At 40.9% G+C, this 60948-nt stretch overlaps 2 protein-coding genes across 7 annotated transcripts; one reads left to right on the top strand and one right to left on the bottom strand.

Annotated features, from left to right (window-relative positions):
- Positions 1–3811: 3811 nt before the first annotated feature.
- On the bottom strand, positions 3812–39121 carry HACL1 (2-hydroxyacyl-CoA lyase 1). The gene is made up of 17 exons (XM_008170443.3): positions 38982–39121; positions 35545–35649; positions 28600–28640; positions 25839–25919; positions 21772–21844; positions 21228–21305; positions 20200–20294; positions 18319–18431; positions 14384–14519; positions 11989–12094; positions 10915–10998; positions 10088–10189; positions 8872–9026; positions 6929–7087; positions 5764–5871; positions 5224–5410; positions 3812–4623 (listed from the first exon to the last, which is right to left on the bottom strand). Exons 1-17 carry the CDS (start codon positions 39054–39056, stop codon positions 4591–4593), a joined length of 1731 nt encoding a protein of 576 aa, XP_008168665.2. The 5' UTR covers positions 39057–39121; the 3' UTR covers positions 3812–4590.
- On the top strand, positions 39032–54128 carry BTD (biotinidase). Of its 6 annotated transcripts, none has more exons than XM_065587049.1 (4): positions 39032–39142; positions 48597–48832; positions 49910–50059; positions 52512–54128. In XM_065587049.1, exons 2-4 carry the CDS (start codon positions 48614–48616, stop codon positions 53694–53696), a joined length of 1554 nt encoding a protein of 517 aa, XP_065443121.1. In that variant the 5' UTR covers positions 39032–39142; positions 48597–48613; the 3' UTR covers positions 53697–54128. The 6 variants fall into 6 exon arrangements, with proteins under 6 accessions (XP_065443121.1, XP_008168650.2, XP_023962891.2 ...); XM_008170428.4 differs by lacking the exon at positions 39032–39142 and adding an exon at positions 39392–39747; XM_024107123.3 differs by lacking the exon at positions 39032–39142 and adding an exon at positions 39466–39747 and having other exon boundaries at positions 48663–48832.
- Positions 54129–60948: the final 6820 nt, after the last annotated feature.

Here is a 60948-nt window from a genome sequence, read left to right on the forward strand (position 1 = left end):
AGCCAAGATGGTCAGGGACACACAACTCCTTGCTCTCAGTGTCCCTAAACCTCTGACTGTCAGAAGCTGAGACTGGCTGACATGAGATGGATCATTTGATAATTGCCCTGGTTCTGTTCATTCCCTCTGAACCATCTAGCACTGGCACTGTCTGCAGACAGGACACTGGGCTAGATTGACTATTGGTCTGACCCAGTATGGCCGCTCTTATGTTCTAACTTTATTTTTCATGGTATACAGAACTTTGGCTGGCCCCAGCCCTCACCCGCACCCTGGGCCACCTGTTGGCCCCATCCTCAACTGGGGCCCTTGGTTGCCCCCACACTAACCCTAGCTTGGGGGGGCCCATCCCTAAAACTTGCATGCAGTCCTCATGCCAGCACATCCCTAACCCCAGCCGGCTCCAAATGTCATCCTAGCCTGGGGCCTCCAGCCATAACACTAAACCTAGTCTAGGGCTCCATGTCAGCCCTGGGCCCCCAGCTGGCCCCATCCCCAACATATGGTCTCAGAAGGCCCCAAACCTAACCCAGGGACCCCACTCTGACCCTTGCCCCCAGCCAGCCCCAAACCTAATCCTACCTTTGGGCCCCCTGGCGACTGCTAATTTACCCTAATTGTGAATTTGAATATAAAAAGTCAATGTAAGTCCATAAGATGTTCACAATAACCTAGAACAGCCAAGGCATGCATTAAGATCACGCTGGTAAACAAGAGAAATGTGCAACCAGAAATTAGTGAACCAAAATTGGTGTGCTGGAAACTAGCCCTAACTGGTGGACAAAATACTGAGGGAATGGGCTATTCCACACATCACTTCCTTTTGGGGACCCCTAAAGACTTTGGGAAAAACACTGGCTACTGGAGTGAGCTCCACCATCATGGCCGCTATCCAAACCACCTCCTGGGACCCCAGGCCTTAACCATCCTGATCCTGACAGATGTCCTGAACAGGCTGGGCCAGGGAGGGACCCAGATGGTATCGCCATCTCCACCGGCTCTGGCTGAATCCCAAACACAATCTGGGATGTGAGGTTTTGTCTCTCTCCCTGCTGTGACTAGGAAGAGACAACCAAAAGCAAGGTCCTAAACAGCCTGGTGCTGGTACAAGTTTGCCAGGTCTCAAAGTGGCTGATAAGATTGTATGCTATGCCTCCGTTTCTCCAGCAGTGAGGTAGCAAGTGAGAGTCATCACCAGAGACAGAAGCTGCATTTTCTATCTTTGCCGTTCTTTTCTCTCCCCGTTTGTGTGGGTTTATTTTATTCTGCCTTCTAGGAAACTGGATTGGACTTTAACAACAATTCCTGTTCATCTCAACTAACTTCTCTTTTCCGCTAAAGGACAGTTATTAACATCTCTAATACCGTCTAAGACTGTCAAACAATGGGATTTTTCCTTCTAAAAACTCTCTCCAGCTATAAGGGAACAAGCGGTGCTGTTAAAATGAAAACCTTATTCAGGACTTTATATTTCAAAAGCTTCAACTGGTTTTCCGTCTTTCCTGTATCTTTAATAAAAGGTTACAAGGATTTTTAATGGTGTGTTTGCCATGGTACTAAGCAGGCTGAGGTCTTTAGGACAAACCCCAAACCTTGTTTAATGTTGAACAGCAACTGGGTTTCATTAACACTTTTGACCCATTTATTCCATCTAAATTAATACAACCCAACCCAAACCCCAACCCTTGTTTGGGGACCCCAGTTGGCCCTAACCCTCATCCTAGCCAAGAGATCCTGCCCAGCTCCATCCCTCACCTGGGTGCCCTAGCCATCCCCAACCCTCATCTTAACCAGGTCCCCATTCCAGCCTCTACCCTCATCTTAACCCAGGTACCCCAGGTATCCCTAACCCTATCTCAGGGCCCCCTGCCAATCTCAATTCTATCAATAACCCCAGACCCTCAGTCATTCCCACCCCTAACCCTACTCCAGGCCCTCTGAGAGCCCCAATCCTACACTTATACTGGGCCCCTGGCCATTCCCAACCTTTACCCTAAGATAGCCCCAACACTTACCCTTGCCGAGGGGCCCCTGCTGGCCCCTACCTAGAGGAAGGCCCTAGGAGACCCCCAAATCTACCCTAGCTCAGCCAGCTCCAAACCTAGTCCTAAGTCTCTTGCTGGCCCTGGCCCTAACCCTGGGTCCCCTCTTGTTCTGACCCCAAATCTAACCTGGGGTCCACTGCTGGCCCCAAACCTAGTCTGGGGCTGATGGTAATGTGGGAATTTAAAAAAAAAAAGATTTTTATGAACTATATGTGTGTGTCTGTATCTGTGCACTATTTATCCATATCCAATATGGCATGAAAAGTTTATTTCCTCCCTGATAGAAGGAAGGGGTCTGTGTTATGAATGTTCCCTGGATTAGAACCAGACAGCTTATCAAGAATCTTCTGGAATCTAAACACATGTATGGAAAACTCTGCAGTGATAATGGAAGAACCAAGGACCGGGCTATTAATGCTCCTCCTATACTGTGCAAGGAAGGAAAGTGAAAAGACCACAGCTGGAAACAAAGGAAGTTCAGGTGTGAACAGACTACTCTTAAAGTTCTGCTGTGAAAAGAGCAAGGACATATAAGGACAGAGATATTAGTTGGATCTCAGCAGAGCATGACATCTTGTGCCATGGCTCTCACCAATACAAACTCTGTCTGAAGCGGACCTTTGCCAGACTAACCTAGGGACTACTGCTACTTTGTTTTGACAAGGCTGTCCTGCATCCATCCCAAATACTTTCTGGATTACTCCCCGAGAAGGAAAAGTCTCAGCAAAAGTCTGAACTAAGCGTATGTCTACACTTAAAATGCTACAGCAGCACCGCTGCATTTGTGCCACTTTAGCGCTTCAGTGTAGACACTCACTACCGTGGCAGGAGGGGTTCTCCCATTGCTGTAGTTAATCCACCTCACTGAGCGGCGGTAACTGGGTCGACGGAAGAATTCCAGCGCTGTCAACGCTGGAGGGTTAGGTCAGCACAGCTAAGTTACATCTCTCAGGATGTGGATTTTTCATCCCAAGAGATAAAGCTATGCTGATGTAAGTTTTCAGCATAGACCAGCCCTGAGTTGGACTCACAGTAGGAGCTCATGATGAGAAACAGGGGTTTTGGAGACCAAAGGCCCAGTCCAGCAGTTGTTGAGGCCATGTAGCCCGTCTTTGTGGAGAAGTGCGGGCCCTTGGGGTCAGACACTGGTAAGGGGTTACTCCCAGGAGACCGTTTAAAGGCCGGGGCATAGCACAGACCTCTGTGGAGCCATGACAGCTCAGAGAGCTGGTTCAGCCTGTTGATCCTCGCCCCAGCCCTAGCCCAGGTCCCCCTTAGATGGCTCCTACCCTAACCCTGCCTTGATTTCAGGACCCACTCAGCCAGCCCCTACCCTGACATTAGTTTTGGGCACTCTCAGCTGGCCACAAACAAAACCCCAACCCTAATCAGGGGACAACCCTCAGCCAGCTGGTGCTGGCCCGATCTCTAGCCCAGAGGCCCCCCTCAGCTGGGCCCAACCCTAACGCCAGCCATAGCCTGTGCATCCCCTCAGCCAGCTGGCACTGGCCCAGTTTTAACCTAGGTGACCCCCACAGCCAACCCCAAGTGCAGGGGGTCCCTTCAACTGGCCCCAACTTTAACGCTTTGCAATCTCTTGATCCTGGAATGTTTATTTCTGAATTCTTATGCACTACTGATTTTAGCATGATAGGTGTGTGTGGGAACAGGTGGACAAGGCAGTAATTTAAGATTTTTTTTTTCTGCAAGTAAAGCGGGTTCCAGTTAGCAGGCTGCAGAAATTAATCCAACAAACAAATTCAGTATTGCAGTGAAATCTGGCATTTTTTTTAATACACTTTAGAAGTTTCTAAAGTGATTCCGGGATACAAAACTGTCAATCCACAGTCTGCATCTCTGTACAGAAAAATACAGTGCAAGAAATTTAGTCCTTTTCTGACAAGACTCCCATTGAAATTAGTAGATAATTTGCTGGAGTAGAGGCTGAGCACCAACCCTGAAAGGTGCTGAGGACTGTCAACCCCAATGGACTGTGGGAATAGGAAGTGAAGATATTCAGCACCTCTCGCGGAGGATCCAACCCTAAGAGATTCAAATTTGGGGTCCATAAAACAAGCTCTCTAGTAAGCAGCATGTTGGTCAAGAGGGAAAAAACAACCCCCAAACAAAGGACAGACTATGATTGAGATTTTTTTCCATTTGTAAACAACATCAAATCCCTTTCCCCTTCCAGCCCCCCCAGGACTAAGGATTTAATTGACAAGTCTGATTGGTTACATTTATAGTAAAAAGAAAAAAATGATTTTATCATTCAAGTGTTTCTATATGATCTGGTTCATAGCCATAAAAGAACGATTTCCTTTGAGTGGACACTCTGAGGTACATTTAGGTGTCTCTTGTGTTGATTACTGCTATTACAATAGTATATGAGTGATTTTTAAAAAAAAAGTGAAACAAAACTAGGATTTTACAATCTTATGTAAATAATGATAAAATATAGTTTTAGCAGTTTCACTCCTGGAAAATGATTTGGTTTGGCTGAAGCAGATGTATTGGGTAGGATCATCACACTCTGCATCTTTTGTTACATATTAGAACGAGTCAGCCAGTGAAAATCCTGGAAGCAAAAAAACAAAAATGAAACAGACAAGTAGAAGGTGGAGTAGAATACAAACACGTATTTACTAACATATATTCCTGCCCTTGTGGAATTGTGTAAGACTGCTTATGAACATAAAATTTTATTCTCAATTTCTTTGTTAGGAGCTTAGAGCAGTGGTTCCCAAACTTGTTCCGCCGCTTGTGCGGGGAAAGCCCCGGGCGGGCCGGGCCGGTTTGTTTACCTGCCACGTCCGCAGGTTCGGCCGATCGCGGCTCCCAGTGGCCGCGGTTCGCTGCTCCAGGCCAATGGGAGCTGCTGGAAGCGGCGCAGGCCGAGGGACATACTGGCCGCTGCTTCCAGCGGCTCCCATTGATTTTTAATACTGTGACAACACTCCTAACAATATTGTCAATAAATAAGGCCCATTAGGAAAATGTAAGGAAGGAAGACGGTGAAGTCGAAGGCCCTGATACTACAAAGAGCTGAGCATGGGTGGATCCCTGTATCTCCATAGAGCCTCGCTGCTGACCAGCACCCTCCCCCCCATGTCCCAACAGAGCTTCAGGAGGATACAGAGGATCTGTCTATCAGCCTGAGAAAAATGAAAACACGTACCTGCTGCTTTCTGTCAGATTGTGGGTTGATCATTACATTGATAAGAGAAGGCACTTGCTTCTCTGCCAGGCTTGCTTTCAGGGCATTTTGCAGTTCCTCTGGTGTTTTCACAAAGTATCCTTTACCCCCAAATGCAGACATAATCTGCTCATAGTGAGAATTTGGCAGGAGACAAACAGGGGGTGCACTGAAAGAAGCAATGAGGTTTATGGTTCATAGCAGAGTTAAAATTGCAAGAATGACCAACTAGGATTATGCCAAATTTAGTACTTTTAAATGACTAGATGGTCATTATGCTGGCCCGCTAAGTTTCTCCTATGCTGGTGGGACATGTAATTCAGTTCCTATGAACTTAGCTGTGTGTAACTGGGCATGGTGATTGTGTAAAGGCAGATTTGTTGCCATTTAGTTACTGATCTGAGACCACAAAGTTTTTCCTCTTCAGCTTTTAGTCTAGAACAGAAAATACTAGCCATGAATAAAAAGACCCTCTTGGTCGCTTCTCAGTTAATTAAAAGCACATAGGTTAGAGGTACTTACCACGCAGTTGGTTCTCCAGACTTTAACATCTCCTTCCAGGAATCTGAATCCAAACCACTGTATATCCCATTGTTGTTTACTATGATAATTACAACTGGCAAGTTATACCTGCAAATAAATAAATAAATAAAAGAATGATCGTAGGAGAAATTCTAAAGAATGGCATCTTTCTGTGACGCGCTAAAGGGACACTCTACCAAAAAGAATCACTTCTGTATGAAAGTTCTTATATCTACTATTGTTACAAGTGTCACAGATCCACAGGGTCTGGTCTACGCTCTGGCCTCTAACCAGTCTCCTGGGAGTGACCCCTTTAGTGTGCTGAACCCAAGGATCTACAGTTTCACAGGGCCATGACTCACGAACTGGCCCATCGGGCTCCAACAAACCCTCTCTCTCTCTCCATGGCTCTCTGGGTGAGTCCAAATGAACCACACTTCTGTGAGAGACTTAGTCGCCTCACTCCCATTCGGGGTGCAATGCTTTTCATTAAGTATCTGCAGCCTACACCAGGCAGCCTTTGGATAACAAGTGGATCTTTATTAGTTACCTGGAATCTAGAATCTGTAAATCTCTGGGCTAGCATGACAATGGTAGCTTAGTACAGAGTTCATATTGGTGGAAGCCATGGCTTTGCCATGCCCTTCTTCTCTCAGCCCCATCTTTGCTCATCCCACTGTCTGTCTACCTCCTCTGCCTTTGCTTTCCTGCTAGGGCTTTTGCCCTGTTTCACTGCAGAGGTGGGGGTGCTGGGAAACAACTTGCTCTAAAGAGTTAATATTCAGTCATTGAGGCTTCCATTCAAATGTGTTGATCCCAGCCCAGACAATCCTAGTGGCTATATTCTCAAATACCTAGGCTGATCTCCTATGTCACAGGGAGAAAATAAGTTCTTCCCCTTCCCTCCACAAGAGGAAGCAATGCCAAAGGGATAGACACAGAGTCAGACAGATTGTTTATAAAAATGTCACCAAAAATTCCCCCATTTGTCCCAACAAGTAGCACCTAATATTAGTAGGACAAAATTATTTTTCTGTATTTTTTCAGTTTCTTTTCTTTGTGCATTTAATTGCACTTTGTGTATAGTCAGTTTCCCCGATCTGGATAGTCTGTCAGCTAGATGGGGATAATAAATTAAGATGGTTTACTTGATCAAAAACTTTACCTGCAAATAGTTTCCACTTCCATGCCAGAAAATCCAAAAGCACTGTCTCCTTCTACACAGATTACTCGCTGCTCGGGTGTCTGATCTTTAGCCACCATTGCAGCTGCTATAGCAAAACCTAGCCCAACTCCCATTGTTCCAAATGTACCAGCATCGAGTCTACAGATAAGAAAGTAGAATTATTGCCTATTTCTTCACTGCATTATTTTTCCTGTACATCCAGGCAAACAGTTCTCAAATTGTCCATGACAGTTTGTTCTTGGCTTGTAGTAATTTTGATAGAACCCTACTTATAAAACAATATCTGGATAGTAAAAAGGCATTTGACACATGTATTGCTATATTACATACCACGTGTCTAAATAGGCTTGGTTTTCATATAGGACTCTGATGAATGTTTCATAATACTCTAATGAACACACATATAATAGTACTTTTAAAAAAGGAGTTGACTGGAATAAGAGATGCTTACATACTACCAATTACAATGTACTGTATTCCTGATTGCTTTCAGTCTACATTGTACTGGTATTTCAAGACATCTAATTAATATGTAATCAGATGTTTCAAGTGGTAGTAAAATAGTTGTTCTATTGAGTCTTGCATCCCAAAGGTCAAATTAATAGGCTACATGAAATCTTTTCTACATTTAATTCCCTGAAAATCCAACTACAAGCCCAAAAACTTTCAGGCAAATAATGCTATTCAAATTCTAGTTTTCAGGTTCAACTTTTGAAATCAAATTGCAAGCTGTAATTAAATAAGAGCATTTCAACCAGGCAAACGCAAATGCAAAATACATGCACTATTATAGGCCTAACTTTTCAAATTTGCCCTCTTATGTGCACAACGCTAGGTTCAAGGAAAAAAGCGTTATAGTCACTGTGCCAGCCTTTTAAAAATATATATATTCCGAGAGTTAATTTTAAATTAACTTTATTTAACCTCAAATATGTTGTTAGGTTCATTTGTGACATATTGTGCTGTTTTCAGAAGGAGGTTCTAGACTCCACAATCAGATCTGAAGGGTCACCTCAGCAAAGATTGTCCAGTTCTCTCTCATACAATCAAATAAATACAGACTAGCTCTAATTTACAGTCATTCTGTAATAGCTGGCTTTAATAAATAAAGTCACAAATCAGAACTTCAGAATTTGTATGAATTTTAGGCACCTGAATTCCTATGTAGAGGCCCAATATATGGCCTGCTTTCCAAAGATGCTGAACATGTGTAGCTCCCATTGATTTTAAGGGGATTCTGCATTTCAGCAACTTTGTGCGTGTGAATCTGCTTGCAGGATAGGACCCTGGCCTATTTATTTTAAAAATTTTAAATAAATCCTAACATTTTTAGGCACAGATTCACACACCAAGTATGGGACTCAATAATATACTCCCATCCCCAAAAGAACTGAGATCTCTGCTAAATAACTTTCACCTGCTTGAAATATGGCCATTTATTACCATTGTACTATGTCCTGAAGTCCCACACAAATCAATGTGTATTCGATATAAAAATCAATTACAGGGTATGACCAAAAGGAATAAAGATAAGTTGCCTTAACAAGAAGAAACCCACCCCAAAGACACATTATACATTTATCAGGGGGTAGCCGTGTTAGTCTGTATCTACAAAAACAACAAGGAGTCTGGTGGCACCTTAAAGACTAACAGATTTATTTGGGCATAAGCTTTCGTGAGTAAAAACCTCACTTCTTCGGATGCATCCGAAGAAGTGAGGTTTTTACTCACGAAAGCTTATGCCCAAATAAATCTGTTAGTCTTTAAGGTGCCACCAGACTCCTTGTTGTTATTATACATTTACTTTACTTAAATAACTTTTTTATTTAAAAGACACAGCATCAGTAACCTATAACCCAACTGTGTGGAAACAAACATATGCACAGAATTGTTGCATCATGGCAACAAAGAAAATGCTTTACCTGTGGCGAGGAAGATAGTTTGGAAGCATAGTGCGTCCAATGTCCATAGTATTAGCTCCCTCGCTAACCAGAATGCAGTCCCTGGGTAACAGTTCTCTGACATGATGGAATACTGTATAATAATTCATAGGCAGGGACTTTTGTAATGCCAATGCCTTTAAAAAAATAAGAGACTATAAATCATTTCTATACGTACTGCTTAGCATAAGGGCAATGTGCATTGCCACGTGTGAATATTACCACTGAAGTCAGGGACCATTCTCCAGAGTAAGGGTTGCAAAACTAGACTCCCTCCCAATGGCTGAGATCATCAGAATCACTTTCACTGACAGTGCCTTTGTAATTCTGAAGACAAGCCATTTTCAGCAGAGGTTCCCTCAGGTGTGCAACCTGCTCCCTCTGGTGGTGTGCCATCGTCAACAGTTTATTGACGTTCAGAGCAACGAGCAAGGCACATCAGTTTGTTCAACCATGATTATTACTATTTATTATCTGTATTGCCATGCACCTACTCATGGGCCAGAACCACATCGTGCTAGGTGCTGTTCAAACACAGAGTAAAAACGTTGGACTATTTCTAATCACAGGTGAGCTGTGTCATTTGTGTGCTGGGTGGTTCAGGAACAGCTCCAGTTTGTGCTGTCTACTGAGAGGAGTCTAATTTAGGCTCCAATCCCGAAGACACATATGGGCTTAACCTTCCAGGCATGAACAGTCCAATTCATATGCAGAAATTTAAGCACATCCATAAGTATTTGTAAGATCGGGGGCTTAATGTGTCACTTGCTTTTAATGTACATCATTGTCACAATAACCGGCACATCCATAAAATAAAATAAAAATAAAGGATCTACCTTAGCAAAACTGAACTGTCATATGCTAAGAGTAACACCACATCACTTACAAATCAATTCTGTTACCATATCATCTTCTACACAAGGGCTTCCTTCCGGCACTATGGTCCTGATCCAAAGCCCAATGACTTATATAGGGTTTGGATGACAATTAGCTCTTAAGCCCAGTCTGTCCATATAGTGGATAAATCTGAACACAGTAAGTCTACAGGAGTCTTCTGAAACATTTTGATACCATTCAGAATTTAGCAATCTGAAAGTTCTGATTAGTAGGGAGACTTAACTACAATAATGACAGGGATATGATTGATACTGTGTCCAGAAAAGGATCAAAAGCCACTTTTACTGAGCCATAGTATTACCTTGGATGTTTCTTCATTGCTCTTCATTTTCTCTCTTAATCCCTTCCACCACTCCGAATAAGAAGGATATTTCCATTCCATTAGAACAAGTTGTTCTAAAAGCTAAAACAAAACACACGCAAAATTTATCCTCTTTCAAAACAACAAACCTCAGAATAATTTCTTCAAGAAAATCTAAATCAGGGGTCTCAAACCCATGGCCCGCAGAGTTATTTGCTGCGGCCCGCCAAGCTCCCTGTGCCCTCTCCGGAGTTATTTCCTGCAGCCGCCAAGCTCCCCTCCCCAGCTGCCCCCCCATTCCCCCAGCACGCCGCATCCCCGCTCCTCTGCCTACCTCCAGGTGCTTCCCGCCACCAAACAGCTGTTTGGCAGCACTTAGCGCTTTCCAGGAGGGAGCGGGGAGGAGCAGGGAGCCCCGTGCTTAGGGGAGGAGGCAGAAAAGAGGCGGGGCTGGGATTTGGGGAAGAGGTTGGAATAGGGGCAGGGAGGGGGCGGAGTTGGGGTGGGGAATTTGGGGAAGGGGTTGGAATGGGGGTGGGGCCTCATGAAAGAGGTGGAGTGGTGCGGGGCTTTTGTATCTTTATATGAAAAGGTGTCAGTGATGTGGCCCTCGTGGTGCTTTGAGTTTGAGATCCCTGATCTAAATCATAGCCAAGATCCCAGCACAATACTACATCTACTTTTAAAATTTTAATTTTGGATTAGATACTGGATGCAAGCATAAATATACTGCATAAAAAAATGCTTCTCCTAGGGACTTTTTTTGTTTAGAATTTACTCTCTTTCTACAAGTCAGAGGAAGTTATAGACACCTTGCAGTACATTACCTGCTCAGTCACGGCATTTATGTCACCTAATAAATTTGCTGCAGGTCTCACGTTATTCCCCAGCTCTTCTGCACAAATATCAACCTATTTTTTAAAAAATAGTTTTTAGACAAAAGAACACTGAACCAATTAGGAATATTTTTAAGTCAATAAGACTTACACTGTAAAATAGAAGAGTATTTTCTAACAACCTCATTAGTCCTCACTTTGGCTTTAAGAGTAATTTCCTCTAATCTTTACTGGAACTGCTATTCAAGAGATGATTTACTCCAAGTAAAAACCTACTGCACATTCCCATTTTCAGACGTTCATCTGTACCCTTAGCACCGACTTACTGCTTCTGCTTCTCCGACACACAGTACTTTGTTATTACCAGTGTGAAGAGCACAAGCTGGACACCTTTGGAGGAGACCAGATAAGACTAATTATGTTTCAGACTACTGAAAGCCAGCTAATCAGAGAGCAGAATGGACTCTTGCCCTTGGACACATGGTTTACAATATTTTGAAATGGGGGAGGGGTAAAATTGTGTTTATATCCTACCCTTCCTAACACAGACAGCTTGCTAGAAGTATTCATTTGTTAAGTAGCCTTTCCTCCTCTACTCTCATTGTTTCCAAGTGGTCAGGCTCTGATAGTGAGCTGCAAGATCTTGTTTGCTTTGACTGTAAATACAAGATAATGTTTTTAAAGGATCCTATTGAGAGAGAGATCCATTATTATGAACAATGCCACAATTTCAAAACTCTTTGGTTCTGATCAAGGAAACTTAGTCCTATACATGGTTCATGCATTATGGGCCTAATCCCTGTGCTACTGCACTGAATAGGAGCTTTGCCATTAATTCAATGGGAGCAGCATCAAGTCCTATATGCTTGGAATAACATTATATTGATTTTGAAAATATCAAGGGAATTAAAAACAAATAAAAGGAATTATTTTGGAGAACTACAGTGATCACATGCATTGTACGGCACTGTCAATATGACAAAGATCATCACATGAAACAGTAGGCTATTACAGAGAGAGAGCTACCCTACAGAGGGTGCTGTTCAAATTATTCTCCTCGATTACTTGGATAATCTTTACATCAGGTCGAAATCTTGGTGGAAGTCCAAAGTGCAAAATCCAGTTCAACCTTGCACCAAACAGTATTATTACATCAGCATGTTGCAATGCCCTGATAATGGAAAACAAGAGAAAAACATGAAATGTAAATATTTTTTATACATTAACTCCTTGCTTAACATTGTAGTTATGTTCCTGAAAAATGTGACTTTAAGCAAAAAAATTCTCCATAAGAATTAATGTAAATAGGGGGGTTAGGTTCCAGGGAAATTTTTTTTCACCAGACAAAAGTCTATATAGATAGATATAGATATAGATATATAGTGTGTGTGTGTGTGTGTATACACAGTATAAGTTTTAAACGAACAATTTAATACTGTACACAGCAATGATGATCGTGAAGCTTGGTTGAGGTGGGGAAGTCAGACGGTGTGATATTTCCCAGGGAATGCCTTCCTGCTAAATGATGAACTAGTACTTGGCTAAGCCCTCAAGGGTTAACACATTGTTGTTAATGTATCCTCACAATCTACAAGGCAGCACAAATGGAGGGAGGGGAGACAGCATGGCAGACAGACACACACACCCTGTGTGTGAGAGAAAGATGCGCATTGCCCCTTTAAGTACACTGACCCCACTCTAAGTACATTGTCTTTTTAAGTAGATCAGCAAGTTGAGCCAGCAGGTGCTGCTAGCAAGCTCCTGCCATCCTGAGCCCTGTTGTGTCCTCCCCTGCTCTATGGAGATGGGGTAAGCGGGGGGCAAAAGCAGGGGGGAGGGGGAACACTGACATTAGCCCCCCTCTTTCTTCCCTCCCCCCCGGCACAGCAAGCAGGAGGCTCCCGGGATCAGCTCCAAGGCAGAGGGCGAGCAGCACATGGTAGTGCGGGGAGGGACAGCTGAACTGCCGGCAATTGATAGCCTGCTGGGTGGCTGCTGCACAGGGAACTTAGGGGAACGAGGAGCTGATGGGGGGCTGCTGGTCCACGCAGGTTCCAAGCCCCCACCAGTTAGCTGCAACGGGCCGCTCTTTCTGCAAACAGTGGGCAAAGCAGGCGGCTGCCAAACAACGTTATAAGGGAGCATTGCGCAACTTTAAACGAGCATGTTCTCTAATTGATGAGCAACGTAACAACGAAACAATGTTAACTGGGACGATTTTAAGTGAGGAGTTACTGTATTTAATTGCTTTTCAAAAATGGCAATAGTTCCAGATAGCACAGCACCCCTATCATTTAGGAGAATACAATAACACATCTTGCTTCCCTCAAGTCTATTTGTTTAGCTCAGAAAGCTAAAAATCTTTTCTACAGACAACTGCCCCTTAGTTTATATAAGCAGAAGATTTTTCTGAATTTGCAAATAAAGCACTAAGTTCTCTTTCTAAAACAGTGTTCATTTTGTGAAAGTAATTATTAATAGAGCAAAAAACAAACAAAACAAATGAACAAAAACCCTACTTTAAAAGAATGTTGAGGATGCAAAATCAAGCACTCAAAAGTTAGAAAATACCAGAATGAAGGTTGACCATGCAACCTTAAATTCAGCCCTCTGGTGTGTATGCCCAAGGTGGCCCAACTGCCGAGCAAAATACCTCAGGTGTAGTTTTTTAATTCTCAGATTTATTAATAACATACTCCATAATGACGAAGATATTTGCTCAACACACAACTTCGTTTAAGTTTAAGTACATAGGCGTTTCAGCTGCAAAGTAAGCCCACCGTACACACATACCTACAAGTGCTCTATAAGCAAGTTCACATTAATTTGTCGGTGACTACAATTATTTTTTTAACACACAATCTTCAATATAGGTCTCTTCGATCCAATTAAAGGATTTACAGAGACGATAGTTCAATTAAACTGGAATGTACTGCAAATGCTATAAAAGCAAGGCTGCATAAAGCAAAATTTGAGTTGTGATACTCCATTTTATGTACCACTTTATAGCCTTAAAGGTCAGCACACTGACTATGCCAGTAGTTTTCTGCTACATGTAATTTAACTTGTTTACATACTTCATTTTGTGCTATAAACTACATGTTAAAAATAATATGTTGTCTGATATAGGCTTAATATTTACACAACAAAACGTAACTCAAAAGAATTCAGCCTAGCTCTTGCCAAAAATTTCTAGTGACTCCCATGCTGTCACCCTGGACTCAGTTTCTCCCTGGATCAGCTGATGTCAAGCAACATTTGACATCAGCAGTGTAAAGCTACTGGCTTTATCCACTGTCATAAAACAGCACGAAATGTGAAAACTTAAACTTTTTTTGCTTTTTGCACTAGGCCTTCCACAGTATTTGTAACATGTTGCAATTTGCTGTATCTTTAATGGTATGTTCCTATTAGTTTCCCAGAAGACGGGATTGGAAGCAAAGCCTTGGTTTATACCGACCTGGATCTGGCTGCAGCTACACAGTTTGGATGGTTGTCAGGAACAACTCCTTTTCCCATTGGGGTAGGCAAAAATGGTAGCCCGCACTGGTCCACCAACTTTCTGATGCTGTTTTCAGCACGTGAATAAGCAGCCCCTACAGGAAACAAAGTACAAAGAAGGGTTTAATGTGATCTCTAATTATGCCTTTTCATAGCCCCATTTAAACAAGGTGCTTAAGTAAGGGCTTAACTTCAAGCACGTGAATGAATAGTCCCACTGACTTAGAAATACTCATGTGCTTAAAGTTACATATATGCTTAAATGTTTCTCTAAAACAGGAGAACAACGTGATCTCTGAAACATACAGGATACATATACTCTTCAATTAACCTAAATAATCATATTATAGATGGGGCTGGTAGCATCGCCTATTATTAAGGCTGCCTGACACTTCCCATTATAAAACCCTGCTTTCAGTTGCTTGTAACTTCCCAAACTTTTAACTGTTTGGCTGAGACTTTACATGGCAGGTGTCTGCCACAGGCAGAATGTGTTCAGAAAAATGTCCACCAAAATGGTTTAGCTGTTTCTGAGAAAGAGGTTGGGGAAAAATACATTGTTTTGCCTATGGTATAAAATTCTGGCAATCTTTTCTCTGAGAAGTTCTAGCACTCTCGTGCTTTGGAGCAGGGACTGGGAATTTGGCATGGGGAAGAGACAGGACTGGGACCCACGAAAGCTTATGCCCAAATAAATCTGTTAGTCTTTAAGGTGCCACCAGACTCCTTGTTGTTTTTGTAGGTACAGACTAACACGGCTACCCCCTGATAATTGCAGGGAATGGGGCAGAAGGGGTCAAAAACTTGGGGTGTATAAGCAGAAGAGTCTGTGCCCACTAGAGAACACTTCTTTCCAGAGCCTAGAATGGAACCTAAGATTCATGAGTCTCATCATTTCTCTGCTGCCAACAAGCATCTGTGAAATCCACTGCAAATTGTGTCTCTCATGTGGTCCACAGAGAGGATGATAATCTACTACTGCTATAGTTATTCCATTAGCTCAAGTGGCAGAGGTCTGTGCGGTAGATCTAAAGGTTCTAACCCTGCTTATGAACCACGTGCATGTCAACAGGATATCACATGATGGAATTTCTGTTTTTCAATTTGTTTTTTTTTAAATACTTAGGAAATTACGTACACAAAAACTATGTTAAAAGAACATTACGGTTGCAAGGTCAAGCACTGGAAAGTTAGGAAATACCAGAATTAATGTTGCTTGTACAGCCTTAATTCAGCACCCCCATGCGTATGCATTACAATGAAGTAGTTAACTACACGATCACACACTATTTTTTCCACCACACCGATCTCAATCAGTGCACAAAATTGATGGTGCTCACTTAATGAGCACTATTTTATTTTTCTCCTCACTGTTCAATGTTTGGCCCTAGTCCTTATTTACTGTACACTATTCAAGCCAGACTCTGAAAACAGATTACTTTCTCAATTGGTTTTTCTATGGCGCTTGTTACTATAGTGTCTGAGTGTTTCACAAACACTTTATTTTCACAGTGAGATGAAAGGGTTTTATTCTCATTTCAAAGACTGGTATCTGAGATCACAGACATTTAAGGTCAATAGTATCCACTAATTTTGGGTGTCCACTTTGAAGCACCCGGGACTTGATTTTTTTCAGAGTATATAGCACTTCAGACATTCAAAGCACAGCTCCCATTGACTTCAGCTGCAGCTGTAATTGCTCAGCACTTATCAAATCAGATTTCTGAATCTCAAGTCAGGCACCCAGAAAATGAGGGACACATAATTATTGACCATCTGTGAAAAGATTTCTTTAAGTGACTTGAGTAGGATTACGTAGGAACTCTGTGGAAGAGGCAGAGATAGACTCCAGTTCCCCAGGGTAGCATTCAACTGCCTTAATTATGAGACCCTCCATTCTCTTCCTGCAATCCCCTGCCTCATTCCCACACACCTTCCAACTTTTGCAACAAAAGAGTCAGGGGTCCTACAGATAACAGCCTTCTTCACTACACCACCCTGATTCATTCCCAGGTCCGTTCTGTGCACTGAATGAGTGTAAAACAAAAAAATTAAAAAAATAGTATGTGATCATGTAATTAACAACTGTAATGCATGCACACAAGGGGCCTGAATTAAGGATGCACAGGCAGTCTTAATTCTGGCATTTCTTTCAAGTACTTGATTTTGCAACCTTAATACTGGCCTTTTAATATGATGTTTTTGTGAGTAACATAGTAATTTGTGTGTCATGATTTACACTGAAGCAGCTAAAGACCCCTTTACCTAACAGGAATTATGAGGGCTCCCAATGACCGAAGCTTGGAAATAAGGGTGCTAGATATTTAGCATACACAGTAGAAAGCACTGCAATTAAGATATTTTGATAAGTGACTTTAGGGTCTCTCTTTGGTTTTAGTCACTGACCATCTCCTAAGCACTTGAATGGACATGCAAACAAAAGCTCTCTGATTATTTAGTCGTCTGCAAGATCTTGATTACTAGAAAACAAGTCCAATTTTAGAGGACTGGAGTACTCTGGTGATTGGTAGAAAGAACATAAAAATTGTTCTAGTGGATCAGATTCGTGGTCCAGCTAGTCGAATACCGTGTTTCTGACAAAGGCGATCATCAGATGCTTCAGAGGAAGGTGCAAGAAATCCCATAATAAGCAGATGTGGGATAATTTGACCCCAAAGAAGGTCATTGGCTTAAAACCCGAAGAATGAGGTTTTAGATCTTTAGCAAATTTTTTGTTAGCATTAAACTACAATAACTCTGGATATGCGTGTTATCCATACAAATGTTCAATTTCAATTTGAATTTTGCTGTATTTTTGGCTTCAGCAACATCCTGATGAGTTCTGCAGTCTAATTACACATTATGTGGAAAAAAGTATTTCCTTACATCAGTTTCAAATGTCCCACTATTCCATTTCATTGAATGTCCCTTTGGTCTTGTGTTACAGAACAAGGAGAAGAGATGCTCCTAATTTACCTTCTCTATACAATTCATTATTTTATATACTATTATCATGTCTCCATTCTATGAGTAAACAATCCAATTTTTTTCAATTTCTCTTTATGTGAGAATATAGAACCTCTCTCTCTGATATCAGAGCCTTTCATCTCTCATTCACCTGTTCATATTCAGCCAGCTCTCTAGTAACTGGCTAGCAATTCAGTGGCCTTTATTAAATAAATTGGTGGTTTCAATTCAGTTCCTGCTGGACATGTGTCTTCCTCACAAAAAGCATCAGAACTGCTGCCCCCCTTAGAAGAGAGGCAAAATGACTGAATGGGCCTGGAGTCTGAACTACCCTCTGATCCATAGAGGGACCACCTCTAGATCAGAAATGAAGTGCACTGGCAGAGTGTAGTGGAAAGTCTGTAATATAGCAATGGCAGCAGCAGCTGTTGTATGGTTACAGAGGGGGCTTTATGATTTAGGTCTGGTAGTCTGGCACATTCAGTGAGTACAAATCAAATAATAAAGATCACTTTGGTTTGGTGTTATGATTCTCACAGTAGAATGCAAGAGTATTAGACAGGTATATGTCAGAAAAGACACTTTTACATTTTGACAAACAGGGTTTGTTTAAGTTTTGGTTGGAACAGGCTTTACACTTAGGATAATATTTACCCATTTGTTCTCCATATATATTCAGTGTATTGTATTGACTTGACTTACTCTAGATGAAAAAATAAAGGGAAAATCTAGAGCAAGCCATTATATGTTCAAGATGGAGGAAAAAATTTATTCCAGTAGTAAAACAGATTTTAGTTCCAAGTTTAAAGATGCTATTTTATAAACAGTGAAAGGAAAAAAGATGTTTTAAATTTATGAAGAAAATTACTTTGGTCACTATTCTTTCCAACACATGGAAAAGTTCAAAGCTACATCAAATCATGTTACCTTTGCCAATGATTAGGAGAGGCTGTCTGGAATTTGCAAGGATAGATGCTGCTTCAGATACAGCAGAGTGTTCAGCTGTGCAGACAGGGGGTGGCAAACAGCACTTAACATATCTGGAAGACAGATAGGCTAGCATCTTCAAAGGAAATGCAATGCAAAGCAAGCAATTCTCAAAGGTAAAATCAGTCACTCACTGTAAAACAACAGAGTTTGTATTTCACAATTTAACAGTCCCTGGTATTGGTCAGAACAGCAAATTAATTTTAAAAACAAAATTTAAATTGCTCATCATATTCAAACCAAATTTTTCTGAGAATAAGCCACTCCACAGAACAAGCAAAATATTTAGCATGCTGCAAAAATAAAACCCCTAATTTTATATGTGCGTTACACTGGGAACTAATAACCTCTGCATATTTCTATTAACACATACATAGTAATTTTAAATCAAATTATTTGTCTTGGCAAAGCCTTGCATTCTAAAGCTTTCCTTTCCTTGCCCACATATGTGGGCAACTACCTCTCTGCATAAACCCTTTCTTCTCATTATAGCAATAAAACGGCTGCAAAGGCTACCCACTCTAGTTTCCTCCCTACTGCTTTTCATAAAAGTAAAAAAAAAGAGATGATATTTTCTTGAGAAACCTGCCAAAGGTTCAAGATTTCTGCAATTGTCCTGGCGAAGGCAGGGAAAGAGGAGGAATGCAACGGAAACCTCCTCTACCACCTTTTTAATTGCAGGTTCTGCCACGTCCCCATATAAGCCTGCAAAACCTAGCACTTGATATCACAGGAGTGCCTCAATTAACACAATACCTGCCATTCGAATGCCACCCCATTAAGTCAATGGGACTTCAACATGTACTTAAGTGCTTTCCTGAATAGGAATGGGGCTAAGTACATGCTTAAGTGCTTTCCTCCTCCCTAATGTAAACAGTCCCTGTATTCTCAGTCTCTCATCATATATATATATATACACATACATACATACATACACACACACCGTATATACTCGTTCATAAGCTGAATATTTTTGGTAAAAAAAAATGCATCAAAGAGCGGGGGTTGGCTTATCAATGGGTCTACACCAAAATTTGATGATTTTAAACTCTATGGAATCATTGAATTGAATATCTAATACATTGTCGTTTTGTTTACCTGGAGGGTCTGCAGACATGGAGCCCCTCAGCTCCCCGTGACCGCGGTTCGCTGTTCGCCACTTCCCGCAGCTCCCATTGGCTGGGAACAGGGAACGAAGAACCGCGGCCACGGGGAGCTGAGCGGCTCCATGCCTGCAGATGCTCCAAGTAAACAAGATGTCCCGACCTGCCAGCCTGCTTACCCTGATAAGTCGGGAGCCAAAGTTTTCCAACCTCTGAAATATAGGGTTGGCTTATGAAAGGGTCATACAGTTTTTGCTATTTTTACCTATCCGTTTTGGGGGGTCGGCTTATAAACAAATGGGCTAATGAACGAGTATATACGGTATATTTTTCAATGTCTCCTAATAATTCATTGCCTATCATTGAACTCATCTCTTTCTCCTATATATCCCTAGTATTCTAGGTGAGAATGTACCACTGCTTTACATAATGGCATAATAATACTGTTGTAATATTTCACTTCTTATAAATTCACCCCTGCATGACATAATAGAAAATGTTTTCACCCCTATTACATGCACATGCTGGACTGCAAGTAATATAATTTCAATGTGTTCAAGCCCCTATGGTAGGTTGTGCAACCTTTCCTTAGAAAGAAAAAAAGAAATATTACTTCAAACAGATATTTTTGCTAAACGTAATGACCAATGGATTAAAAGATCATGTAGGAAAAACTCCATATCTAACAACATCACCCATGCAAGTAACTTGTACTCACTTGACAGAGCTCTTGTTCACCTGTAGAGTTACAAAGTCTCCTGGCATGTCAACATAACAGGCACCTGGGCGACCATAGATACTGCACCTCACTGCCTAGATTTATTGCAAGAAAAGAACCATTTTAATCCCTGTTTAAGAGAATTTTTAATAATCTTGATACTTAAAAAAGAAGAGTGCAATGAAGCAAGTGAGCTGTCTTATTCGCTATGCACCTGCAGGTAAAACCTCCTGGACACAATTTATAATGGGCTATTTTAACCTAACATTTTATGTTTTGTTAACTTTTTAAATTCCCTCCCACCCCATTTAAGCCGGATAAAGTGAGCCAGTGGACAGAAGGTACTGGGTTGTAAATACTTTGCCTCATTTACACTGAGACAGCAACACTATCAGTTGTTAAATCAGCAGTTATGAAGTCAAAATTTCCTGCTGAATTTCTGTTTAAAGTAGCATGATCCTTGAAGCCTCCATCTTTTATTACTTAGGACACGAGTGCTCCTGTTCCATAGATGCTACTGTGCTGAACTGGCACTTCTGGAAAATTGCTTGTGATGGGATTTAAGTTGACACGGCTAATGTGGTGCTGTAGCAGTGGCATGAGACTTTTCAAACCCAATCCTGGAGAGCTAAGATAAGGATGTGTCTGTGGAAAACCTAAATCTCACAATATGAACATCTAGCAATACTCCTTCACAGCCAAAACTGAAGAGATGAACCTGCACATATGGCATTCTTAACTCCTGCTCCTCGGTGACATAGAATGTCTTTTTTAAGACTTTATCCAACTCCCACTGAAATCAACCAAAAGATTGTTGTGGACTTCAGTGAGAGTCAGATTGAGCCCATACACTGTTTGTAACCTTATTCCATGAACTATCATATGGGAAAGATCTCCCAAGTGTTTATAGTGACTTAACTAATCAACAAGCCCATAGTAAATTTGCAGGAGTAGGTAATTAAATGATAACAACTATTTCCAAAACTTGCCTAAATGCTAACCATCAGTTGCTATGTACTGTTTTGTACCTTTTCAATAACAGCAGGAATAGCTTCTAGGCTGCTGGGTCTGACAGAAAATTTGCTGTACAGCCTACAAGCTTCAACCTGCCAAAAAAAAAAATGGAAACATTACAAGAATTCTTTAGAAAAGAGTCGTGGTGATTAATTCACATTTACTGTTTACAAAAGAAATAAATTCCACAGAATATCAATGCTTACAACAGCTTGTAATGAAACACGCTACAAAGAGGCACTTGACATGACAAACTCTACCTTTCTTATCATAGAGAAAGAATCTTTATCATGAAAAGAAATTATTTTAGTCACCAAAACTGATCCAATGAAGTGTTTTGCCGATTTCCATCTTACTTCGGTATGAATGGGTGTTCTGCATGCTGTGATAAAAAACAAACGGTCTTCCAGAAAGCAAAAAGTTTCAAATTCCCACATAACCTCAGAAAGGCAGATCCCCCGCTGATTTCAGTGGAGCAATGACAATTTACACTAGCTGAGGATCTGCCTCCATTTATTTACCTGAAGCCTTTATGCAGAAAGTTATATATCTGTGTACCTGTGGGAATTCTTGGAAAGCTCCCATGATTTCCTGATTCCGGTCAGAGGAACCTCCAATAACAATCAAAGGCCTGAAACAAGCATAAAAGAATATTTTATTTTTAAAAGCAAACAAACAAAAAAAACCCCACAAACAACAAAAAACACATCAAAAATCTGATTCTTAAGATATATATTTTAGGATCCAATAGGTGTAGAGGGTGATCAGCACTTTATATCAGACTCTAAACAGCATTCATTTGCCAAAGAGTAAACTTTTTAGTATCCTTTAGGATATTAAAATTACATTTCTTCCACAAAAAGAACAGGAGTACTTGTGGCACCTTAGAGACTAACAAATTTATTAGAGCATAAGCTTTCGTGGACTACAGCCCACTTCTTCGGATGCATATAGAGTGGAATATATATTGAGGAGATATATATACACACATACAGAGAGCATGAACAGGTGGGAGTGCATAGTCATTAGAATAAGGAATCTAGCTAAGTCTCTTTTTCAAAGAGAGGTTAGAGATCTGCAGTCACTGAGTGTAGAGCCCTCTCCTGCACTGCAGATAAGTCATGCAGCAACACTTGGCCATACATTTTTCAGTGATGGCTATGCTTCTATCACATCAGATTTTTACAATGCACCTAAAGAACAGAGAGATGAGCAACATTTTAACATGGCCATAGATGCCCATGTTATTAGTTTAGTTCTATATATAGTGAATGAGAGAGACAGAGTGTATACAAGAGAACGTTAATATGGGACATGGAATATATCTTCATGTGGGGCAGATTCTTATAACCAGTGCTGTAAGTTACAAATGCCTTCCTCCCATGATGAACGAAAACAAGTTCATTCAGTTTCTAGGTCAGTACGATACTTTATAAGCTGTGAAATGATGAGTTAATATGAGGAGACCACTTGATTGAGCTGCTTGTTTCAGTATGAACTCCAGCATAGCACTCCATTAGCTTTTCAGGATTTTTCTCCAAAAACATTTTCCTCTGTAAATCCTATTAGCATGCATAATAGGAGTACTTTAAAAGGCAAAACTAGAGAGCCCCCAGTGCATAACTCCAATCCTGAACACCACTGAAATCTGGGGATATATGGATCTAAATCTTAATTTCACAAGCAGGCCACTTCTCTACACTGAGCCAAATTAAAACTTCTGATCCAAATGTTTTGGAAAGCTGAGATTGGAACCCTGTAGCTTGGTCTCATCTCTAATAAAAATCCCTATGGAAAACAGATCTGAAGAATACAAAACAGCCACTTTTACTTTTCCGGATGTTCTATTTTGTTGGGTGGTGGTACTTTCCTTTCCTCTGAGGCATAAGATATAGGCTGGCATCAGAAAAAGGATAACTGTCTAGTTACATCATTGGTCCACTTCAGGATGAGAATTCCTATGCCACTTCCATTTAGCTTGTCCAAAGTTCATCGATGAAGAGGGCTTTTAAAAAATGTTAACAAAAGCCTCTCAATATTGCAATCTAAACGATTAAAAATACTCTACACTTAAAAAAAAAAAACAAAACCAGACACCCCTATACTTCATTTTGTGTTTTAAGGCCATGAAGAAATTTGCTACTGCTTTGGGATCTTGCAAAACCAGACAGTCCTGAGAAACATTTTTTCCCCCCATAAATTCATTGTACATTACTATGGGCATAATCCCATAAATGTTACCAAGAGTAGTACTTACTATTGTGAGTAGCCTAGCCGCAGTAAGAGCAGGTTAGGTAGGGAGAATATCGAAGTTCATGGAACTATTCACATTACCGAGTATTATGCTCAGCAGTAAGTGTCTGTAGGATGAGACCTTTAGCTAAGCTGAAGAAACACTGATGCAACCACAGGTTACCACAGCATTATGAAGTGCTGATCTTATCTGTAGTTTAATCTTCTAATTGTCATGAGCAATAATACAATCTTTCATGGCAGCTACACCATGATAAAACTACATGCATTCAAAATTGTGCTGACAGAAAAGCAGGGAATACTGTAAATAATTTTTAATAATGGATTCTGTTTTTTCTGAATGGAAGAATTAAAGGTTTTCCCTCTTATAAGCATAATTCACAAGAGCTTCTTAAGCATCTACTTTAATAGAGCTCACATAACAATCAGTAACAGGGCAGCAGACTCTCAGAAGGTTCGTCTATCTGCAAAGAAACAACAACCACCACCCCACAGCAGCGAGTCTCAGAGCCTAGATCAACTGATTTGGGCTTGCACTACAGGGCTAAAGACAGCACTGTAGACGTTCCTGCTTTGGCTGGAGCCCAGGCTCTGAAACTCAGCAAGGGGGGTGGTTCTCCAAGCCTGGTCTCCAGCCTGAGCAAGAACATCTACACTGCTATTTTTAGCCCCTTCGTGCAAACCCAAATCAGTTGACCCATGTCCGAGACTTGCTGCTGTGTTTTTGGGGTTTTTTTTTTTTTTGGCAGAGTAGAAATCCTGGCCCACTGAAGTCAATGAGATTTCAGTGGAGCCAGGATTTCACTCTCAGACTCTATGCCCAGATGTTACAACCTTGCAAGGTAAATACTGGCAAGTTGTGCTGGCAGATGGGTCCAGTTAATTCCAACTAGAGCATTAAAGGTGTAGAACAGTCACTTCTTGTTGGAGGAAATTAGGACAGAGGAGACCCTGGAGAGAAACCATAGGAACAGCCAAGCTCAGTGAGAAAAGCTTAGGCTGAGGTTTAAGGTATGTTATTATTTCTGAGTTACTACACTAAATAAATAAATACAATAAATAAATGGGGGGGGGCAGTTTGGGCAATAATTCAGGGTCTGTATCTCTGCTGAAAAAGGGGATAGAGATTCAGGCCATGTCTACACAATGAGCAATATAGTGCCATCGCTATGCTGCTGTAATCCCATAGTGTAAACACAGACTACAGTGAAGGGTTTTTTCTCCCATCTCTTTAAAAACTCCACCTCTCCAGGCGACGGTAGCATTCTTTCATTGGCCTAGCTATGTCTACATCAGGGGTTATGTCGGCATAGCTATGGCACTCAGGGGTGTGGATTTTTCACCACTGAATGAATGCACCTATTTCCATGACACCTACTGTACGTAGGGGACAGTAAACAATGAGCGTGTAGATTGATCTGATTCTCACTAGACTATCAAATCTTCTGTCAAGCTAGAGGATAATTCACTTCCTCATCTTTTGCCAAGACTTTAGATTTGTGCAAGATTAAATCAGGCATGCACAGCCAGTTTCAGCCAAATTGGATTTTCTGGGGGAAAAGTGCAAACATCAGCTAAACATGTCTTATAAATTAACCAAAGTGCTATGAAAGCTTCTTCCTAGTGACCAAACTCATCATTTATTTAAAAGCAAAGTCACACCAGGATTTCTTTTGGTCAGGTAGTTTCATATATAACCAAGTATTTGCAGCCAATTCTTATGTAGTTTGGACCCTATCCGATAAACTACAAAGTTTTCTTTCCATCAAGTGATTCTACCAAAAATGTTTCACATAACCATTCAGCAACTTTATTTTTATTCACAGGCCAATTAAAGTTGCCATGTTGAAGTGAAGACTTGTGGAAGTAAACACTATTGCTATTGCACTTTCATCTTCATTTAATTCAACATTTAAACTGCTCAACAACACGCACCAAAAACCAAACATTTGGTTATTACATAGGCCAATTTGTTCAAGTGTGAAGGGAGGAAGTCATTAACCCAAAGGCATTTGTAAGCTTCTTTTCTGATTCAGAGCTGCTTCTACCCACTGCACCCATAACAGAATACCAGAAGATTGGTTACCATCTTGATTTTTACATGTATCCGGGTACATTACACAGGTAATAACTGGATTTTACAGAACATATAGTGTAGCAAGGCAGGATGATTTTTATCTCTGAAAATGAGAAAAATTAAACTAGATCACCTGTACTGAAGAAAAATGAATTCACTTCTCATTTCTTATGACAGAAACTTTTTATTTAGTATCGAAAAAGCTAGAAATATCTGCAATGAAGAGCAATAAACCAGTTTGCACAACGATTGTGCTAATACTTAGAATTTTTAAGAAGAAATGTAGGTACATTACCAGCAATTCATGTTCGCATTTGCCATTCCACCCAGAGCATGTATGAGACCTGGACCAGAAACCACAAGACATATTCCTGGTCTAGAGGCAAAATAGATCAGAAGGAAAGTGAAAAATACAGAACATCATGTACAGTACAAACAAGAATTAGAAAAACGCTCAGCTTCAAGAATATTAAATGTTTAGAGAGCGACAGTCAAATTGCATCATACGGATGGATGTGCTTGGAGGCAGAGATGCAGATTAGGAATCTAAGTAGTTTACTTCAGCTTTGCAACTTGTGCAGGCTGTACTTGTAGTTAGCTCAGGACCGCATAAGCTATGCCCTGGTGGTCAAAAAGGTCCATTACTGTAACTGCCTTTAACCACATCTGCTCCATCACTGGCAGCCTATTATTTGGAAGACAGTGGGAGGTTTACTCCCTGGCTTGAGCTACCATGATCATACTGTGCTCACCCAGGGTTTCCTGCATTGGCTGCCTCTAAAGGATTGATTTGACACTGCTGATATTTAAAAGTTTTAATGATGTAGATCCAGGGAATATTCAAGACATCCCCTTGAATCTCAGCCTGATGAGTTTGTGTGTTCAAGCTACCCTCTTTTTAAGAGTCTCCATCACAGAACATGGAAATGTAAATGGCGGATCTTAAGGTGAGGAATTTGCACTCCCTGAAATCGGTCTCATTTCTTTTCACTTTTATAATCCTAAACATTTTGTATTCTAGAAGATGTTTTGTTTAACTTCACCACTGCTAGCCCTATGTTTATGACTTTTCCCTCTCCATTTTGCCTTCTCTCCCCATCTCTTTGTCAGATGTCCATGATTAAATTATATTTATTTTTTTAAGATTTTAGGAGTTTTAAATGTATTTAAATTGTTTATTAAAATATACAGCACCCAGAGGACTTCAATAGAGAGTGAGGAGGGTAGGATGTGTACAGCGTATTGGGCCCTTTACAAAGTAATTCCATGCATAAAGCTACATGAAAACAATATTAATACTGAACAGTTAAAGGGACAGTGTCAACCTAAAAACATCATTTTGTCAGATTTTTTTTTAAGCCTACAGTTGTTAAAAGTAACACTATAACTAAACTATAACTAAAAGGACACTATAACTGGAAAAAGGAGTGTGTTTATTTTCTGTGTTTTACAGCACTATGTCTGGTTGGTTTCACTCTTTCCCTTTTATAATCACTCCTCTAACTTTATACATGTGTGTGTGTGGGGGGGGGAAGGGGATTGACACAACAGGGGACAGAAAAATATTTTTTTTAAAATAAGGAAACTATTATAAAAAAAATTACAGAGGGATTCAGGAGCATCAACAGCACATGAAAACTACCGTACTTTTAATTCATATTTGATATTGATTAGATTTCAAGTTGACTGTGTCCCCTTAAACTCTTTGGCCACATTTTCCATCCGGATCCTGCTCAACGAGGAGGGGCGGATCAAGGGAAAGTGGCATAAAGACATCTTTGTGCTTCCCCTATTCTCAGCCCATCCTCAACATTAGTAAGAGCAGCCTCTAACTGTGCTTGGCTTAAGGGCCCATTCTTGTAGCACATAATAGAGTATGGTAGCAATCTGGCCCTGCCCCCTACAACAGTGGCTATGGGGTTGTGGTGGGGAGAGTCATCACAGAGCGATTATGCTATGTTGGAACACTTTTTATGGCAATGGTAGAGTGGCCAGTTCCACTAGCTTTACAGACCCTTCACATGGCAAAACAGAAAACTGGGCTCTTTATTAAACATTTATTCAGAGAAGAAAAATCAAACTATCAATATTTCATGTCATATTCTAACTCTGAAATGGACAAAAGTGTGGCAGATCTCCCATACTAAGGGAAAAACATAGCACATCTCCCATATTGCAACAAACGGTGGTAGCTTTAGTTTTGACTATTTTTATATGAGTGTTTTGGGATTACGGTGTTGCACTAGTATTTGGAGGTTAAAAAAAAGAGTAAAACTGAAGAAAAAGTAACAAGACTGGCAATACTGTCTCTCTCCTAGTGAGACTTCACCACTTAATTTGTGCATGTCACTGTTCCTGCGTTGTGAGTCACATCGACACCAAAGCTGATACAGCAGTGAACCGCTAACCGTAACTCTAGATTTATGTTCCAACTATCACAACAGCATCTCCATGCAATAACACGCAGCTTGCTAAGTGCTAACCTTACACAGTTTTGAGTATAGAGCTTAATCATTGACTTAATTTTTATTAATACAGCAGGGTCAAGTACCATGCATGATCTAAATACTAGTTATATTATTGTGCCCCTCTCCCAAACTGAAAAGAAATTCATTTGGCCATTTTTAACTTAGATGCAAGTTTAAAGAAACAAAATGTTGGTGGGTTTCTGTACATGAAAATAGTCTTATTTGAGGTAATTAAATCAGCTAACAGAGATGGTGCATTTTTGAGCATATAGTTCATTTGTCTGAAACAAACTAATCTCACTTCCATTCCTCAATGGATAATTCACTAGTGGCTAAATCTCAACTCTTAGGTTAAGGAAGTTAATAGATGCAAAGTTAAATCAAAATGATATACAGAAGGTAAATGCACTCAATCTGTGTAAATATAGATATAGCTATGCACTTCTCGTGCCATTTCAAAGAGGCACCCTTTATCTTTACGGGCTTACTCCATTTGCTTTAACTTGTACATCATTTCCAAAAATAGAACAGAAAATGCTCTAGCTCCAACAATTCCTGTGGTTTATATAAAATAAATACTAAGCTTACTTTCCTGTCAGGTACCCAACAGCAGAGGCAGCATAGCAAGCCTATTGAAGAGAACACAAGGTTATTTACACATATCCACATTTCAACTTCTCCACATATCAAAACTTTTAATCATAAAATTTAAATTAAATAGCAGCTTAAACATATGAAATGTTCTGATTAATGGATCTTACACTAAGGAGGTAACATCCCATAGCCATCCCTTCCAAAGGGACATGAGTAAGGGTGCATTGTATACACTATTAAACATGACATTCCCAAGGGTCTGCAAATACCCTTTAGGTAGGGGTCTGTAGCCACAGGCTGAGTGACCACACACATGACCTTTTGCAGAAACACAAAAACAAGCATCCTCCTTTTCCCTCCAGGCTCTTCTTCCTCATGTTCATTCACGTCATGGAGGTTAATGACATTTACTTTTTTCATCTCCTCTTTTCGTGTTCTTGCCTGCTTTTGCACCAGGATATTGCATCAATATAATCTGTAAGATGGGTTTTAAAATAGGAGACTAAATGTGCTTCGGTTATTAAAATGATCACTTTTGCCTAAAGACTTAATCAGCTGAAAATGTTGGAAAACAGGTCTTCCCAACTGAACTTCTACTGTCTTAGAGGCTAAGTGGTTGGCAGTGGGACATGAAAGGCAACTAACAGGAGGGTATAAGTCACACCAACTAGATATCCTTAGACTCAGTGAGCCAAATTCAGAAATTATGTGTAAGGAGATTTAAATTACACGTTGGTAAGCAGATACAAATCCAAGGGAGTGTAAATTACCCAGAGAGGGCCAGAGAAGGTGTAGGTTTCACAACTTAGACTCTGATGAATTTGGCCCAGTCTTGTGTGTGCAGCAGTGCTCTCTGGGACAATGAGCCCAGAAAATTGTCAAAATGCCCCTCCTTTACCCTCAGACTCTTTTTTGATGCCATAATAACTCTGCGCTCCTTTTGTATTTTTTTAAGTTGCTTTTTTGGCCACAGATTAACTGGTCATACAGTAAACATCTGGGATTTACTATAACAGCAATAAGCATTTACATCTTGTGGCACCTTTAAGACTAACAGAAGTATTGGGAGCATAAGCTTTCGTGGGTAAGAACCTCACTTACCACAGGACCCTCTGTCGGGACCCTCTGTCGCTTTTTACAGATTCAGACTAACACGGCTACCTCTCTGATACCACTTACATCTTGTGTTCCTCAATGGGGATTGGGGAACTTGACAGAAAATAATTGCAGAATATGTTCTACTGTTTGTACATTTCATAAATCTTTTACAAGGAGATGAGAAAAACGTAACTGAACTGTCTTCAATTTCTTGAGTATTAATGTGATGAATTTTTTCCCCTCCTGCTGAAAACATGTCAATGTACAAATGTTTACAGAAGACATTTGGCGTGGGTGTTCCATTAACAAGGGTCTTTGTACCTCAGAAGCCAGGTGTTATTTTCTAAATGAGTGGCAAAATAAAACAGCACATAAAATACTACTTCAGATATAATAATTACCTTTAAAATCTTCACAGTTTTGCTTTTTCAAATGAATAACGTTGCCAGTGCTACATGTATTAAGTACAGGGTAATACTGTGAACATCATTGTGATGGCAATTCTAAAGATTTTATGATGAACGCTGTACACAACTTAGTATAGGCCAAGGCACTTTCTCTTTCACAACAACAACAAAAAAACAGTGACTGCACTCATGTTATATATGAACTTAAATATTAGAGCTGAACAAAATTTTTGCAACAAATAGTACATTTGCAGAAAAATACATTTTTGGGGCAACAAAACTATTCACAATTTGGGCCAAATTCAGCAAATGGTTTCAGCTGGAAAAAAAAAATGGATTTTTTTTTAAATGGTTTTTTCGACCATGCTGAAACAAAATATTTTGACTTTTCATTTCGAAACTTAGCTATTTTTTAAAAGTGAAAAATGCCCCAAAATGATGGAGAGGCAGCGGGGCTAAATTTGAGTGAAATTGTGACCCCATGTGGCAGGTTGCAACACCCGGAGCAGGGAGCCACTGATGCAGGTGAATGTGGGGTAGGGTCGCTTTCCAACACCCCCTTTCCCATTACCGGGGCTGCCCTTCTGCACTAGGCTGAGAGAAGTTATTCCTGGGGGAATTCTGTGTCACCGTGTGTGCGCAGAATTCATGACCCCCACAGATTTCTTTGCTTCCCCGCAGAAAAATGACTTCTGCCAGGGAAGCAAAGGGAAGCTGCCAAAGCGATCACACGCCCCTTCCTGGCAGCGTAGGCAGGTAGGTTTGGGTGCCCAGAGCAGCCAGTGGAGATATAAATCACTGGGGGGGAAGGGGAATGGGGGGAAGGGAGCTGGGCGGTTGTGTGTGTGTGTGTGTGTGTGTGTATATGTGTGTGAGAGAGAGAGACAGACAGACACTCTGTCCCTCTCGCTGGCTATTGCAGCATGCTCGGTGTGGAGGGGCAGAGCTTTGGGGCATTTCTGAGGAGGTAGGCGTGGGACAGGCTCTGTCCCCTCAGGCAGAGCAGAATGCAGCAGCCTGCCTGCTTAGTGAATTGTTCCCATTGTCTTTGTGAATTCTCCCAGGAGTATAAAACAGGTGTAAAAATTTTAAGGCTCCTTTACATTGCCAGAGTGCTGTAAAGGACAATATGGTTATGCTTATGTTGCTTTAGTGATTATAACTGGTCTAACTTTTTGGACTGAAAAAATTTCCTATCAAAATGTGTTCCATGAACTGTTTGCTAATTCTTTTCTGGAGATGGTCAGTAGCCAATATAAATTGTGAGTTTGATTCCCCGGTCCTCACTTGCTCTTCAGTTGCCTATGATGTAACACTGAGCATATGGCTGCATATATTTGTTGACTAATAACTAGAAATAAAGGGTAAAACCTATCTACATTACTATTAGGCATGGGGATTTGGGGATTTCCTCCAATGCTCCCCACTTTCATTCTCCATCCATTGTATTGTAGTTTAAATAAATTAACAAAATAATTGAAACCAGAGTGATTATATTGCATTATTTTGATAAATAAAATATGCAGAATTTTAAAATACTGTGAGCAGAATTTTTAATTTTTTGGTGCAGAATCCCCCAGGAGTAGAGAAGTGTCTGTTAGCCTAGGGCTCAGTGATGGGTTAATCCAGTCCTAATGATTGCTCTCTATAAATAGATCAAGGGGTAAACACAAGGCACAAGAACAAATGGGTATAAACTGACCATAAATAAATTCAGACTTGAAATTAGAAAAAGGTTTCTAACCATCACAGAAGTGAGGTTTTGGAACAGCCTCACAATTGGAGTTGCTGGGGCAAACAACTTAATTAATTTTAAGAGAAAATTGGACAATTAATTCCAATTAATAGTCTGGATTAATAGAGAATCCTTGAAATGAATAAAACATAAAAAGCCTCTGAGAAGAAAAGAATCAAAGAAATTTCTTATACACTGATGTCATCTACAGAAACAGCAGAGAAACAGAGAACAGCGCCCATATGACAAGGGTCTGACAGAAATAAGAGGGTCAGCCCTCTTCAATAATCACTGAAAACCAGATATAAAACTGATGTCAGAGTTTTCTGAACCCACCAAGGAAGGTGTTGAACCCATAAAGAGCTACCAAACACTTGGACCAGGCACATGACCAGCTCTCCCCATCCCAAGGGTAACTAGGATTGAGCAGAAGTTGGGAGATTTCATTTCAGAGACTCTTTATGTTCTTTAGTATGTAAGTAACTGAAAGATATCTTGTTGAATCTGTACTCTTTCTAATGAGACTTCAAGGAACCATATCTTGTATTTCAACTAAGTGGCACAATATGCTTGTTATTCCTTTGTATATCAAAGTAAATTGGCCTCAGCGCATCTCAAACAATAACTTTAGTCCATTACTTTTGATGTATTCAACTAGTCCCTTTCAAATTAAATACCAGAAATAGCGGGGAGTACATTCATTGGAGTGCCTTAAATCAAGGTGCATCCTCATTCCCTGGAGAATCACTAAAACTGCAATAAATTTTAGAGAGATACTAGAGGACTGATAAGTGATGATTATAAGTAAATGTAATAAGAAATCTTGGTGATTTATTGTCTTCTGTGATATAGCTGCTGGGCCCCAACGCTGGTCTATGTTAATCACTTGCAAGACTGCATGTGTATTTTGTGTTCAGTAAATTACCGGAACATTTGGTATATCTAAATTTGATCTAAAAAACTACTGATTATATATCCATGTGGTTTTTGATGAATTAACACACTTATTGATTGGCTAAGAATAACTAAGTTTCCTGTTTTGAGAAATACTGTCCAAGTTTCAAGATGACCTGAGAAGAACCCAGTGTTAAAATTAGTAAGTTATCACTCTCTAAGCTTAATAAAAAGCAATTATCCTAATTAAATACCATTCACATGTTGGCTTTAATATTTATTTAATTGGCAAATCTAATTTTTTTTTAAAGATTTTATCTTTAAAACCTAACTGGCACCTGGGTAAAATCATTAAACTGACTCCCATTCACGCTTATGCTATACAGTTGCAAAAAGCAAACAGAAATGCTCCTCAAATAGGAATGTTTTGATGTGCTCCATTCATGTGGCTAGTGCAGGAGGTCACTGGGACAGAACAAATATGCTACCAATAGAAAGAGAAATGTGACCCACCACTCAGTCATTTTTCTTAATCACATTGAAAACAAGGCCTAACTTAACACAGGATCAGATGTTCATCTATCGGCACCTCTACCAGAAAGGTATAGCAAGACCTCAGAGAAAAGGAAATTTGAAACCATGGACATAACACTTTGCAAACATTTGAAGGAATTAGGAATTAATGATAACCGGGTGGGGATAACAAAGAACAATGAATGAAATTAAGAAAAGGAACATTTAGGCTAAACATAAGGATAAACTGACAGTGAAATATGTAAGACTGCAGAAAGGTCTCCCAAAGGAAGTGGCTGAAATCATCACCTGGTATGTTTAAAACTACAGTGCACAGAACACTAGAAAACGTATTAGAGAGAACAATTCATGGATGCCCGTGACTGGTTGTGACGTTCCCCTCTGATGTTATCTGGACTGGTGATCTGCTAGGTCACTCCAATCCTTGACTCTGGGAGCCAGTCTTACCCTGCTCTGCTGTGAGAACCCCCACTCCTGGGCTGTTCACGCACAGCCTCTGGCATGTAAATTGCTCCTTGGATTGTGCAACCGAATGACACTAGCCAGTATCTCCGGTCCCAGACACAACCCTAGGAACCTCCGTCTTGCAGTGTCCAGTTATGCCCGCTGGATGCTGCAAGCTTATATGAGTTCATCAATTTAACAAAGAAATTGGTATGTACCAGGCTTGTTATCCCAAGGGAAATCTCTGACACACTGCAGACCAAACGCACTGCTTCAGGTAGAATAAACAAACAGATTTATTAACTACAAAGATAGATTTTAAGTGATAGGCAGAAAGTCAGAGTGGTTACCAAAAGAAAAGAAAATATAAGCACGCAGTCTAAACTCTCAACCCTATTACTGGGCAACATCTAGATTAAGCATTTTTTCCTCACCCCACTGGATACTGCAGTCCTTAATATACAGGTTTGTTCCTTAAACATGGGCCAATCTCCTCTGTTGGAGTCTTGTCTTCTTCTCAGCATCTTAGTTGCTTGCAGGGAAGGTGGGGGGCAGGAGAAGGGCCCAGTATGTGTCAACTCTGTCTTCTTTTATACCCCCAGTCCATGTGCTTGGGGAGCACAGGTCCAGGCATGTCTGAGGGACATTGCTGAGTCTCCCCAAGCAAGGTTGAGCAATTCCCCTGGTGTGGCCTCATGCAGGTGAAATCATTGAGTTGTAACTCCCTTGCTGGACAATGGCTGTTGATGGATTGTTTGACACCCCGCCCGGGTGTTGGTTACTTTCCTTGCTGTTGCCTCTGAGGAGCTAATATCTGGCTGATTCCCCAACTTACAGCATGTTTTAGTGACCACCATACAACACAATTCTCATAACTTCATATGAATTAATGATACACATATATGGATAGAGAAATGACTTTCAGCAGATCATAACCTTTCCCCTGATACATATATATATATATTTTAAATGGAGATATACCTATCTCATAGAATTGGAAGGGACCCCAAAAGGTCATCAAGTCCAGGCCCCTGCCTTCACTAGCAGGACCAAGTACTGATTTTTGCCCCAGATTCCTAAGTGGCCCCCTCAAGGATTGAACTCACAATCCTGGGTTTAGCAGGCCAATGCTCAAACCACTGAGCTATCCCTCCCCCCATATAAAGCATGCCTTGTAAGGTAAGATCACGACTATATGAAAATGAGGATTATGGGGGTTACAGTATGCTCCCCCAAGGTATAGAATGTCACACCGGTCCTTGACTTTTATTAAAAATACCCATGACAAAATGGGGAGCCTGGGCATCTGCCGCTGGGCTGGGAGCTCCAGGGTCCCCCTCTGCTGGTAGCTCTGAGTTCTGGGGGTCCCCCCTTGCCGCCCGTGGCAGCAGGGGTTCCCCACAGCTCCCTGCCTCAGCAGGCGGCAAGGGACCCTACAGCTCCCAGACAGCGCTGGTTGAAGTCACAGAGGTCTTTGGAAGTCACGGATTCCTTGGCTTCCGTGACTAAATCACAGCCTTACTTATGACCCCTACCTTAGCACTGATTAAAACTGCTGCAGGACTTGGGAACTCCAACAAGTACAGAGCCTCAGGTTCCAGTCCTGCAGAACTCCTGAGTTCCAAAAGCATGAAGCTAAGCTTCTGTGCTACTGCATTCCTGTTGAGTTTGGGTACTATTGCTAGCTCTTGATTACCAAAACCATGGATTTTATGGGTGTTTCAGGTGCCCATGAAAGGCATTTGTAAAACAGAGATTCAACTGTAAAACATATAGCTAATATGAAAATAAAAGGAAGGATGACTAGTCCACAAGATATTTACTTACAGCTTGTTCATTTCTCATTCCTATATATTTTATTCCAATTGCTTGGGCTGCGATTGCAATTTCAGTCACTGGAATACCAACAATACCAAACATATATTCAATGTTCTGAAACGAGAATTAAAAAAATCTGAATTATTTCCAAAATTGATGCACAATGGTCAGATCTCTAAAGTTGCTTCTGTGTAGTGTGCCTATCTTAAATCCTAATAAAGTGCACAATCACATAAAAGCAAAGTAGAGGTTGAAGTGCAATAATACCACATCAAGATCTCAAGAAAAAGATAGGCATCACTTATGCATATTGCTTGTTCCCAGGAAGCATGTAATTACAATAGATCCTTTACACTTTGGTCTCAAAAAACAAGGTTTCTATTATAAATATTTTCCTTTTAAACAATTAACTTTTTTCCCCACCAAACTATAGTTTAATTGGCATTTTTACAGTGATTCAGATATAAGATTACTAGCATGTTCTTAACAAATACAGAGGTCAATTGTGAATAAAAGTATAACAATAAAACGTATGGGGGAAAATCATCACCCCAGGCAAACAGTAATATACAATCCAACACTTGTCTATCCATATAGTCTAGGGTGGGAGAATAGTTTCAAGAGATTCCAGGTCTTGTACCAAATTGGTTATTTGTTTCCTTGGTAATAGACAAGAAAGTTCTTCTATCCTGGTTGTTATGCTTGTTTGGTCTAAAATTTAAAATCACTTTGTAGTCAGGCACAGATTTCCCTACTATAGAACTGAAGCCAAATGTTGTGTGTTCTGGTTGGTTGACAAAATCTCTCCCCTCCCCTTAGTGGGAAAATACATTTAGTAGGCCCTTAACAAAAAGGCAACAAAGATTCATTTACCTAGGGGCCCAGGCCAAGTGCTTGTGTCACAGTCAAACTACAGCAAGCAAAGGATTCATAACAAAATCAACATTAAAAATTGTAAGTGAACTGAGAAGGGAGGAGGCTGGGGGTGCTGGACTGATAAAGACTGAACAGATGGGGTGTGGGTAGCGGGGCTGAACTGATGGAATGAGGCACTGATGGGGGATGAGGGCAGCTGAAATGATGGAGGGACAAAGGCTGGGTGGGGGTAAAATTAATTGCTGGACAGGGGATGGGTAGATGTGTAGTTGAGAGCTCCTTCAGGACGGGCCAAAATTACCTTACTCAATGAATCTGGGCGAGTCCATAACACTACTTGTTCAAAAAACAAAAAGACCAACACCCCCTCCCCTCATCCCCCACAGCCTTTTTTTTTTTTTAAATAACCTCATGATTTTTTCATCTCTTCAGAGGGTTTGACTAACGATTTTTGATCTCTTGCTGCTGGCAATACTGACATCTCTCTGCTCCATCTTATTTGGGCTTCCCACTTGACAGTATGTTAGGGAAGTATGATGGCTTTGCTGCAGTTAGCAGGATATTTTACCTGGGATAAACTGATAACCAATGAACTAGAGCAGTGGTTCTTAATCTTGACTGCAGCCTTTGATTCTCAAAATATGTTCTCGCACCCCTTACCAAAAATTGTTGAAGTAGGTCAGTTCTTTAAACCTAGATATATTTTTTGTTTGTATATTGCAGTAATCGTTAAAAAAATGTATAATGTTAATAAATACATAGGTTTGATGAAATAAAGTAGTTGTACTTATGTGCCTGTGCTTAATTTGTGTTTTTGATGATTTACCTTCTAAAAAAATGTGGCACCCCAGGTTAAGAATCACTGAACTAGGCATATGCTCTATCCTGTAACCATTTATTTAATAACTAACTTAATAAGAGTGCCATCGTACAAATGTCACTAAAGGTTTTTAGACAAACTGTCCCAAGTTTGAGCGGTTTCAAATCAGAAGAGGCCATGCAAGTTTGAAAACTACACCTCTACCCCGATATAACGCGACCCGATATAACACGAATTCGGATGTAACGCGGTAAAGCAGTGCTCCGGGGGTGGGGTGGGGCTGTGCACTCTGGCGGATCAAAGCAAGTTCGATATAACGCGGTTTCACCTATAACGTGGTAAGATTTTTTGGCTCATGAGGACAGCTTTATATTGGGGTAGAGGTGTATTATAAAATAATAGTAAGTATGATGATGAGGTAGGAGTTTAAACCAAGACCTGGTCTACACTACAGGGTTATGCGGACGTAAGCTGCCTTACGTCAACCTAGCTGAGGAAGCATCTTCATTTAAATGTGGCTCCTGCCGACGTACATGCCTCGCTAGCATGACTTAATAACACCACCTCCTCCAGCAGCATAGAGTCATGGCCGATGTAATTAGGTCAATGCAGAGTTAGTGTGGATCCTGTGTTGCTTATGTCAATTGTTACTGGCTTTTGGGAGCCATCCCACAATGCCCCACACTGAGAATACAATTGATACAAGTGTTCCTAGTGAGAACATGCGCCAATGACACAAGGAGCCAAGTGTGCACAGCGATGGCTGTATGCTGATGTAAATTAGGTCAACATCATTTTGTACTGTAGATGTGGCCCAAGAGGCAGAGAGTGGGCAGGCTGATAATTCAGGAAAGCTGTACAACTGGCAGTAAAGGTCTCTCTGCATGAGAGGAAAAGAGCATTTCCAAGTTACATTAGCCTCTGGACAATGACACAATCAGCTCAGATTATTTTAAACTGTGTATATACACAGACATTAAGAGAGGTTTTCAATCTAAAATAGATTACAGGAAAGGAGCATGCCCCTAGTTTGCTGGTTATGAGTTTATCCCTGGGTAAAGTATCGGGCTAATGGCAGCAAAGGCATGACACTTCCCTATTGTATTGTGATCTGGGAAGCCCTAATGAGACTGAGCAGAGGGATGCCAGTATTGCCAGCTGCAAGAGATCTAAGCTGATCAAAGCCACACAAAGCATGCCTACCTGAACAACTCGGTCAAGGCACTGGACTGTTGCAGCCCCAAGGCTAGTTGCTCAATCATCGTGGTGCCTCCCTTACTGTGATTTTACCAGTGGTAAAATTATTTTCCTCCCACCCTTTGCCTGCTCCTCTCTCTGGACTGTCTGACTGCACTGCCCATGCACACGGTGCCTCGTGGTAATGCCAACAACACTAACTCCTTGGCTACCTTCCACTGCGGGCCCCTGGATGTCAAGGCGAGGGTCTCAGCATGTAACTGGCTCCCAGGAGCTGGACAAAGCTTGGCCACTGTTCAAGCTCTAAGAACACAGGGGTCTTCCCAAGCACCTGCCACTTTCTGCTGCCTGGGAAGAGGTGATGGCACCACAACACCTCCCTCCCATAGGGCCACCCGCTTGGGAGGGGACAGCTGGGGGCTGGGTTCGAACCCACATCACAAAGGTGCCAAAACGGAGCGCTAACTACTAGACCCCGCGACATGACCCGTCCGACTCCCCGTAGAGGACTCATAGTCGGTTACTGTCAAGGGTCAGACTTGAGCACTCTTACTTGTGTCTTTAGGGCCTCGGCGATTAGCTGAGCCCCGCTGACATATTCTTCCTCCGCAGCGCCGTGGGGAGCCATTGCCGTTATCCCGCTCGCTCAGAAGCAGTCGGCATTTACCACCAGCCAGCGAGCGCCCAGCAGCGCAAGGCCACCCCGGGGCAAAGGTGCTGTAACTTCCAACCAATCAGCAAAGTCTTTCGCTCTGATTGACACTTACTGCACCCGCCCAGTGTGACGGTAAAAGGAACCTGTGGGCGGGGCCCATTGGTTGTCCGGGCAGGATACGCTCCGTGCCGTGCACGAGGCGGAGGCTTGAAGCAAAGGCTGTTGATTGGATCGCTGCTGTATCGGAGCTAGCCAATCAGAGGCAGGGAAATTCTTGCGGCTAGCTGTGAGCGAGTCCTTCCCCTCCCGTTGTTGCTGCACGCGGAGCGGCGGGCGAGGGCGAGTAAAGGACTAAAGGTCATAGGCGCGTGCGCGAGACCGTGGGCAGCTCGAGCTCTGCGGAAACCTACCAATGAGAGGAGCCGCGTGCAGCGCAACAGCCGACGCCGTGAGGGGAGCAGGGGCGGGCTCGAGCTGAGGGGCTGCTCCGGAGGCGGAGGAGGGACTGGCTGGCGTGAGTGCCGGGGACACACCAGTCCTGAGCGCCCAGCTCCACGCTGCGGGGGCCAGGCCGACCCGCACTAACTCCCTGGTCGCAGCCGTGAGCAGGAGCCGATCTGCCGTTGCCCTGGGGCTGAGGGGCCGCGCTGAGAAACAGCCTGAGGTGACCAATCCGTGCCAGAGGAGCTCCACGGAGGGAATGCCCATGCGGCTGGCTCCAGGGATCTAATATTGCCCTGTGGACCTCTGCGGAAGGTCTCCGAGCCCTACACTGCTCGCGTTAGGCTCATGGGGCTCTGGCTGCAAGGCCACGGCAGCTGCCCCCGGCTCTGGGACTCAGTGCGGTGGGTTTTTTATTGCCCAGTGGATGTACCCTTAGTGAGCAAGAGTGGCTTGGCCAATGGCCAGCCCCATAGTCTATGTCTGCACTGCAGACGGAGCCTGGTCTTTGACTCAGATTTGAGCCCAAGCCTCTTTTTTGTCCACATACAAATCAATCTGGTTTGGGTTAGGAAGCACTCAGAACCCGAGTCCCAGCACCCTGCTAGAGGGGAGGGTCAGAGGCCGAGTCCCACTCTGACTCAGGGCCAAGGCCTGTCATTTTCAATGTGGATACAGCTACAGCTGCAGGCCCGACTCAGGTCAGGCTAGTGCAGTATGGATGTGTTAGAATGACTGAGACCCCTAGGTCCAGCAATTGTAAACCCAGCTTTACAATGCAGCGTGGATGCTTAAGTCTGGGCCTGGGAACAAGCCTGAGTCCCAAAGACCCAGGCTTAGTGTGAACTGTAGCCATAGCTACCCTTAGTGCTGGGATTCTCAAAGTTCATTGCACCGTGACCCCCTTCTGACAACAAAAATTGCTATGCAACCCCAGGAGGGGTGAGCGAAGCCTGAGCCCCATTTCTCAGGCTGGGGGGCCAGAGCCCAAGCCCCACCGCCCAGTGGTGGAGTCCAAAACTGAAGCCACGCAGGGCTGAAGCCCTCAGGCTTCGGCTGCAGGTGGTGGAGCTCAGGCTTTGGCCTCAGCAAGTTTAAGTCAGCCCTGATGACCCCACTAAAACGGGGTTGCGACCCACTTTGGGGTCCTGACCCACAGTTTAAGAACCACTGCCTTAGTGGTTCTAGGAGCACATAAACCAGCCCATTCTTGTATCTCCACTCACAGCTCCTTTTTCACTGTAAAGTACTGTGGGATGCTCTTAACATTATAAAATGAAAACATTGCCAGCATTTACTAGTTATTTTCTATACCTAATAAAAAGAGTTGGTATTCGATAAGGTAGCTTAGGAAATACTGACTTTCATAGTCCCTCACGTGTCACAACTAGACTAGACAAAACAACACACTGGTAGCTGTAGAATAGGGAACAGTTTTATATTGACCCATGGATGAAGTAGATCGGAGTTCTCAACCCCCCGATATAAAAACTCCACGGCCCAGCTGTGCCACAACAACTGTTTTTTTGCATATAAAAGCCAGAGCTGGTGTTAGGGGGTAGCAAGCAGGGCAATTGCCTGGGGCTCCATGCTTTGGCTTCAGCCCCGGGTGGCGGGGTTCAGAGCCCTGGGCTTCAGCCCCGTGCGGTGGGGCTTTGGTTTTCTGCCCTGGGCCCCAGCGAGTCTAACGCTGGCCCTGCTTGGAGGACCCCCCAGAAACCTGTTCACGGCCACTCAGTGAGCCCTGGACCCCTGATTGAGAACCACTGGAGTAGATGACAGGTCTCTGTCATCTCGAGTCTTTCTGTTTCATGCCTTTCTATTTCAGATACAGAGATTTGTTTTGTTTTTAAACTAACTATATTGGAAAGCAAGCAAGTTGCTTTTGTAGGATACTAACAAATTGGACTAGACTAGCATTGTCATGTTTATCTGGCTGTTTCCCCATAGCTGTAAACTGCTTGTGTGAACACTTGCACTTCTACAAATAAGTATTTGGAAAGCGATTTATTGTGGTTGGCAGAGATATCTTGAAGAATAGTCAATTCATAAATTAAGGCCAAATAAACTAGAAGCAAAGGTTATAATGGAAAATGCATGGAGAGCAGCATTTCTTCTCAGAGACTGAGATATGTGGAATGCAGTAGAACCCCAATTTTATGAACTAATAGGGAGAAATGGTTTGTATAATTAGTTATTTGTAATATTGGTGTTTGTATAAAAAAATTGAGGTTCTGTATACATCTACATGCAATAAGTTGCGATTTCCTCATAAACAGGGGGAGGCTTTTAATAAAGAACATCCTGTACAGAACTTCAATATATGATACTTTAAGTTATTGTGGGCTCTGTTTGACGGAGGAGTGAACAGGAGGGTTACAAAGGAACAAGGTGCTTTGAAGCCACATTTCTTGCATTCAGATTGTTTTGTTTACAGACTTGTTCAGAAAGGTGGACCTACTTTTGATGTAGCCAGCTAGAATGACTAGGCATTATGTCAGAGGCATTATGTTCACCATACAAAAAAGATAATATACATTAATATGTAGAATAATTCAGTACCATGAGCCAAATTATCTGCATCATATAATTTTGCATCACTTGTTTTTAACCTCACTTTTCATTTTTAGATTTTTTGGGGTGAGGTAGGGTGTGAAATCTAATAATTAGCCCAATAGTTAATATATTGTCTTTATTAGTTACCTTTGTAACACTAAATCATCACCGTTTTGGTGATACAACATTTTAAAACTAAATCTAGAAAAAAGTCAAGTGATGTGGTCGCAGTTCTTTACAATCTGTTGGAAATGTGTTTCAAAAAGTGCTAGTAACTCAGACATCAAAAATCTCATTTTATTTGTGTTTTGATGAAAGTTTTCAAACTTGGAACTGGGTCTACTTCTAAAGTTGTTCAGAAACTTCTTTCTTGCCATCAGCCTGTAGGCACCTTTCTTGACCAGTGTAGTATGACTGGAGGACTCTAAAAAAACTAATGGGAAAAAGCTAATACAATTTTAGGTCTACAGCACAACCAGGAAAAGGTTTCACTTACTTATCTGTATCAACCTGTAAACCGAAACACAGCTGCCTCTTTTCCTTTTGCCAAGGATAATACTGCATATGATGGTTGAGTATAAACAGCAGTGGTAACCTATGAAACATTCACATTTGCCTACTAACTTCTGGGCTTATATCCACTGTAGGCTGCAACTTCTAGAAAGCAGTAATTACAATCAGGCTGGTTTGATTGGCAGCAGTACATATTCTCTCTCTGTGTGTGCGCGTGTGCATTTAGGGGAGTGGGAAAAGGACGTAGAAAGCAGTACAAGTAATACCACTTTTTTTTGTGCAGTTCAATAATTTTATAAAACAGTAAAGTTATGCATATTTTGGGATTCTGATGACATCATAAGCCACCATGATATAGTTATATTTTCTGCATTTTTCTTCTCATTCATGGATGTATGTATGTGGCGAATGGTACTGGGGTTCAGAGATTCCTGACCCTTCTGATTATAGTGAGATAAACTGTTTGACTTGTAGTGAGCAATCTTGTGTATCTTCTAACTTATGATTCATAACAAAAGATTTCATTATTATGACAGCAACCAAAGTTAATGTGCATTTCACCACTTTAAATATAGTATGTCTTGCTACATAGTGGTTCTTAAGAAGGAGGTTTGCATGTAATGGAGACTTGTGTGACCATGAGCAAGTCTCTGCCTCAATTTCCTTCATGGCTAATATAAGGATACTACCAATTCATAGGGTTGTGAGACTATATTAATGTTTATAAACTCTGACTTTGATTGAAGGCAATACAGAAATGCAAAATATTAAGCAGAAGTAGTGGGAATATAGTTGAAGTGTACATTTACTGCTACAGACTAGGGACCGAATGGCTAGGTAGCAGTTCTGCAGAAAAGGACCTAGGGGTCACAGTGGACGAGAAGCTGGATATGAGTCAACAGTGTACTCTTGTTGCCAAGAAGGCTAATGGCATTTTGGGCTGTATAAGTAGGGGCATTGCCAGCAGATCAAGGGACGTGATCGTTCCCCTTTATGCGACATTGGTGAGGCCTCATCTGGAGTACTGTGTCCAGTTTTGGGCCCCACATTACAAGAAGGATGTGGAAATATTGGAAAGAGTCCAGCGGAGGGCAACAAAAATGATTAGGGGTCTGGAGCACATGATTTATGAGGAGAGGCTGAAGGAACTGGGATTGTTTAGTCTCCAGAAGAGAAGAATGAGGGGGGATTTGTTTGCTTTCAACTACCTGAGGGGGGGTTCCAAAGGGGATGGAGCTCGGCTGTTCTCAGTGGTGGCAGATAACAGAACAAGGAGCAATGGTCTCAAGTTGTAGTGGGGGAGGTCTAGGTTGGATATTAGGAAACACTATTTCACTAGGAGGGTAGTGAAGCATTGGAATGCTTTACCTAGGGAGGTGGTGGAATCTCCTTCCTTGGAGGTTTTTAAGGCCCGGCTTGACAAAGCCCTGGCTGGGATGATTTAGTTGGGAATTGGTCCTGCTTTGAGCAGGGGGTTGGACTAGATGACCTCCTGAGGTCCCTTCCAACCCTGATATTCTATGATTCTATGATTTGTAATATTTTCCAATTAAACAGTTTATATTCTGAAAAATGAATCTAAAAATTTGCAATTTAGGATTTCATATTTACTGTCAGTGCCTGGCATGTCAAATTTGCTCAGTTTGCAAGTCAAAAAGTGATTTTTCTAAAATATGCAGCAAATTCATTCTGGCCTCTGAAAATCCAAGCTCAGCTCTTTTCATCACCAGTAATAAAAAATTTTAATTAGACTTTGGTGGACAATTTTGTTGATGAACTACTAACGCTACAATATATCTCCTTAAGTAGCAGTTTTGGCTCTGAAGGCATGTCGAGTAGAAAAGTTGGTTCTGTTAGGAAAGAAGTATGACTCAGATGTATTGAATAAAATAGTGCCATTTTGCAGTTACTTCACTGTAAAAGGCAAAGGGTGTAAGTTTTCCCTCCTCCTTTATATCTTCTGGTAGCCATTTACACCTTTGCAAAGTGAACGTTAAATGCTACCACTGCTGTAATAGATAGGGGAGTTCTGATCTGGCAGCATTTTGCATCCACTCTGTAAAGATTCTGATTGCTGCAGAAGGCAGCAGAGAATTACATCCATTATTGGCTTTATGACTTATTGTCTATGCTAATTTTTCATAATTTTAAAGTTAAGGCAAACAAATCTGCTATTTATTGAGTATTTCTCTCTCTATACATAGATTTCGATTTTCTGTATTATCTCTTTCAAAGTGAATACAAATTTGATCACAATGTGCAAAAATTTGTAGCCAGTTTAATTACTGTGCATTTCTTTTCAAAAATGATTTTATAAAAGTGAATCTCTGCAAAACATCTACTAGGAATAAGGTCAAAGCTTTGCTATGTTTTTATTGTGCTTTATGTAATTTAGGGAAAAGTAACTGTATCCTTTTAAATAGTTATCAGTGGGAATATTGACAACCTTAAACCTAGCAGTTAATAGAGAAAGAAGAACTACATTTTTAGCTTTTAACAACATGTAATGATATAAAAATGTGGCTCAAATTAAATTGAAGGTTTCTATGAACTTTACATGTTACCAAAGTGATGCTGCAGGATTAGAAAGACACTGTAGGTGTGCTCTTAGTTATGCTGATCAGAAGACTTGTGAAAGCTTTTTAACTTGGCAAACATGTAATTTATAGTAGTAACACTCCAGGTTTAACTCCAATATATCACTTACCAAATTCCTGTAAAATGGATTTCCATTTTTAATCCATAGAAATCAATCCAGCTGCCATGTAGACAAAAAGCAAGGACAGCACAGTGCTAAGTGGGTGCTTTTCATTCTGGAATTTAAGAAATTTGATATTTTAAATTAATCAATTTGAACACACTGATTCTGGTAAGATATTGCATGTAATGTAACATTTTCAAATTAAAATGTTGTTTGAAATTACTGTAGTATCTCTTGTAGCATATTAATTATTCTTACAATGATCTCTCTTACCTTATAGATTGTCAGTACTTGTAAACCAAATTTGCCTCATTTGTGTCCTCCTGAATACTAGACATTAACTTGTAGCTAGTTTGCAGCAACAATTTATTCAACTCAATTACAAAACACTTCCCACTCTGAGTTTGTACACAGAGAAACAAATACATTTGACCTGCGTTCATGCAGAAATGGAGCTCTGTTTAATAGGATAAAGTGTATTCTAAACAAAATGAAAACGTTGCTGAAGAAAAGCGATTTAATGTAATTTCACAAAAGGACCTTCATGAAGTCTTGCGTCTCTTAAAACAAATGTTCAACATACATGAATGTACAGGGATTAAATCTTTCTGTAATAATATGCACTTCTGTAGTGCTTTCCACACAAGCATCTCTAGGTGCTTCACAAACGTTAATAGAGATGGAACAAATAAATCACAAAACTTACGTGACCAAGTTCGCTCTTTTCCTGTTCATCAATTCCCAAATTATTAACTGAAGTTAATTGCAACATAAAAGGGCCATGAATAAGGTTGAATCAAAATTTACTTTCATATTTGAATGACAGTTCATTTTTTTTCAGTAGCTCTCATCATTAATGAATTTAACTTCACAACACTCTTTTAAAGTACATAAGTATTACAAAGGGAATTGAGACGAGGATCAAATTCTTATAGCCATTGAAGGTTACTGTATATTAAACTAGTGAAAATGAGATTAGAATTTAGTCAAGAGAAGTGTGGGGCTCAATTCAAAACTTGTTTAATCAATGGAAGACTTCTTGACTTCAGTGGGCCTAGTGGATTAGACTACTTTTTTGAATGCTACACAGGAAGTCTGTGGCAGAGCTGAAAAAATCAGAAACTATATTTCCAGTCACTTGAAAAAAAAAGTCACTACAATTCTGTATTTTCCCAGTAACAATGCATTTTTAGAAGCATTCTCATTTTGTTCTAGTAAAATGATCCTGATTTATATGTTGCTTACAGTATAGTAGTAGGATTCAAACACACTCTTGCTGAAGTGAATGGCAGAACTCTTAGGGAGAGCAAGATTAGGCCCTTCATATTTAAAGTTTACAGGCTTGATTTAAGCTGAGAACCAACCTGGAAGTTTTAGCACTTCATTAGTGGTCCTTGGAGGAAAGACACTGTGCGCTTGTGCAAAGTATTTCGCTTGATAAAGGATTGCTATTAGAGAGACAAGGTGAGTGAGGTAACATCTTTTATTGGATTAACTTATGTTGGTGAGCAAGGCAAGGTTTCAACCCACACAGAAGAAGAGCTCTGTCTCTTCTCTCTCGCCTCGTCTCTCTACTATCCTGAGATCGACACAGTTACAACTACACTGCATAGAAAAGACTGCCATGTCAGGCTTCATTGTTATCAGAAAGTAAAATATGAAGATTTGAGAAATACCTTTTTGTTATAAATTAAAACATTTGGACCCACCAGGCTATAATCTAAGCATTGCTGGTGACTGAATGTTGGTTTTACACTCTCTAGTTCATGGCATATTAGGGAAATGGCAGCAGCACCCTCCCCCAGGATTCTGAAGCATCTTTTGGAGACTTTGCCATATTAATTTTCTTTTGAAATGAGGTGGCTTTTATTTCAGCTAGCAGTTGTGTGTCTGATAGAAATCCGCTATCTTCAGCAGTGGGTTTGGGTCCTATGGTTCTGGGATGTTTATAATGTGGTAGAAAGTTTCACCACTGAACTGAAGAATATCCAGTGAAAAGACATGATAAAGAGATGCCAGTAATCAATTGTACAATACCCATTGTCCAAATGGCCCTCCTGCATTCCAATAAAGCGCAAAAAAAAGTTCACTAACAATGCCAGAAACATGATGGCAACCAGACCATATTGTATTTATTTATTACATTTAACATGTGAAGAGAAAAATGACTCATATACTGCTTCTCATGTTAAAAGCATTGGAGAGAGATTAACTAGTTAATTACTCTCCTACTTCACAGGGGTGCTGTAAGGATTAAGTGTTTTCCTTACATTATAGATGAGAAGAGAGCCAGAAAGGTGAAGTGACTTGCCCAAGGCCACACTGCAAGTCAGTGGCAGACTCAAATTAGAACTCAGCTCTGCCAGAGTCCCAGTTCTTGTGTGCATTTCTCCAGGCTATGCTGCCTGCCAGCCTTGGGGTCAGTAGGTGTGATAGACACACTAGAGAACATACATTACTGAGAGAACTCAGAATATAGGTACACTTGGGTTGCATTCCACTTCTGTTGTGGGTATGGTGGAGGAGTTTGACAGGAAGATAAAGATGTCATAAAAGAAAAGAATGAGCCCAGTGGTTCGCAGTCACAAGTTACTAAATTTGGGTTTTACTTACTTTGCTGTAATTGCTAGCCTTCAAACCTTCAAATTGCTACTAGCAAATATTTTAGCACCTAGAACATCAAAACTGTATTTTTCCGATTGGGGGAAACAGGAGACAGGACAGTTTATTTGAGAATACCAAGAGTAGAGATAAACGTATGTAGTGTTTTTATGGGCAGCATATTTTTTTATGCCTGTAATAAAAAACAGTAATATTAGTCTGAGCTACAGTCAGCATTTTTCCTAGCAGTTTATGAAAGAGTTCACTGAATCAAATGAGATTTAGTATACATATGTTATCTACTTTAAAAAAAAAAATCATGTAGGATGATTATATAAGTCCTCAGTCTGATTCTTCAGGAATTATCTGTTCCTTTGTTCATGAACCTAGCGCTGTAAATGCAATGATAGTTACACCGAAAGTTGGGTTGGAAACTGAGCAAGGAAATTACTGCAGACATAAATGCAGTGGAAGTAAACGCCGTACATTTGAAGTGTCACCTGAAACAGATTAATGTGAATTTTAGAAGCAACAAATTTATCCAGGAACATATGGGGGCGGGGGAGAGACCCTTTAGGTCCAGTATTGCTGTGAGTCTGAATTTAGCTGTCACTATTAATAAATCACAGCTAAGAGCGTGAAAGTTTTAAACTGGTATGATTTGTTGTTCAGATGTTTTGGTCTTGTCTGTTTCACTCTAGATTTATGGACAGAGGTCATGTTGGAAGCCTGCTGTACAGTTTTTCTTTTCTTTTTCTGCTATCAAGTTGCCTCAGCAGAAGTTTACAGAGAAGGACATTATGTTGCTGCTGTGTACGAACATCGACCCATACTGAGTCCTAACCCAGAAACCCTGACTGATCGACGCTCTGCATTAGAGTTGATGAGCAGAAACCTATATATGTATGAAGAGCAAGTAATAGCTGCAGCCAAACAGGTCAGAAAACATGTCCACAGCTTAGTGGCCATCTTAAGTTGTATATAACAAGTTCTAATTATTGAGAACAATCTTTTCAAACTCGGATGCCTAAAGTTAGACAACTAAACCTATCGATTAGGTATATTTAGGCACCTAAACAAGTGGCCTGGTTTTTGGAGATCCTGAACAGCCAGCAACTCTTATTAACTTCAGCGGCTCTGAAAATGAGGACACTTACGAAGGTGCTTACCTTCGGGTACTCAAGTTTTGGGGGGGAAAAGACTATTATAGAAAAATGTCTCTTTTCCATTTTTATTTAAGAATCCAGCACCTACCTGATCCCTTAATCAAAGAATCCTCTTAATGGAGGAGTGTCATGACAACAACTCTTCTCTTTCCTAGATCTTCATTCAAACACCCCACAGAACATTACTCCTTTCCTTCACTTCTCTCTTCTCCGACACCTGTGTATGTGGGTGCACACACAGCTAGAGTAGAATTGACATGAGCAAGCACTTGAAAAAGAATGGACGTTCCCAACAGTTTGTTTTGTTAGATAGAAACAGAGGCCCAGGCTCTTGTACTAAAAGGAGTACGGTCTTAGAAAGATTGCATAAAGGTCCTCTCTGGCACACCCTGTGGAGCCATGACACAACCATCCTGAGTGTGAGCCAAGTTCAAGGAGCCAAGAGAACACACAATCACCTTTTTAATATGTGCACAATCTACTGTGAATGGTGCATTATTTTGGTAACTTATGGGTGGAACTTACATCATGGGCAGAGTTTGAATGAGTACTGCCATTTTTTCCCACTTAATTTGACCTGTGTCCGCAATGTAAGGGGCCTGCTGATGTATAGGTTAATGTGCATTTTAAAGTCAATAATTTAAAATGCTTTCTACAATGCTACCTAAAAAGGCAAGAAATGCTCGCTCTATATTATGGTCAACCCAACACACTCAACCTACCCTTACTTTTGTTTGTATGTAACCTCATCACCAAAAGAGATCCCATTTTGCTTTCCTTGTTAGCATTGGATCATTTTTCCCACATGTAATTTTTGGCTACAAGGTATGTGTTTGTTTTACTTACAGGGGGCACAGATCATTGTATTTCCTGAAGATGGTATCCATGGCTTCAACTTCACTAGAGAGACCATTTACCCTTATTTGGAGTTTGTTCCATGTCCCCAGTCTGTGAAATGGAATCCATGCAGAGAGCCACATCTGTTCAGCGATACAGAGGTATAGGTTTTAAAATTGCCCACTATGGAAGTGTAGCTGACAGAGGATTTATACTCCAGGTGGAGAAAAAACAGCAGGTGCCAAGGAGCTCTTAAAAATGTAATTAGCCCTAGTTTAAAGAAGTAACCAAGAAAATATTTCATAAGGACCAGACTGTGTGCCCAGTCACTCCCCATTTACCCTGAAGTAGCTGTGTTACCTTAAAGAATTATTCTGAATTTATACCAGCGTAACTGAGATCAGTATCTGGCCTTAAGTAAGCAAAACTGATTTCACATAGACAGTTTGTGAAAAGTATTACTGTGGCCTCTGGCTTTCTAAAGCAGCAAACTGTGAAACTTTGGTATCTGTGTTTAATAGGACACATTGTTATTATTAATGGTTTGATTTTTATTCCAACTAAAACAATAGTCATATGTAAGATGCATCAAGAGTTTCCCTCTAGACATTCAGTAAAACCATAAATAATGAGAAAGCAATTAACACACTAGATTAAACATTCCAGTTCAGTGGTAGCATCAAGTGTTCCATCACTCCTGTTTTTTAAAACTAAAGAACATTATCAGAATCACCAGAAATAGCTCCAAAATGTGTGTACAACAGATGGTTTGATTAACATGACTGGTTGCATAACCAAATACAGAGTTGAAACCTGCTGATCATATTCACACAAGTAACCACAATGGGCCACAATCTTTGGTATAATGCCACTGAAATTAATGCTGTTAGACCAAAGATAAAGCTGACCAGTGACTTCAGTGGGACCACTCTGTTGCTAAAGAGAGCAGGATTTGGCCCACAGTTTACATTGGTAAGTGGATTTTCTGACTCACACAAGAATCTCAAATTGTTTTGAAACTGGTTCTATTAATAAAGAAAGATCAGTTTAAAACTAATATAAAAATAGTATCTTCCCACTCAACTAGCCCACTTCTTGTACATATACAGAGTTGTATCTGCCAACTTGAGTAACACAAATATGTTTTAGCTGCTTTTGACTCCCGTTAGCCCTGAAGGAATCAACACAACAGAGAGAGAGCATGAGTCAGCGCACATGCGCTGTATTCTATTCTGGCATGTGCAACAGAATTACTAACTATGCTCCAATTGAACCACCAAATTCTGCCTTCAGTTACGCTTGTGCAACCACAAAGAACTAATAGAGTTGCACAGGTGTTAATGAGGCAGAATTTGAAGACATGGTGAATTACAGGTATAACCAAGGGCATAATTTGCCCCTCAAAATCTTTATTACTGGTGATACATGCAAGATGGAAAGAACCTAGCTTGACTTTCAGATCCCATGTTGAGTTTGCAGGGCTGGCAGCTAGAATTTTTTTTTTTCTTTTACTTAGCCTGGGCAAACTTGAGATGAAGTCATTGAAATACACATATTGGAACAAAAGATGTTTATCTTTAAATATAATTTTATATTTAAAGATAATGCCTATAGGGCCTATTGTCTTCAAGGAGAGGAACAAAGCAAGCCAAAAACGTAGCTCATTCTATTCCAACCATTATGTTACTCATGTCATCCAACACAACTTCAGTGCAATAGATACAACTTTTTACCCATATTTTACTAAAGTTTAGTGTTCAGAAAAAAGATTAATATAAATAATCCAAATATAACTAAGCCGTAAGGATACATCTATTTACCCCAAAACGGCCAATAAGAGACTTACAGCCTAGAAGGAAACCTTTTCCTACAAGCATCAATACCAAGTATTTCCTTGGAACAAACTGGATGAAATTAAGGGTATTTATTTAAAACTTTTCCTGGCCAAAATAAAAATCGCAGTAATAATTTTAGTCTTTATTGCTTTGTCATTTTTCCATAATTAAAAACTAAGAACTACCAGTTCATTCTACTGCTGCTCTGAGTTCAGATTTGTGTTCTTCAGTTGCTTACAGTATTCTGTTATTTTGGGCCTGATGAGCCACAACACAACCTCCAATTGCACCAGCAAGCAATTGCAGGTGCAGATCCTCATAATTATGCTTCTCATAGCTGAGTGCACCTGCAAATCAGTTACACTGTCAAGGAGATGCTTTCATCTGGCCCTCATTATTTGCAGACATAATTGCACCCACAAAACTGGAGGCCATTTCTGAAAAATCAGGCCCTTAAAGTGTAAGGGAATGTTTTTTCTTTTTAATGACTAAATCGTGTGAATAAAGCCCCATTTAAGTGTTTCTAAATTGTTTTGGACATCATGAGACATTCAAGTCAGAAATAATGTGCCTTTTCTGTAGCAAGGACCTGCCCCCAATCAATCAACAATTTCACCAAACACTTGTATTTAATTTTTCCACAAACACTGAAATCTTAATATTTTTGCAAATGCAGAGTGAATAATCTCAAGAGGTTTGAAATACACCATGTTTGATAAAATAAGACATAGCCACACACATTGTAAAATGCTTACGTATTCCTAAACTGTTTCTCCAGGTTCTTCAGCGACTGAGCTGCATGGCACTGAGGAGCAAAATGTTTCTAGTGGCAAACATAGGAGCTAAGCAACCTTGCGAGTATAATGATCCTCTCTGCCCACCTGATGGGAGATACCAGTTTAATACTGATGTGGTATTCAACGCCAATGGTACTCTGGTAGCCAGATACCGCAAACAAAACCTGTATTTTGAATATGCTTTCAATACACCTCCAGAGGTTGATCATGTGCTTTTTGATACACCTTTCGCTGGCAAGTTTGGCATGTTCACTTGCTTTGATATACTCTTCTATGAGCCTGCGGTAAGCCTTGTCAAGGAATACAATGTGAAGCAGGTTGTGTATCCAACTGCATGGATGAACCAGCTCCCACTCCTGTCTGCTGTAGAATTTCAACAAGCTTTTGCAACTGCTTTTAATATCAATGTTTTGGCAGCTAATATCCACCACCCTGCACTGGGTATGACAGGTAGTGGCATATACACGCCATTAAAGTCTTTCATCTACCATGACATGGAAAGTCATGATGGCAAACTTATAGTAGCAGAGATCTCTGTGATGACACCAGAGCATGAACCCCAACTGGAGAGCAATGCAAGACCCAGAAAGAGCATTGAATACCCCCACAACAATTTTGCAAGCCTTCACATAGATAATCAGGTTTGCAATAAGAAGGAACAAAAGGCCCACTGCTGGGTAGCAGAAAAGGAAGACAAAGAAGTCCCTCTGATATTTTACAGGGAGATGATGTATGACAATTTCACTTTGGTTCCTGTAAGGGGAACTAAAGGGGAGCTCCAGGTTTGTGCCAACACCCTCTGTTGTTATTTAAATTACCAGAGACCTACTATATCAGATGAATTGTATGCTTTGGGTGTCTTTGATGGGCTTCATACAGTCCATGGCACATACTATGTTCAGGTTTGTGCCTTAGTGAAGTGTGGTGGCCTCAGCTATAGCACCTGTGGGCAGGAGGTCACAGATGCCACTGCTTTGATAGATTTTGAGCTGGGGGGAAATTTTAGTACTACCTATATCTTTCCTCTACTGCTTATGTCTGGTATTAACCTAGACTTCACTGATCACTTGGGTTGGAAAAACAACTACTATTTCATGAGCAAAAGTGGACTATCCTCTGGTCTAGTGACAGCTGCTTTGTATGGACGATGGTATGAGAGGGACTAGTGCAGATTTGACCAGAAATCAAGTGCCAAAATTTTCAAGCTAGGCTCCTAAAATAAATGGCCTTCTTTTCAGAGGTGCTGAACACCCGCAACTTTTAGGACTTCAATTATGTATGCTTAGAACATGACTATTATTAGACTTCCAAGTTTGAAAATATTGACCAAAGTGCTTTATCCAACGAATAGGCCATAATCTGTGATCTGTACCTTGCTACTATTTCAACTACCAACAGCAATAAGCCCTTAGGAAGAAAGGGTTATCAGTGTAAAATGTGACAATGTTTTATATTATGACAATATAATACTCAGTTGGACTCACCATGCTCTGTTTTTATCTTAAAAGGTGATAAAAAGGCAACTAAGTAATTCTTTGGGTCCCCTTTTTGTGTATCTTAAAATTTGAATATTCAGTTATAAAATAGCTTCCCACTTAGACTTTTGTTTTTGTCATTAATATTGATCATTCTACCTCTGGATTAAAAAAACCCACCGTTATTTCTATTTTAATTTCTGCACAGATTATTGATGAGATCAATCTAGATGAAGATGACTAAAAAATGCCCACAGCAGGATGCATAAAAAGTAAACCCTGTTATAAAAAGCAACTGCTTTAGATGTCTTAATGTTTGCTGATGGCTACTGCAGCATTTAAAGTTGTTTTCTATAAAATATAAAAAGTAATGGCTGTCACTCATATTCAAGTACGACTACGACAAAATCAGTTTCCACATGTAGGGTTCAGGAAACACGCCAGGTTACTTGGTGTCTATGTTCCCTCCTACTGTTGGCCAAGTTGGCGCAACGATATTCTGTTGCACGCCCTGTTTCCTTTGTAGCAGAGTGCCAAGCTCACCTGTCCTGGGTCGTATCTTCTCAGGTCATTGAGTCCAGTCCGGCAGACTATGTGCTGCTTGATGCAGTCCTTGTAGGGGACTGGCCAAACTTCATACTGCCTATTTTAAATTCACTGTACAGAACTCTCTTAGGCAGTCAATTGTTATCCATACATATGACCTGGTCAACCCAGGTCATTTGCTTCCATGCTAGCATGGCTTCCAAGCTTAGCATGGCTGCCATCCGTAGTACTTCATTGTTGGTGATTTTATCAGACCATTTGATTCCCGTTATGCTGCATAGGTGTCTGTGATCACAGAAACCCCCTTGGGGCTGCCAACTGATGTGCCAAGACTACTTCTGCCCCTGCTTTCCCTGCCAGTTTGGTAGTCCAGCACCCTGTCGTGTTGAGCCAGACATACCAGTCTGCTCCAACACTGACCCAGGGTCTGAACCATGTGCCCCAAAGCTGCAGACTTAACTGAAAGCAACTTAAGAAGTGTTCCTATCTTTAACACTCAGATGCCCAACTCCAAATGGGGTCCAAACCCCAAATAAATTATTTTACCCTGTATAAAGCTTATACAGGGTAAACTCATAAATTGGTCACCTGCTGTAACACTGATAGAGAGATATGCACAGCTGTTTGCCCGCCTCCCCCCCCCCCCCAGGTATTAATACATACTCTGGGTTAATAAGGAAAAAGTGATTTTATTAAATACAGAAAGTAGCATTTAAGTGGTTCCAAGTAGTAACAGACAGAACAAAGTGAATTACCAAGCAAAATAAAATAGAAAACACAAGTCTATGTCTAATACAATAAGAAAACTGAATACAGGTAAAATCTCACCCTCAGAGATGTTTCAATAAGTTTTTTTCCACAGGCTGGACGCCTGCCTAGTCTGGGCACAACCCTTTTCCCTGGTACAGCCCCTGTTCCAGCTCAGGTGGTAGCTAGGGGATTTTTCATGATGGCTGCCCCCTTTGTTCTGTTCCACCCACTTACATATTTTTTGCATAAGGCGGGAATCCTTTGTCCCTCTCTGGGTTCCCACCCCTCTTTCTAAATGGAAAAACACCAGGTTAAAGATGGATTCCAGTTCAGGTGACATGATCACATGTCACTGTAAGACTTCATTACCCACTTGCCAGCACACGGGTATACAGGAAGACTTACAAGTAAAACAGAGCCCTCTACAGTCAATTGTCCTGTTAATAGGAGTCATCAAGATTCCAAACCACCATTAATGGCCCACACTTTGCATAATTACAATAGGCCCTCAGAGTTTTATTTCATATTTCTAGTTTCAGGTACAAGAATTATTCATTCATACAAATAGGATGAACACATTCAGTAGCTTATCAGCTTTGTAATGATACCTTACAAGAGACCTTTTGCATGAAGCATATTCCAATTACATTATATTCACACTCATTAGCATAATTTTCTAAAATCATATAGTGTGCAACATCCCAACGTCATTGGAGGCAGTTTGTGGATATGGTGACGAGTCTCCAACGAGTATAGAAGACAAGGGAGCACAACAGCGTTGTAAACTTGGCACTTTGTGGACACTTTGACCCCTCCCCCCATCTTGTCCAAAGTCTTTTTTGTAGATGACTGAAAGCTGAGGCAGTAGACTGTAAGCATGCTGAACGTTCTTTATCAATGCTGGTGTCGTCGGTAACTCTGCTACCTAGGTAGCAGAAGGACTTGACATTGTTTAATTGGCAGCCGTTCAATGTTCTGTCTGTTGGTGATGGAAGTAATGGGTTTCTGCCAGGAAATGGCTGATAGAGGATTTCTGTTTTCTTTACGTTAATACAAAAGCCATAAAGGGATAAAGCATGGGCAAAAGAATTCAGCAAATGTTTTAGGTCATTTTCAGAAAGGACAACAAATGCTGAGTCATCTGCATACAGTAGATCCTTTATTTCACTTTGCTGGGATTTGCTTTTAGCCTTGATTCGGTGGAGGTTTAGAAGTCTGCCCTTGAATCATGTTGTTAAAGTGACACCTGTAGTGGTAAGTATGTGCAGCAACTTCTAGTACTCCAGCCAAGAACAAAGTAAATAATGTAGGAGAAAGCTCACAGCCCTCTTTAATCCCATGGACTACAAGAAAGGGATCAGATGAGTCAGCACCCACTGATACATGGGCCTGCATATTGTCATGGAAGCAGCATATAAGGTTGATTAGTTTGTCTGGGCAGCCAAACTTTGCAAGAAGGCACCAGACAGCAGAGCGTTTAATTCTTACTAAGGTCGACAAAGGCAACGTACAGGGACATTTGTTGTTCAGAAGCTTTCTCCTGTAAATATCACATTGGCAGTGCTGCGTGATGGGGTGGGGGGGGGGGGGGGAAATCACACTGGGATTCAGGGAGGACATCATGTGCAATAACCTGAAGCCTTTTCTGCAACAACTTACCAAGGATCTTACCAGCGATGGAGAGGAGTGAAATGCCACAATAATTGCCGCAATGTCTGTTTGGCCCCATTACACTTGTAGATTGTAACTATTTTGGCATCTTTGAAATCTAGGTTAAAACCTCTTTTTCCCAGCAGAAAGAAAATAAGTCTAGTAAAGCTTTTTAGAGTATAGGACCACCTTGTTTCAGCGCAGCAGCTGGGATTTCATCAGCTCCAGCTGCCTTTGCTATTTCCATAAGTGCATTCTTAGTCTCCTTCAAAGCTGGTGGATCTTCGAATTCAAATCAAACTGGTCTTTGCTTGATGAGCATAGTATTTGATCATTTGCGCTCTACTCACAATTGAGGAGAGTTACATCTTTTTAGTATCATACTGTGCTCAGTCAAGAGGGGACAGCTTTTGCTTTTAAAATGTAAACTACAGCGTCCAGCACACACCACTATGTCCTATTCTGGTTCAGAGACTCCAGAAGTAGAGAGGAAGGAAAAAGGCAAAGCAGCTTGAGGGGGAAAGATGTTACAGAGGAGAGAAACAGAGAAAAGGAATTGAATAGAGGAAAAACAGGAAAGCTACAGCTCTGTCTCATCTTACGCTGGAGTTACGTTCCGTGGTCAGCGCGAAAAGCGAAAACCGCGTATATCAAAATTACATTGAGTGTAATGGTGGGAGGAATCGCCCGCACTACACGAACAGTATTTAAATTATTTTTCTCTTTTTTTGTTTTGTTTTTGCCGACGGCGTAAAGCTGAATTCGCTCATGTTAAATGCGCATAAGATGCGACAGACCTGTGTATGAAGCAGTAAAACTGTACATATGAGCCTGTGACTTTCATCAAGTGTCTGGTGACATTAGTTAAACCCTAGTTTCATATCAACAAGAACTCCCTTATTGGAATTCTACCTTTATTTTGTAGCAAGTTGGCTTTACATAATTCCTAGTGGAATCACTGCTGAATTCACACCTCATTTTCCCAGGTGTACTGTGTCAAATAGCAGTTGCAAGTGATCATTACACAGTTTCGACTGGCTAAAGCTCCTGCAGCATTATGAACATTTATAGAAGGATTTTAGTAGTTTAGAAATTAAAAAAATAAATCAAGAAACCAGTGTGAAAAAATTAGGCTATATTGTGAGACTTTTGGTTTCTATCCTATTATGCAAGCCATTGTGCTCAAAAGGCTTAAGTTACATCTGCATTTGATATTAATAACTGCATTACACACACTACTTTGTCTCAATCTGTTCCTATTTGAAGACATTTCTCTGAGATGGTTGTGATATTTAGGCAATTTATATATACTTCATAAAATCATTTAGTGGGAGCTCTGAAAAGCACATAATGGATTGTGGGAGAAAGATTTTTTTTACATAAAAATTGCATGCACCAGATGGCAGAATCCTAGTGATTACTCTGACTGTTAAATGATGAACACAGTTTCTGGAGCAATATCTATGATTAACTGTTATAATACTGTACCACACTAAAACTATTATTCTGTAATGTAGTAAATGAAGTGAAAAAATGATGCAAAGAAAATACTAAAAGATCAGATTAATTCTTTGAGTTTGACTATGAGAAAATAACCTTTATCCACAGCTGCATATTATTTCATGACTTTATTGGTTTTTATGACTTCATTTCTGTTATAGTTGAATGGTTGACCTGCAGATTTGGTCTGATGGATGCTGGTGAAGTACCATGACAGTTGCTCACTTTACCTTTATTAGATGAGTGGCTAAGGAGATGGATGGAGCACACAAGTCTAACAAGAGACTAGTGATTCCCAGACTTGATTTGGTCATATCAAGGAAGTACTGAGATGTGTGCGCTCACACAAGGAGAGTTGAATACCTTGTGCCACTTGATTCTCATCTTATTAGTGAGCATAAGACAAGCCATCTGGATTTTGGCTAGATATATGATAGCACTAGCCTGGCAATTAAAGCATGTATGTGTATTGGAGAAATTAGGATAAATGAGGATCCTACGCTTTGAAAGACTCCATAGCAGGGTTTCAAAAAGGGTGATGATCTCAAGAAAAATGTGAGTTTGCATCTCAGGCTTTGCACATCTCTGTGGTAATTATGTAGAATCCCTTACTCCCCCATCTCTTGCAGTCTCCTTCAGGCTGTACGCACAGAGATCCAGTACAGTGCAGAAGACAGCTACACAACAGAATTGTTTTTCCTGTAACATCTATTTGCCATGGAAGTGTCTACCTCATTAGACATAACATGGGTTACTTAAAAAAGCTCTTACACCAAGGATTTGTTTGACATGCTCAGAAATGAGAAATAAGGTAAAAGCCACATCCTTTTGTGCTTCCTAAATTCTACCCACATGCTGAGTATGCACAGCTGTTTGTGTAGAACACAGGAACAGTTCATTTTTATGCTGTAAGGATGAAATCTAAAAAAAAAGAATGAATGTGGGGAGAATCCCAGCCTTAAGGGCTAAAAAAAACAGTAACTTTGAATCAAGTCGTCTTTTCAGCCTGAGATAAAGTGTGTAAAAATAATCACACATTTCATATCTAGTTTCACCAGATGCAGTAAAGTATCAGCAAAAACATGCTACAATTTTAGCTCAGTTAATAGAAAGACACAAGTGTGCAACACTATCCAATAATTTCAGAACACTTTACAAACACTGAATTAAGTCTCAGCACCCATGTTAGGCAGGTAAGTAGCATTATACCCAATTGAGAAACTTGAGACACAAGATGTTATGTAAGTTGTCTTAAGGCCTTGGTTTTGCTGCTTTAAAAGGGTACTTTTTTACCTTAGGATAGCTAACATACATGAGGTATCCCAAGGTTTAAAAAAAAAAAAATTATAGTGAAGACCAGGCACTTTAGTTTCACTGCAAAATAAACAGCCCTATGTCCCCTCCAGGCATTGATTGACCTTTGTGAATTTACCTCATAGTAAAATTAAAGTGCCTGGTCTTCACTGTGTTTTAAACTCAGGGTAGCTTATATATGTTAGTCACCATGAGGTAAAGAATGGACCTTTTTAGTAATGAAGACAAGGCATAAGATCATACAGCATTGTAAGTGGTAGACAGGGGAAGAACTAGTAGTCAACTTGGAACTCTCCCAGTCCCACTGTTCTAATTACTAAAAGATTCATCTCCCTCTCAGTAAGTTTCTATTGTCATCTAACCTGAACTGGTCAGACAATAGCGTCTCTAGTGCCAGCAGCATGCAGATGAGACACAGCTCTACTATCCTTCACCACATATGAGAATACCACTACCATCAAGATGGCCCAGTGCTTAGACAAGATAAACTCATGGGATGAACAGCAGCTGGTTGAAGCTGAACCCAAGCATAACAGAGGATATGCTGGTGGGCACAGGAAAGTACACCTCTACCTCGATAGAACACTGTCCTCGGGAGCCAAAAAAAATCTTACCGCGTTATAGGTGAAACCGCGTTATATCGAACTTGCTTTGATCCGCCAGAGTGCGCAACCCTGCCCCCCTGGAGCACTGCTTTACCGCGTTATATCAGAATTCATGTTATATCGGGTCGCATTATATCGGGGTAGAGGTGTATTCTAAAGAGTCTGCAGCCTTGGTTTAATCTCCTTTGGTTGAAGATACACACTCACGATGGTGAATTCAATCCATAGTTTAGGAGTGCTCCCAGATTCCTCACTGATGCTAAGCTCTCACATATAGCAGCATCCACTAATAACACTTTCTACTATCTCTGGTTGGCTGAGACACTCCATCCCATCCTGGCAATTGATGACCTGGCTTCAGTTATTCATGCCTCTGTCACTTCTTGCCTGGACTCCAGCAGTGCGATATACCTGGCCATGAAGCCTTCAGTGCTTAGGAAACACCCACTAATATAGGAAGCTGCAGTGCATCCGCCCAGCAACACAGGTGTAAACATATCAAATCTGTCCTCCCTTCCGTATTCTGGCTTCTTATAGAATATCACATCAAGTTCAATGTCTTGATCCTTCAAGGCACT

Source organism: Chrysemys picta, chromosome 2 (assembly GCF_011386835.1).
Source record: "Chrysemys picta bellii isolate R12L10 chromosome 2, ASM1138683v2, whole genome shotgun sequence".
NCBI classification, from domain to species: Eukaryota; Metazoa; Chordata; order Testudines; family Emydidae; genus Chrysemys; species Chrysemys picta.

What these genes read in the sequence shown, in the direction of transcription:
- HACL1 (XM_008170443.3), bottom strand. Translation starts at nt 39,056, where the DNA reads ATGGCTCCCCACGGCGCTGCGGAGGAAGAATATGTCAGCGGGGCTCAG. An exon ending in CCGAGGCCCTAAAGACACAA is followed by an intron (nt 35,650 to 38,981) that starts GTAAGAGTGCTC and finishes TTCTCGTTTCAG; the next exon opens with AACATTGAATATATGTTTGG. An exon ending in AATGCGAACATGAATTGCTG is followed by an intron (nt 21,845 to 25,838) that starts GTAATGTACCTA and finishes TGCTTGTTTCAG; the next exon opens with GCCTTTGATTGTTATTGGAG.
- BTD (XM_065587049.1), top strand. Translation starts at nt 48,614, where the DNA reads ATGTTGGAAGCCTGCTGTACAGTTTTTCTTTTCTTTTTCTGCTATCAA. An exon ending in TAATAGCTGCAGCCAAACAG is followed by an intron (nt 48,833 to 49,909) that starts GTCAGAAAACAT and finishes TTTTACTTACAG; the next exon opens with GGGGCACAGATCATTGTATT. An exon ending in ATCTGTTCAGCGATACAGAG is followed by an intron (nt 50,060 to 52,511) that starts GTATAGGTTTTA and finishes CTGTTTCTCCAG; the next exon opens with GTTCTTCAGCGACTGAGCTG.